The sequence below is a fragment of the Vombatus ursinus genome, unplaced genomic scaffold (genome assembly GCF_900497805.2).
Source record: "Vombatus ursinus unplaced genomic scaffold, bare-nosed wombat genome assembly UNPS02014791.1, whole genome shotgun sequence".
Taxonomy (NCBI): domain Eukaryota; kingdom Metazoa; phylum Chordata; class Mammalia; order Diprotodontia; family Vombatidae; genus Vombatus; species Vombatus ursinus.
The window spans coordinates 79,530,379-79,602,467 of NW_020954569.1; the positions used below are offsets into that span (position 1 = coordinate 79,530,379).

The window sequence follows — 72,089 nt, forward strand, 5'->3', positions numbered from 1 at the left end:
GGACACACTGACGAATGCTCATTTGGCGAAGAGATTGTGAAGGGAGATGAGGACCTCATATTTGATGAAAAGTTTTGAAAGTCTCCTTGTCCTGGGAGGTAGAGAGTTGGAATTCTGGCGGCAACTGACACCTGAAGGAATGGGAGAATGTGGACACAGGAAGGAGATTTCCAAGCCAATGTAGAAAGAAAGATCAAGAAGAGAGGGTATAGCTTACAGGTGGGCTGCATAATCAGGGATATGATGGAGGAAGGGCTTTACCATGGGCAGTGTCCTTTCTGACACCAGGAATAACTGGCATTGTTCTGGAAATGAGGTACAATGGAAAAGGGGAATCCATGAGGTAAGCCCAGCGGCAAAAAGAATCTAAAGGAGAGAGCTTAGAATGGATACCTTGGAAGCTTTGATTGTTTGAAGAATAAAGAGAAAGGAGAAAGACCAGGTAAGTAGAGGGGTCATGAATCAGAGTATGAGGGTCTAGCAGGAGTGGGGAACTGAAAGGGATTTGTTCTGTGAAGTCTGGATTCAGTCATGGGCTGCACTTGAGGACCTCGAGGGCCACATGTGGCCTTGAGGCCGCAGGTTCCCAACTCCTGACTCTACAGTAAACAGAAAGACAACATGAATAATGAAGACAGTGAGAGAAATCCTTTTTGGAAAGGGGCTAATTTTTTTTTTTTTAACTTATGAACAGAACTAATTGAAGCGGAGAAGTGAAAGGATGGAGCAACTTGACTGAGAAGGAAAAATAAAAGGGGAGGAAGAAATATATACCAGACAAAAGCAGGAGAGAAAAAGGAACTAATAAACAAAGCCCTAAAGGGAAATGGGTAATAAATGAGAAGAGAGGATCAGGGTAAGAGGAAGAAAGCCAGTGGGAACAGGGCTACCTCGAAAAAGATTAAATTAACCGAAGGAACATAAAACTATATTTGAAGCAGAAGAGAGGAAAATCATAACAAAAACATTTTAGCGGCAGATGGAGGAAAATATAAATCTAACTCATAATTTTAAATGTGAATGAATTAAACAACCCAACAAAGTGAAAAACAGTAACAGAATGAATAAGAAAATAAAACTGTATAATCTATTGCTTAACCTCTGGTAACAGTTTATTTTGAAGGGGTTATGGAAAGATAGGCACTTTAATACACTGTTTGCAGAGCTGTGAAATAGTACAGCCATTTTGAAAAACAATTTGGAATTATGCAAATAAAGTGACTAAAATGTCCATACCCACTGAACCAGAGGCTCCATTGTTAGGCTTATACCTCGAGGAAGCCATAAATAAGAAAAAAGTCCCTATACTTCAAAATATTTATAGCAGCACTTTTTGTGATAGCTAAGAATTAAAAACAAAGTAGACGCTCATTAATTAGGTAAAAGCCAAGTAAACTGTGGTACATGAATGTAATGGAATATTACTGTGCTATAAGAAATGATTGTGGGGGCAGCTAGGTGGCATAGTGAATAGAGCACCAGCTCTGGAGTCAGGAGGACCCAAGTTCAAATCTGGCCTCAGCTGTGTGACTCTGGGCAACTCACTTAACCCTAACTGCCTCACACACACACACACACACACACACACACACACACACACACAAAATGATTGTGTGTGACGAATAGAGAAGTACAGAAAGATCTATATGAACTGATGCAGAGTGAAGTACACAGATCCAAAAACAATATACACAGCAATAACTGTAAATGGAAAGAACAATGGCACACCAAAAAAATCAAAAGTAAAATATAACGAAATTATAAAGATCAAGTAGGACTCAAATGAACAGGTGAGAAGACATCCCTTTTGTGGAGGTGAGATCCACAAGTCTTACATGTTGCACGTTTTTGGACCTTTTCGATGTATCAATCAGTTGTGCTGACTTAAGGGATGGCTGTCTGGGGGGTGGGGATATATGGGATACTATGGTGATGGAAGAAATAGAAAACATCAACAAAAATTTATTTGAAACTAACAACTAGTATTCATATAGCACCTACTATATGATAGACAAGAGGATATGCAGTGAAGACACATTAATTCAGCTGAGTAAAGCTTCCCCTTCTACATTGTACTGAACAAATGTTATAAGCCCATTTCCTGGGGGGAAATTGGAACCTGCCCACTGAGATGATCTTGCTCAAATGTTGGTCAAGTATGAGAATAATGACAAAGATAAAAAGTGATGAAGGTGAAAGTAATGAAGATGAAAGAGATGACAATAAAGGTTCTCCTCTCCAGTCATGTCTTCCAACTAAATCCCTTGCGGTCTACAATGTGAAAAGATAACACCCCTCCACCACAGCTGAAGTAGGTGATTGCCACCCCCCCACCTCTAACACTATTTTAGGAAGCTTTAACCAGCTTCACTTCCCTCTCTCCTCTCCAACTACTTTCTATACAACCTCCTCTCCTAGCCAGTTCATCAAAACAGCTCTGCCATTGCTCCTCGATGAGGCTACTTTCTGGACTAAAAATTCTGCATCCCTCCCCCTCCAACCAGTCCCCTATATATCGTTTCCCACATTAGAATGTGAGCTTCTTTAAGGCAGAGACTGTCTCTGCTTTTGTATTTGTACCCCCAGATCTTAATACCGTACTTGTCAATAGCAAACATACAAGTACAGGATGGCAGAAGGGGTTTACTCAACACTTCACATGGAAAAAAAAAAAGTGAAGATTTTAGGTGATGAAAGATATGTGAATCAAGAGTGTGACATGAATGCCAACAAAACTTGTGATTTTGGGCTGAATTAATAGAGGTGAAGTACCTAGAATGAGGAAGGTGATAAGCCCACTGTCCCATTTAATGGTCACACTACATACGGAATTCTGTATTTGGTTCTGAGAGTAACATTTTAGGAGGCAGACAAACTGGAGGATACAGGAAAGGGGCAAGACTTAAAAATCACATCACATAATAATTAAAGGAAATTTAGGAATTTTCCTTAGAGAAGACTAAATCAGATCTCCCTTATTAAAGAGCTGTTGTGCGGATAAGGAATCAAACTTGTCCCCTTTAATTCCAAAGTAGGTAAGTACCAATGGATGGCAATCATAAAGAGGTAGGTCTTAGCTCAATATAAAGGAAGAACTTTCTGTAAAAGCCATCCAAAAAAGTGGAATGTGTCCTGTCACTGGAAATGTTCAAACTGAGGATGGGTAATCCCTCACTGAAGATGTTGTGAAAGGGTTTCATGTATCAGACAAGAGATTGATCTCTGGGGTCCCTTCAATCTAAGCACCAATGAATCTGAGCTTGATACTGAAGGTTCTCCACAATCTTGCCCCACCCAACACTGCTAACTATTCCCCAGAAGGAATGCTTTCTCAGCTTCCAGCAGACTGGCTACATCTTGTCCCTGAGACACATCTTACACATTCCTCCATGCTCTTCCTTTGCCTTTGTTTATTGGAATCCTAACCTCTCCTTCTTTACCTAAATCAAGTCCCACTATCGTCTTCAAACTGTCCTTGTACAGGCCAACAACTGCACAATAGGTGTTCTCTTCTCTGAATCCCTATACTACTTACTGCCTCATTTTTCCTAAATTCCTTCAGAGACCCTATTATGATGGCCTTGGAAATGGTAGTAATGGCTTATGGCCACATTAGCATGTAGAAGCACCCGTTAGTGTAAACCCATTTAGGATTTATGAATGACATTCATTGGTTTTATTGGGGATATTGTACTCCTTTCAGCTTTTAACTTCATGCCCTGTATAGTAAAAGATTTTGTTTGGGTTTTGTTTTTTTTCAGCCTTTCCTCTCTTTGTCCTTTTCATATAGATCAGATATTGAAAAGTGCAGACGATGGATAAAAATGTACCATTACACTGTTACACATGTACTGTTATCTTTATGTGTCCATACAGTTACAATAATACACACACACAAACTCTCAACAAGATTGTTAATTCTTTTGGGCAGGGACATGTACATACTGGCACTCTACACAGTGATCTGCATAGTATCTCGCACATGTCAACTTTTAAAAATGAAACACTGCTTTGATAAATATGTGGCTAAGATATTATCAGAGTTCAATAAAAAAGAAAGTAATTTTAATAAAATATTTCTTTATTTGAATAAGGTTAATGTCTTTTCTTGAATTCCAGCTAGCATCAAGTAACATTAGTCAAAAAACAAAATAACTTGAGAAATAGTATCCAATTGACAGTGGCTAGAAAATAATTTCAGCTTTACAGCGACATCAATAAAATTGGTATCTTAAATAGGCAACACACAGATCTAAAAAGTTGCAAGTATAGATTTTACGTCAAATCTCTCTTTTAAACACCAATATAACATTTTTTAAAAAACCATGTCTCTGTAATGAACATTTGGTCAGGGAGATCCAGTCACCAGATTTTAATATTCAACATTACATTTTTTCCCAAGATTGCATCTTTGTAATGCATTATGCCAGGCAATCCCTTATTCAAGTAGTTTCTCCTGTCCCTATTTTGCTTTTGTTATTAAAAAGTCATCTTTAATTTTATACAAAAGAACACAACCATGACTACCATTGAATGCAAGAAGCTTTTTGGTAGGCAGGTTTTGGATGGAATTTAACACAGTGGGCTGAATGTCAGTGAGCTTAAAAGTCATCAATAAGCTGACTTAGGAGTCAGGAAACGTTCTGGGTGGCTAATAACATACCAATTGTTCCTTATTAAAAAAGAGCATTAAGGAAGTTATGTGTACAAAAGAATCAGTGCACAAAAGCTTATGGGATCAATGATGGAAGTGTTATGTTATACCACTAGTTCTGAACCAGGGAAGATGCTATTAGACTCTTTCAACAGATAATATATGGTGTACTTGTATGGTTTTACTATTTTAAAATTTCAAATTAAATAAAACATAGCCAGAAGGTTGTAACATGAAAAAGGTACACTAAATCAGGAATTAACAACCATGATGTTATTGCATTCTTTAAAAAATGACTTTATGAGCACAAAAAACACTGATATATTTTAAATAAAATTTTGTATTTTTAATCCAAGGCACGCTGTAAAATATTTGCTGGTGTGAGAGTGAATAAATTTAATTATCCAAAATAACAAAGAAGTTAAAGAATCCTGGCAATGACTTTTTTTCCCACCAAGTTTGAACATTTTTCTTCATAAGTAATCTACTTATCTTCAATTATTTTGAGGAAGATAAACCAGACCCAATTAATGGGATACAACTGCCCCTTCCCAACTGCTGGACTTACAATGTTTCAAAGCAATTCAATATCCAACAGAGTAGGGAGTTTAAAATGCATGATTATACCCTCTCAATATAGTGCAGGTACCCACTTGTCTAGGCCATAATCAGAATGAGACCACTTGAATTCTAGCCTGACAAAAATATACTGCATAGATTTGGTATTCCTTTCAATGTTTCAGGCACAGTGTGACTGTGGAGTTTTTAATACTGGTTTTGGCAGCTTTTTCCTTAGGGATGATTAGCATGAATTTTATACTTTACAACCTAAACATTCTTTTGAAGGTATTAAAAATTTCTCATGGACTGATAAAAAAATGAATAAATTTGTGATAATGTCTTTGAAATGATCTGTGTGTCCAAATGGATTTCACAATGTTAACATTATAAAGGGGGAAAAAAATTCACTCCTACTACAGGTAAGTAAATATGGTAGAGTGAAACATCACTTACTGGAATATTCCTATTTATCACCCCAAAATAAATGTTCACAGAAGTTGTAATAATAATAAGACTGTCCGTTCACATTATAGCATTAATAGAGTACTGCAAAACCAAAGTCTTCATAGAGTCCTCGTGAAGGCTATTGGTATGAGAAGATCAACCTCTAAGTGGTATAAAACAGTCACTAGCTTGGGACTTATGGAATTATGCACCATGTATTTTTATTCCAAGACCTGTGACAAATAAAAAATGGCTGAAGTAGATGAGAAAGCAAGTTCTGTTAGCCATGAAACATTTAGATCGGGTTCAGTCATGAGGAAAAAAAACAAAACCTCAACCTCTGATAGTCTTAAATTCAATGAACAAATAATTATTTTTATCATACTTACAAATTCAATTATTAAAGCTCAGAGTAAAAACTGTGCAAGGACTTTATGAAGACCCTTTATACTTGGACATTAAAAGGCAAACCCTACTGACAAATGTATTTTAATACTTGAAGCTTTTTAAAAAAAAATTCACAAAAGTCTACTTTTTTATTTCTTAAAAATTGCTCATGAAAGCCTTGAAATTACAATGAGGGAGTCTCCTAGATTTTCAGGGGATGTACACATTCACGTATTCGGGGTTGTATAGTGAAATGGCACTGTAACTTGAACGCAGTGGTTACTTTTCAATTATTTACAATATTCAAATCCCATGCACCCTAGAGCTGAATTTACATGCTGTACTTTAAAATATGGTAAAACTGAGTTAAACTACAAATTTTTAAAAAAGCTATTTTAAAAGAAGACTTAAGTGACTTTCTTTAAGGTGAAGACATTCAGGAGCATGAAATGAATCTGTCAGCGGCAAAATACCCGTAAAAACCGTTAATCAGAAGAATGTTTTCATCTGAATGAAAATTAGGCAAAAAGTAGCTTTCTTAAGTTTTTCCCCCACACCTTCCTTTCAAGATAAGATATACTGTCCTCATTCAAAGGGAAAAAACCCCAAGAGTTCTACATAGGCATTATGAAATGTTAACATCTTGATCCTAAAAAAGCTCTACTTGAGCAAAATGATCTTTGATTTATTTCAAGAGGGAGTTACATCAACATAAAATGATTAAAGGAGTAGGTCTTTGATTAGGATATTCTGATTCATACATTTTAAGACTTTGGTTACTCTGACCTCTATAACAGGGAAATTACGTACTATGGACTTCAGGTCAATGTCTTAATTTTGGAAAAATTTTCTTTTAAATAAAATTACTTACAACATCACACTCTTAAGAGTAAACTTTCTGCCCCAGAAATCAAATGTGGTGACCACCACTGGGGAGGCATGTCCCTAGTTTTTCTTACCCTAATCACACTGGAAATAAATGTACTGCTTGTTGGCTGTTCTACCATCAACCATCAACTCAAAAAATTTTAAATAAAGTTATATACTGTGCACAGTTTTTCCTTGAAGTTCTCACTTCTGTAAGGTTTATTCTTACCACAATTTAACATTTAAACAGGTAATTTTAACAAAAAATTAATAATTTAAACTACTGAAGCAATTTAAACACATAAAAATTCCCTCATTTACAGTCAAATTCTGTGCATACATACAGGTACATGTACAAAAATGGTGATCAAAAGAATTTTTTGGCTGCGGCTTCCTGCTGAGTCCTAAATAAACACACAAAGCATATAGAGATGAGTTAAAATACTTTAAATAACCATTCTGAATCAAATGAAAACACAATAATTTATTGTAATCTATCTATTTTACTTCTACTATGTGTTAGGTGGCATAATCAAGCAGTTTCAAGATATGCCCCTCTGCCTGAAAATATTTAGCAGGAAAAAACTTTCCTCTACAGACTCTCTTTTTTGGTATATTTAGAAAGTGTTCTAATTTTCAGAAATCTCTCTATCCCATTATAGAACCTGGAAGCTAGTGCTAAGATAAATTATTTGTTTTAATTTAAACAGATAATTATCATTAATCTGTGTATAGAGAAAGGGTAGAATCTGGTCAGATTTTATAAAAGGAACTTACCTATACATGATATAACCAATGAATAACATCGTCTGTACTGCTACAAATATTAAAAAATGTGTTGTAGATAAACAAGACGGAAATGGTGGTAGTTCTGGGCATTTTGCTCTTTCATTTGATGGCTATAAGACAAAAAAGCACATGTATGAGACAATACCCAAAGAATTTCCTGGCACATTTAGCATTTCAGAAATCGGATCTTAGTGGCTTCTAGATCAATGACTCTCAAGCATATTTATTCCAAAGGCACCAACTAGCGTACTTGCAACTCCCATGTGTCACTGCAATTAATTCTTTCTACCTTCATACACGCGCTCACACGTGTGCACACACCCCCACACACACCCTACCTCTGCTGCTTATGAAAGAGACCTGAAGTTATTTGGATACAGCAAACTTACTAAACTTAAACAGAAAAAGGCTATGTATGTAAGCTCTGCAGAAAGACACCATGGTACAGAGGAAAAGGAAGTGGATCAAGAATGAGAAGGCTTATATTTTAGATCTATCTTTACCACTTTCTTAGTAAGTGACCTAAGACAAGTCACAGACTCTAGGAGCCTCAGTTCCCCTATCAGTTAAATGTGGAGAATACCTACTCTATCTACCTCGCAGGGTCATAACAAACAAATGAGAAAATGTACATGGAAAGTACCCTGGAGTCTATAAAGTCCCATATGAATGTAAGATATAATAACACAGTAATGTGAGATATAACAGAAAGAACTATCAAGAGCTATATGAATGGAAGATACAGGTTGTTCTATTGAAAATACCAGTATTACAAAAAAAAAAATCAGCTTAGGGACTAGATGAGAGACCTTGTTGAACAAAGCCTATCTCAGAGCATGTATTTAGAACATTATGCTTAAACAAACTGATGAATAATTTAAAGTCTTAGTTGACTGTTTACATACTCCTAGTTCTAACTAGCTGAAACAAGGTTACAATCAAGGTACTTAATAATAACTAACATTTACATGGTGCTTTAAGGTGTGCAATGTGCTTTACAAATTTTAACTCATTTGTAGCTCTCAAATATTATCTCATTTATATTTTCATGTTTACTTCACAACCACCCTGAGAAGTAGGTGCTATTATTTATTATCCCCATTTTTTTAGCTGAGAAGACTGAGGCAAACAGAGGTTAAGTGACTTGCCCAAGGTCAACACAGCAAGTCAGTGTCTGTGGCTGGATTTTAAACCCAAGTTTTCTAGACTCCAGACCCAGTGCTCTATTCACTCCCCTGCCTAGCTGAGTAAAGAAGTGAATGAAGAAGCAGTGCTTCTGAAATAAAGAAAAGAGGAAATCTTTCAAGGCCCATTTTAATAGTACCATAAACATCTCAGCTACCTAAGATTAAGAGCACTTAAATAAACACTTGAAAGAAAAACAGTAAAAATTCACTTAAATAAAATGTGAACTGACTTTCTTTTCTTAACTTTCTCCCACTTAGCATTGACCATACTCTTTGTCCTCTACAAAATTCTCTAATAAAACTACATGCGTTTCATATTTTTTTTCTAAGTTTCGACACTGTAAACCTAGGCATTTCTCTCCTTGGTAAAGGGATATATAATAAGCCATACAGATCATTGTGACTGGCAACCTTTATTCAGGGTGTGATGCTATTTTGCTAAAAAGCAGGCTAAAATAGTTAACATTTTTCTCCTGTTCAAAGCCCTGGATGTTAAGAACCATAGCATTACAAAAGCATACAGAAAACAGGAATAATGATAGGTAAGTAAAATCTGGGGTTGAACAACCTTACCAACTAGGCTTAAAAGCTGATGTTTGACACTTTGCTTATAAAAACAAAAACAACAACAAAAAACTGTGCTTTAAAAAAACAGAAGAGCTGAAAGTACTATTTATCAGCTGCCTACTGAAGAAATATAAAGTATTCCAATTCATTTTATGGATTTAAAAACGGATGACTGAGGAGGGAAAAAAGTGAAAACCTGAAGTTCTCAATGGAGTAATCAAAAACCTACAGTGATTCCTTTTCTTAAACGAAATTAAAACACTGATAACCAGATAAGGATAAAGTTCATAGAAAATTCAATGAAAAGAAAGTTACCACATTTCGTTGTATTAAATGTTCAATATCCCTCTTTACTACATGAAGGTGTTCTTTGATATCATTGAAATGCTGGGTCGTTTCATATACACTGCCTGCTGTGCCCGCATGCTGAGATCCACTGACCAGCCTCAGAGTTTCACCCATAGAATTCCTGAAAAAGAAAAACCTCCAACACTTAATAAAATTAAAATTTCTCTAAAATATTGTAAGCACAAGATTCTTGTATGATGAATAAGAAAATATTTGCACTCTTTGTTAAATCATATATGAATTCAGGATCTTATTACCACTACAGGAAACAAATTTCTTACATAAAAATAGTGTGTGTATATGGAATACTACTGTGATAGAAGAAATGATGAGCTCAATGATCTTAGAACAACATGGAGAGACTTGCATGAAATAATGAAGAATGAAATGAGTGGAACCCAGAGAACACTGTATACAGTAACAGCAATATTGTTTTAAGAATGACTTTGAGTGAATATGTTGCCATTTTGACTATTATAAATACCTAAATTAACTATAAAGGGCATATGAAAACAGATGCTATCTGCATCCAAAGAAAGAACTGATAAATAGAATTATATATAGAATAATTTTACTTATATATACTTATTTGTGCTCAATGGTAGCCATCTTTTTGGGAGGGGGAGGAAGGGAAAAAAAGGAAATTAGCATAACTCTGTTGTGTATTTAAAAGGAATAGCAAGTTGTACTAGTGAATTAGCGGTTTCATGTGCAATCATCTTTTTTATTGTACTATGTTATGGAAATGCTTGTTTATTCCACAAATTTTAAAAAAACCAACAAATGTCATCTGTTTTATACTGTCTATCTTTATGCATACTTACTTCATTTCATTCACTTGTCTCAGGACCTCTTGCTGAGTTTTCACCACAGTATCAAGTTCTTGCTGAGAAGCCTGAAATGAGATGTGCAAACCATTTTGATAATCTGCTCCCTTCAATAACTATGCAAGCTACAGTTTATCTTCCATGATTTTCTCTACCACTTCTCACTCAGGTGCTAAGCTGGGAACACATTTTTAAGCTCACCTGTCCAAGTTGTGCTGGGCCTCCATGGCCTCTTTTGGAGAGCTCTTCAGTCAAGGCAGAGACATACCTTCTTTGCTCATCGAGGATCATGTCTAATTGTCGGTTGAGCTGCTTGATTTCAAGATGGATGCGATTCTGCCCTTCAAAAATCTGTCTTAGCTCACGATCGCTTACACTCTCAAAAATTTCTTCAGCTACAAAAAGTCAGAGTATCAGAACCAGACATACATGTAGTTGGCAAAGTAGCATGGTTCTAACATATCTTAAAATTAGCACAAGGAATCATAATCTAACAAATGCAGCAAATATATTGCCAGTGAATAGCCAGTTAGATAATGTAAAATGTTACTTACTTATACTATCTCCAATGAGTGATTTTTCATTTTTACTGAAATCCTGTTTTTATATGATGCTAATTTCCAAACACTTGCCCTAAACAGCCATTCCTCATAACCAAGAACAAAAAAGCAAGAAAGAAAAACACTTCAGTAAAACTAACCAATGTACTGACTGATCACGATAGTTTACGCAATACTCAATAACCATAGTCCCTACTTCTGCAAAGTTGCATGAGAGGTGCATTTGCTCATCTCTACTTTGAGGCCAAACTTGATCAAAATATACAGCATTTAGTTTCACTGGGGTTAGTTTCATTGGGGGGGAGGGAGGGAGGTGTTCTTTTTCTTTACACCACTACAGCTATTGTGTATTATCCTGGTTCTGTTTACTTCACAAAAGTCTTTTTACACTTCTCTGCATTTCTCATACTCAACATTTTTTTAATACTACAACATTACATTATTTTCATATATCACAATTTGTTTTACCATACTCCAAAATGATGAGCATCTATACTTTGGACAAAAAATGATAGTATGAATATTTTGGTTTATGTGGGACCTTTATTAAGGTTTTTTACTTCCTTGGGATATATACTTGCTGCAGGCTCTCTGGACAAAAGGTATGGGCAGTTTAGTTCCTTTTTTTTTTCTGAAGCAAATTACAAATTGCTTTCTAGAATGGTTCAGTCACTTCACAGCTCCACCACATAGTATTAGCCTGCCTGTCTTTTCAGTCCCTTCCAACATTAACTATTCGATCCGTTGTCATCTCTGCCAATTTGCTGGTTGTGAAGTGAAATCTCAAGAGTTGTTCTGATTGGAATTTCCTCTTATTATCAGTGATATGGAACAATTTTTTACATGGCAATTAACAGTTTGCAATTCCTCTTTTGAGAACTGTAGTTTACATGCTTTGACCACTTACCACTGGAATGACTTTCAATTTATTTGCTTTAGTTTTTTTTTTTTAATTTACCTTGGATATCAGACCTTTATCAGAGACATTTAATGCAAAATTCTTTCCCTAATTGAACATTTCCCTCCTTATCCTAAGCTGTACTGATTTTGTTAGTGCAACAACTTTTCAATTTCATATAAACAAAATCATATATTTTGTCTTCTGTGATTGCCTTTATCTCTCATTTGGTTAAGAATTCTCCCTCTAGACTATTAAAAACACTAGAGAGTAAAGGAATAAATGGAGACTTTCTTAAAATGATAAGTAGTATTTATCTAAAACTATTAGCAAGCATCATATGTAATGGGGACAAGCTAGAAGCATTTCCAATAAGATGGGGGCGAAACAAGGATGTTCATTATCACCACTGTTATTCAATATTGTATTAGAAATGTTAGCTTTAGCAATGAGAAGAAAAAGAAAGTAGGCAAAGAAGAAACAAAACTATCACTCTGTGCAGATGATATGATGATATAATTGGAGAATCAAGTAAAAAACTACTTGAAATAATAAACAACTTCAGCAAAGTTGCAGGATATAAAATAAACCAACATAAGTCATCGGCATTTCTACATATTACCAACAAAGCCCAACAGCAAGAGACAGAAAGAGAAATAAAGTTACTGTAGACATTATAAAATATTTAGGAGTCTACCTCCCAAAACAAACCCAGGAACTATATGAACACAATTACAAAACACTTTTCACATAAATGAAGTCAGATCTAAATAACTGGAAAAACATCAGTTGCTCTTGGGGAGGCCAAGCTAATATAATAAAAATGACAATTCTACCTAAGCTGATTTACTTATTCAGTGCCATACCAATCAAACTACCAAAAAATTATTTTATAGAGTTAGAAAAAATAATAACAAGATTCATTTGGAAGAACAAAAGGTCCAGAATATCAAGGGAACTAATGAAAAGAAATGCAGGGGAAGGTGGCCCAGCCATTCCAGATCTTAAATTGTATTATAAAGCAGCAATCCTCATAACTGCTTGGTACTGGCTAAGAAACAGAGTGGTGGATCAGTGGAATAGGTTAAGTATACAAGACACAGTAGTCAATGACTATAGTAATCTATTATTTGATAAACTCAAAGACTCCAGCCTCTGGGATTAGAACTCACTCTTTGACAAAAACTGCTGGGAAAACTGGAAAATAGTATGGCAGAAACTAGGCACAAACCAACATCTTACACCCTACACCAAGATAAAATCAAAATGAGTACATGATTCACATGTAAAGATGGATACTATAAGCAAACTAGGACAGCAAGGAATAGTTTACCTATCAGATTTATGGAGAACAGAAGAATTCATGAGCAAACAGGAGATAGAGCATTACGAAATGCAAAATGGAACTTTGATTACATTAAATTGAAAAGTTTTTGTACAAACAAAGCCAATACAACCTAGGAGAGCAGAAAACTGGGAAGTAATTTTTACAACCAATGTCTCTGATAAAGGCCTTGTTTCTAAAATATAGAGAACCGAGTCAAATTTATAAGAATACAAGTCATTCCCCAAGTGATAAATGGTCAAAGGATATGAACAGGCAGTTCTCAGATGGAGAAATTAAAGCCATCTATAGTCACATGAAAAAAATGCTCTAAATCACTATTGATTAGGGAAATGCAAATCAAAACAACTCTGAGGTACCACATCACACCTATCAGATTGGCTAACATGACAAAACAGGAAAATGATAAATGTTGGAGAAGATGTGGTAAAATTCGAACACTAATGCGTTGATGGTAGAGTTGTGAACTGATCCAACCACTCTGGAGAGCAATTTGGAACTATGCCCAAAGGGCTATAAAAATGTGCATACCCTTTGATCCAGTAATACCACTTCTAGGGCTGTATCTCAAAGAGATCACAAAAATGGGAAAGGAACCCACATGTACAAAAATATGTATGGCAGCTATTTTTGTGGTGGCCAAGAATGGGAAATTGAGGGGATGCCCATCAACTGGGGAATGGTTGAACAAGTTGTGGTATATGAATGTAATGGAATACTATTGTGCTATAAGAAATGGTGAGCAGGCAGACTTCAGAAAAACCTGGAAAGACTTACATGAACTGATGCTGAGGGAAGTGAGCAGAACCAGAAGAACACTGTACACAATAATAGCCACACTGATCTATGACTAACTCTGACAGACTTAGTTCTACTCAGCAATGCAAGTATCTAAGACAACTCCAAAAGACTCATGATGGAAAATGCTATCCACATCCAGAGAAAGAACTATGGAGTCTGAACACAGATCGAAGCATACTATTTGCTCTTTTTTTGGTTCTGTTTTTTCTTTCTTGTGGTTCCTCTCATTCATTCTAATTCTTCTTTACAACATGATTAATGTGAAAATATGTTTAATAAGAATGTATAGGTAGAGCCTATACCAAATTGCATGCTGATTTGAGGAGGGAGGGGGGAAGGGAGAGGGGAAGGAAGAGGGAGAAAATTTAAAACTCAAAAGCTTATGGAAGTGAATGTTGAAAACTAAAAATAAATTAATTAATTAAGAAAAAAAGATTTTACAGAGATGTAAATAAAAAAAAAACAAAAAAAGAATTCTCTCTCTTAAAAAAATTTAATTTAAAAGAAAAAAAAACTTTTCTGCTAGCCACAGTTGTGAAAGGTATGTTAACTTGATCCTCATTTTTTTTTTGGTAGGCAATTAGGGTCAAGTGACTTGTCCCAGTTCACAGAGCTAGCAAATGTCTGAGGCTGGATTTGAACTTGGGTCCATCTGACTCCAGGGCCAGTGTTCTATCCACTGTGCCACCTAGCTGCCCCTATCTCTATTAAAAAAAAATTTTTTTTTAGTATTCAGTATTCATTTAGTATTCAGTTCATAATTTTCCCAGCAATTCTTGTTAAACAGGGAGTTTTTTTCTCAAGTAACTGATGCTCTTAGGTTTAGGTTTATTGGGTTACTGAGTTCAATTATTTGATTCTTCCTGTTCCAAGGGGCTGAATTCTTAAAAAATTAATTAAAAAAATTCAACTATACTATGGCTTGGAGTCACAAATTGAGTAATTTTATTATTATTATTAATAATATTATTGTCTTTTTTCTTCACATTCTACCTTTTCCTATACAATATAACTGCTTCAAACCCTTAACCCCACAGGTCCAAATAAAGTTTCTCACAATGCATTTTTTTTCCATAATTTCTTCCTTCCTATATCACTTTCTTCTCTCTCCCTTTACTTATTTCTCTAGTCAATAAAAAAACAGTTCAGTACCTAAGTACCTAGCATGGTGCTAGGTGGTAAAATATCAGTGACAGATCTCATGAAAAGTAGAAAACTCAATTCCACTTTATCTCTTAGTGTTTGCGTACCCATGCAAGGTGTGGAACACAGAGAAGAATGACAGAACAGGTTGTGAACAGGCAGAGAAATCAGCAGAAGCCTGCAGGGAACAACTGTCCTCCACAGGATCCAAAGGCAGGAAGGTGGAGATAATGTAGAAAGACAGAAGTTAGAGATGGGTAAGGCTGATTTTCCATTTTGAGAATAATGGATCAGAGATGGTGCAAAATCTGATTCTATACCACAAAAAAGCATGCCTTACTTAAACTTGCCCTCTCTCCCAGTGCTCAGCACACAAGGAATTATAAAACTTCTACCACTAAGAGATTCAGATATCCACACGGCATCACAGCATTAACAACAACTTTCTCTGCTTCATTTGACACTATAGTCTACCATCTTCTCCTGGACACTCTCTTCTCCGGGTTTTGGGTTCTCTTACCTCTAGGACCACTCCTCAGTCTCTTGTCTTGATTCATCAGCCACATCACACCCATTAACTGTGTGTAAACTTCAAGGCCCTGTCCTGGGCCCCTTCTCTTTCCTCCAGATACTTTCTCTTCCTTAGTCATCTCTAACTACTATGGACTCAACTCTCATCTTACTTCAGAAGACTGCCCCAAGCTCCACTCATGCATCTCCAATCGCTTATGGGACATTTCAAATCGGATGTTTCACAGGAAACTTAAATCCCACATGTCTAGAACAGAATTTATTATCCTCTCCCTCCCCCTGCCTCATACTTCTCTTCTGCACTTCCCTATTCCTATTGAGGGCACCACCAATCCTACCAATCACTCAGGACCACAACCTCAATGTAATCCCTAACTCCTTCCTCTCACCTCACACAGCCAATCAGTTGTCAACATTGTTGTTTCTACACCTACAACATCTCTCACAAGTGTGCCCTCCTCCACTCTCATAGTCCCCAACCCAGGTTCAGGCCCTCATCACCTCTCATTAATACTGCAGTAATAGTCTCCTGTTTGATTTCTCTGCCTCAGGCCGCTCCCTACTCCTATCTATCCTCCACAGAACAGTCAAAGTGACTTTCCTAGGGGCAGCTAGGTGGCACAGTGGTTAGAGCACTGGCCCTGGAGTCAGGAGGACCTCAGTTCAAATCCAGTCTCAGATCAGACACTTGACAGTTACTAGCTGTGTGACCCTGGACAAGTCACTTAACCTCATTGCCTAGCAAAAACAAAAACAAAAAAACCAAAAACAAACAAAGTGAATTTGCTAAAATGTAGGCCTGATCATGTCATCATCCTTCCCCAACTTAATAAACTCCAATGGATCCCGACTGCCATAAGGATCAAACAGAAACTCTTCTGTTTGACATTTTAAGGTTGTTCACAAGCTGGCCCCTAACAGGCCAGGCTCCTTCCTATCTTTCCAGTCACCTTCCTCTTCCTGATGTTCTGTGATACAGTCAGACTGGCCTCTCTGTTGTTCCAAACTCACAAAGTCCCATCTCTAGTCTCCAGGCCTTTGCCCGTGCTATTCCCCAGGCCTGGAATGCACTACAGCCTCATCTCTCCTTCCTGGAATTGTGATTTCTTTCAACACTCTTCTGGTTCCTGGCAGTGAGTGTATCACCTTCCCCAAGCTACTTTGTGTCCATTTTGTATATTTTATATGTATACTTTGTATATTTTATATGTACACTTTGTCTTCTCCTTTAGAATTTAAGCTCCATGAAGGCAGAGGTGCTATCATTCTTTCGTATCACTGGTGCTTAATAAATGTGTGCTGATTGACTAGTAATGAAAAGGTCTTAAAAAATCCAAAACAATCTCTGACTTAGTAACACACATTATGACTTTATTTCCCCATTTACTTCCTAATACATTGTGTTTAGCTTAATACTGAACTTAATTTGCATTTACTAAGGACACACCCACTGGTGCAAGTGAAGAAGTAGAAATAGTCCAGAATTATGTAAGATATGAGAAAGACAAGCCTGGGACAGCTGGAAGAAAATTAATTTTCATATTTATTAAATAGCTCTAAATACTTTGTAGTATAATCTGCCAAAGACACCAAATACATTACTTTCACAATAGATCTAGTAGAATTAAATTAACACCTCTCTATGATACAGGGTAACCGAGCCCCATGAAAGGTTATACAAGACTATGAGAAAGCTAAGAATGAATCAAATGCTACTGAATTTTGGTCTAATCCACAAACCCATACTATTTTTTCATTAATTTCAAATAAAGTATATTTGTTGATGTGATGTGTTTTAAAAAAAGTAATTTGGCAAATTCCTTTCAAAAACTGAAAGCTGTAAGTGAATCATTTGAAATGTTTAGGTTCAGATACTCACTCAATCAATATGCCAGGCACATCTATGTGCCTAAATGGTAGGGATACAAATGCAAAGGATGAAAGAATCTCTACTCTTAAGGACCTTACATTCTAATAGGATAGCAACTAAGTAAATTTCAATTATCAATGCAAATTGAATCTTTAGGGAAATCAGCTATGACTTCCCAAAACTTGATATTACAAGTTTCCTAGTATTACTGAAGAGAAAGCATAGTGACACAACTGAATACTTTCCAAATCCTGGCCCCTCTACTTAACATTATCACAAAGAGGGCTCAGTGAATACTCTACTGTATGCCTTTTTCTGCCTAGAAGAACCAATCAGTGATATCCCCTGCCTACCATCTCAATCCCAGGAGTATACTCAAGAAGACTATCTGCCCTGGGACAAATGTCCTTTTAGGGCCTATTAGTTTCAGGGATCCTGTAATGACTTCTGCAAAGTGCTAGGGAAGGCCCAGGACATTCTGATTTCAGTGGTATTTGCCAGCCTCCAAAGTTGAAATAGCTTCTAAACCTTTGAAAACAGCATATTCCTCTAGGGGTACCAAGAATAGGATACTCACTAAAGACTGGAGATGGTCCTCAAAGCCACTCAAACATTCAACAGCCTGACAAATATGCAAAATTGCTTTAGTCTTGGTCACTAAGAGAGAAATTACTTGTTACGAGCCTCTCTAGTTTACCACAGAGCAGAAATAGGATCTATGCAGTAGTTATCAGGCAACTAGCTGGAATGCAGCTCCATGAATGGATATGTTTTCTCCTCTGGAACTCAAGTAAGTTCATTTAAATTTACCTGGCTGCCCTTGAATATCAGGGTGGTCCTTCTGGAAGGCCTCCTTTTTTTTATCCAGTTCTTGCTGAAAATGCTCAAATTCTTCCTGGTACTTTTCTTTGTCTTTTTCAGGAATTTCTTTATCAGTTGCAGGCTTTTATAGTTCAAGAATAAATATGGAAAAAATAGTCATATTAGTAAGATACTTTACCTCAATTAGCTTTGAACTATTACTGCAAAAACCTTTGGAACATTATAGCGATAAAGCCAAATTGCAATACTATTTAAAGGAAAGTATAAAAAGCTGTTAGTTTCTAATTCAAGCTGTAGCATATTTACACCTGCTAAATGGAAAAAGCACTTTTTAATAAAAAGCACAATATATCATGTACTTACTGTTTCTTTTCCAGGCTCAGTCAGTTGGAAAGTCAGAAAAGAAAGGACATCATGATCATCTACAAATTAAGAAAAAAAACAAAACAACAAAACTGAACATGAGGCACCATCCTACACTAGTTTCTGAACTAAAGGATCACATTTAGAAAACCATTAATTTACTTAATTTCTGTTGTCTTTAAAACTTGGTTTTCTTTAACAAATAATCATAGAGGATAACTACGTGTGACCAAGGAAATCATAACACAAATATAACAAGATTAAAAAAATTACTCAGTGAGTTAGCTTGGAGACAAAGACATTCATCCAAAACCCAATTCAAACAGACATTTATTAAATGCACATCAATGTACAAGAAATTTTAGGATTTTGAGAACCAGAAGATAAAGCAGTCACTACTCTCAAGGAATTTAAATTCTGCTGGAAAGAATGCATACAGAGAAGTAAATAAAGTATTTTGGAGAAGGAGACAGGCAAACACCTGAGGAGAGGAGGATGAGGAAAGGCTTTGCAGAGGAGTCAGTAGCTGAGATGTGATTTATTGGAAGTTAGGCATTCTGGGAGGTGGAGGTGTAAGGGAGTGCATTCCAGACAGGGGGACAGGAGATACAAAGTCACGGAAGCAAAAGAAACAGGGAAATTTAAAGGACAGGTTTATACACCCTTGAAAAATTACATCAAGTTCTACATTGGGTTATACCTATATATTTAGGTAATCAGTGTTCTACAAAGCTATATAGCTATTTAAGCTTGCAATCTTGGTTAAACTCTGTCATTGCACAAAGTGGTGAATAGATAACAAGTATAGCATTTTAAAACTTTAGATCTAAAACTCAAAGAAAAATTAATTTCACATCATTGAAGTTGAAAACGGATACTGATAGAGTAAACTTTGTGCTGCTTTAGCAAACTGCTAATCCTCAGTTGGCCATATCTACAAGACAGCAAAGGGGATTTATTCTCTGTATTCTATCTTGAACTGTTTTCTTCTCCAAAGAACCAACTGTGGTATATTTATGACATGGTTACACTAAACATGAAAATGTAAATCGTTAGTGAAAGGTGGGCAGATAGGACCTACATGTACAAAATATTTATAGCAGCTCTTTTGGTGGCAACAAAGAACTGAAAATCAAGGGGATTGCTCATCAACTGCACAATGGCTGAACAAATTGTGGTATATGATTGTGATGGAATACTATTGTGCTATGAGAAATGATGAAGGGGATGATTTCAGAAAAACCTGGAAAGTCATATATGAAGTGATGCAAAATGAAGTGAGGAGAACCAGGAGAACAATATACACACATTAACAGTCATACAGTTAAGGATGACCAACTGTGAAAGACTTAGCTGCTCTCATGAATACAAGATCCACCACAACTCCAAAGGACTCATGATGAAAAATGCTGTCTACCTCCAGACAGAGAACTGATGGACTCAGAGTAGACTGAAGTATATTTTTTCCCTTTATTTTTCTTGCCTTTTCCCCCTCAGAACATTGCTAATGTGGAAATATGATTTGCATGACTTCGTATGTATAATGGGTATTATGTTTCTTGGCTTCTCAATGGGTGGGGAAGGAGTGGAGGGAGAGAGAACTGAAAATAAAAAATACAATTAAGAAAAAAAAAAAGGCAGACAGGCATGAGATGACAGCAACTATTTTCTAGTAAGACCAAATTAAAAGATTCTCTCTTGTCTCTTCTCATTAGAGCTACATTATTAATTTATATAGGAAACACCTGCTAAGATCCCAAAGTGCTTTGCACTTAAGCAAATAAACAATTTCTAGCTTACCTAAACTAATACGATGTTCCCATAAAATTTAGTCACCCAACTTTCAATATTTAAAGGCTATAAAAGTTTACCTGCAAGACCACCTGTTGCTGCAGATATTCCAAAATGCCCTTGTGCAGGGATTATCATGTTTTCCACTTTAGCACAAAATTCATAATCATCTTTATCTGGTGTAAAGCCATTATTGATCATCACCTAGAAAAATATACAGGTTTTAGATTTTTAAAAAACAGATATTAAATGCTGAATAGGGAGTCAATTTTGATTCTAATAAATTTAACTAATTCTAACTTCAAATTCAATTTTGAATTCAGTCTTCAGATAATTTCTAATAAATTACTGCAGGTAAGAGTCAGAAGAGAATTGTAAGTGATGCCCAAGATCATCCATCAGTTTTTATTGATTAACAATAACAAATAACAATTAATTTGTTAGTAACAATTAACAAAAAGCAGAGCATTCTTTCCACAAAAATCACTTTTCATTTACTACTAGGGAATGAGGTAGTAAATATTTAGTAAATTCCCAGAATAATCTAAGCTTATGCCTTCAAGTGCCCAAACTTTTTATTTTAAATGTTTATTCAATTAAATACTTAACATAATTGACCTTTGTTTCAAGTGTAGTTAATTCAATTCAAGTCAAGAAACATTTCTTAAGCATCAACCATGTGCCAGGCACTGTGGTAAGAGATGGGGGACACAAAGAAAGGTAAAAAACAGTGTCTTCTCTCAAAAAGCTCACAATTCTTAACGATTTTAGGTCTATTATTATACTATGCACTGATAAGAGATTTTTTTTCTTTTTGTCTCCTGCCTTTTATATTCAACCACTATTCTAGTTTGCTGCTTTTAATATGCTGTAAGTTGGAAAATCAGATCACCAAACTTATTTATGATAGAATTCTTAACAAGAGTCAACAAGGCTCTGAGTACAAGTACCAAGGAGTAAGATAATTACTGTGTAAGTTCTTTGTAATAATGATATTTCCAAATTCAGGGCTATAGTCTAGAACAGAGGTGTCAAACATTCAGGACATGGCTTGAAACACAGGGGACTGGGCTCCCCAAAGATGTAATGGTTTGATCTCAAGGGGGGGGTGGGGTGGCCTGATTCCAAGGGGTCTCTGATCAACCAGACAGTGGGAAGATGAATTATAGACAATTTGTAGTGCTTCCGTCCAACATAATCATACCTACCAATATTTCCTCACTCTCCACTCTTACCTCTTATGAAAGGTTCCAACCTCCCTACTTCTGAACTGGGGGTCAGCCTCTCAAGACAATTACAACCTAACCACTACTCAGGCACCCATAGCAGCAGCTTCATGGGTGACACTGGGAAAATCACACTTCTCTCTCAGCATGCTCCTCCTCTGCCCCTCAGATCACAATTTGGCTTTGGTAGGTGCCCTTCACAGAGGATAGGCTCTGTGCTGAGGGTAGTGACTAATGGGTAAGCACCCTGCTTCCTCTCCTTTTCATTTTGGGTAGGGCAGAGCACAGAGTGAGCAGGCATGAATGAGTTGTGACAGACTGCAGAATTCATTACAATTACCTTTTCCCTCAAATTCACCTGTTTTCCTAACTTCCCTATTACTTTCAAAAATTTCATTTTTTTAATTGTGAACTTACACCACACATACACGCACACACACGTATGCACTGTGATACAAAAAGGATTCTATATAAAACTGTTGAAAGTATCACCATCCATTCAGCAACTCACACAAACCGAGCTTCATCTTCCAAATCCTCGCTCTCTCCCTCACCCCATATATTCATTAAGTTTCCAATTTTTTTTTCTACCTCCACATCACTTCCATCTGTCCATTTCTTTCTCCTTACACAGCTACCACCCTAGTTCAGATCCTTATGACCTCTCACCTGGACTGCTACCATAGCCCTGTACCTGGTCTCACCACCTCAAGTCTCTCCCAAATCCAATTCATCCTCCACAAAGTTGCCAAAGTGATTTTCACTACATCCTGTCTGTCCTTAGCACACCCTGTTCAATAGGCTCCACTGACTCCTTATTACCTCCAGGATCAAATACAAAACGCTTTTTTGTCATTTCATTTGACCCTTTGTAATCTGACCCCCTCTTACTTTTTCCAGGTTTCTTATACTTTACTCCTCACTCCATACTCTTTAATCCAGTGACACTGTCTTCCTGGACTGTTCTGTGATTAAGACATTCCATCTCTCAGCTCCAAGTATTTTCTCTATGCCTGGAATGCTTTCCTTCCTCACCTCTACGTCCTGACTTGACTGGCTTCCTCTAAGGCCCAATTAAAATTCCATCTTCTGCTGGAACCCTTTCCCAACCACTCTCAATTCTAGTGCTGTCCCTCTGCTAATTATTTTCTATTTCTCCTGAATACAGCCTGTTTGTATATATTTGTTTGATGTCTCCTCCATTAAATTGTGAGCTCCCTGACAGCAAGAATATCTTTTGCTTCTTTCTGTATCCTCAGTCCTTAGCACAGTGCCTGTGATTGATTATTCCTAAACTGCAGCACAACATTCTAGATGTTGTCTAACTAGGATAGAATACAGAAATATCCTCCTCTTTATTCCTGGAAGCTATGCCTCTCTTTATGCAGCTCAAAACTACATTTTTGGATAGCCATATTACACTGCTGATTCATATTGAGCCTGCAATCTATCAAAACCCTAAGACCTTTTTCAGACTCAACGATGATAAACCATGCCTCTTCCACTCTGAACTTGGGAAGCAGATATTTTTTAACTCTAGCATAAGACATTATGTTTACACCTACTTAACTGTCATCTTATTAGACTCAGCCTAGCAAGATCTTTTTGTATCTTGTCATGCAAAGTATTCACTGCTCTCACCCTCCCAATTGTGCATAATCCATCCATCAAAAGCATTTTTAAAGTACCTACTATGTATCAGCAGCTGTGCTAGGTACTAGGGATACAAGGGAAAAAACAAAACAGTCCCTGCTATCAAAGAGTTTATATTTGATTCCCCACAACTTCTAAGTGCCTTCCCCACCCCTAAATTACCTCGTATTTGTTTTGTTTATACATATGTGTATGTTTGTGTGTGCTCATGCTCCCCTCTCACTCACCCTCACCCCATCCCAGCCGAACATAAACTCTTTATAGCAGGGACTGTTACATTTTTCCCCCTTGTATCTCCAGTACCTAGCACAATGCTCGGCATATAGTAGGTGCTTAACAGCCAAATAAAGGAGATCAGATTTGATTCTAGAGGAGAAAGTAAACCACTAGACTTTAATAAGCAGGAAAGAGGGGTATAGTCAGCCAGGAGAAAAGAGACATCTGAAGAACAATTAGGGGACTACTATAAGAATTCAGGCAAGGGATGATAAGATTGGTGGTCATGTGAGTACAATGAACCAGATTTGGCAACTGATTAGACATGAGGGATGAGGAGTCAAGGATGACTGCAGTTGTGAACCTGAAAGACTGAAAAATCTTTGACAGAAATAGAGAAATTCAGAAGGCAGATTTAGAGAAAAATGGGAGTTCTGTTTTGGACATGTTGAAATGTCCAACAGGAAGCTGGTGATATGGTACTTGAGCTCTGGAAAGAGAATGGGTAAGGCTATATAGATGCAGGATTCATCTGCATAAAGATGATAATTAAACCCATGATGAGATCACCAGAAGAGACAGCACAGGATGAGAAAAGAGGGCCCAGGGCAGAGGCTTAGGGTATGACTAGGAATGGGGGAATGATATGGATTATGAGCCTATAAAAGAGACTAAGGAGTAACCAGATAGGTAGGAGAACCAAAAGTAAGAAGTGTCATGTAAACCCAGAGTGAAGAGAGTAGTAAAAGGTGTCAAATGTTGCAAAGAGGGCCAGAATGATGAGGACTACGAAAGGGCTATCAGATTTGGCAATTAATTAATGTAATTTTAGAAGGAGCAGTTTCCATTGAATGATGAAGTTGGAAATCAGACTGCCCGGGGTTGAGAAGAAAAGTGGAAGCAACAAGTAACAGACAAGCTTTTTCTAGGAGTTTGGCTGTGAAATCAAGGGGGAGAGGATATAGGTCAACAGCTTGAGGGTCAAGTGACCATCACTTTACAATACAGTCAAATGAAGTATTTTAAAAGATGGAAGAGAGCTGGGATGTTTATAGGCAGCAAGGAAGGAGTCAGAAGACAGGGAGAGATTGAAGATGAAAGAGGATGAGTGTGTATGTATGGGGGAAGGGGGAGGTAAGTGGCTGAGGGAGGAGGAGATAGTGGTAGGGCATATGTGTGTGTGTGTGTGTGTGTGTGTGTGTGTGTGTTCAGTCTGCCATAAGAGAAAGAAAGGGATAGAATCAAGGGTACAAGCAGAGAGATTGGCCTTGGCAAGGTGAAGGATCATCTCTGTCTCTTCAACAAAAATAGCTACCAATGCAGATCTTTTCACTCTTATCAAAGAAAGTCATCTCCTAAGCATATGTTCATATGTCATCCCTGCAAAAGCAACATGGCCTTAGTGAATAAAATGCTAGACTTGGGAGTCAGGAAGAACTGGGTTCAAATCCTGTCTCCAATATTTACAGGTTAGGTGACTATAGGCAAGTCCCTTGTCTCAGTTTCCTCATTTGTACAATGGGGATAATACCTGTAGAATCTATCTCATAGGGCTGTAATGAGGTTAAAATGAAAATGTAAAGACACAGCCAAGTGGTAAATGGCTATCTAAATGTCAACTATGAATATTATCACTGTTAAATGCCATTACTTACTGTCAAAGTTTTCTGGTAATATGTAATCTTTGCCCGGACAGGATATGGCTTATTACGAAAGTCCCTCTGGCAACTTGACAAAGCTTGAGTAGCACCATCGCTGTAGTATGGAGAGAAAGAAATAGAAACAAAAAACTTAGGAAATTCCTTCTTTAAAAATGATCAACAAAAATAATTCGTGTGCAAGTAGAGAAAATACTAAAGTTATGACACTATAAATTAAACCCTTTAAGAGGTTAAAAATTAAATTTTCTAAACAGTAGTGTAAATGTTCTCCTTAACAGAGGAACTTTGTGTGATATTAGTACGTAAGAGTTAATGAATATGGACTACACATAAGACAAGTCTTGTCTTTACAATTCACCAGATGATAAGTTGGGAACCATCAAAAGCATAAAAAACAAAACCCCCAATACTCAGATACTAAACTCATACTCTATTAATAAGCTTTGTAATCCACTAGTAATTCTTAAATAAGTCAGTCTTAACCAAATACAGATCTCTAATTAAGATGGTTGCCTGAGTGGAGATTACCCAGTTCCCACACACCTACTTCAGCAAAACCCTAAAAATCACACCTAAATGAATAATGTTTAAGAAAACCAATGAGAAATCTCAATAAGTGACTTCATTCACTTCAGAACTGCACAAAAGGCAGCCAGAAACCTAAAGGCAAAAGAAATAAGGGCCTCTCCTCCCAGCTAAGCCAGCACCTGGCATAGACAAAAAGCTAGAAGCTTTTTAGTGTGACCAGAGACTGACCAGACACATATGAACTACAGAGCTCTGTATACTAAGGCAGTGAGTGGAGGGGTCCTTTGGTGGAGGATGGTCTGAAACCAAGCAAAGTAACTTAGAAGTTAATAAGGCTGGCAGCAGCTGATCCAGGTGCTGTACCACTCCGATGGAGAGAGCTCAAGTGCAAAGGCTCCAGGGTCCCCAGTATTTTGTCCTAAGATGCCATAGAAGACCCTGAAGACCCAGTGCTCTGAAACTCAAAGTTCCTGAAGGCAGAGGGCCAACTGAAAGAAGTGGAGGTTAGTAAAAGAACCCACGTGATACAGTTCAAGACCAAGCAGGGCTAACTAATCCATCAAAAAGTAGAGCAAAGGGCAGAGCTGGCTTCGGCATAAGACCTCAATTCAAGAACTAAGGTTGGAGAGATGAATAACCTAACAAGTTACAGACCACAAAAAAGAATTATAATGGATCCAGAGATACTGGAAAAAATGAGCTTTCCAAGGACTACATGAATACCTATAGGAAATGAAGCAGGAGACAAAAAGTGAAATAAAAATTCTTGAGGGAGGAAAGAACTGGAAGGAAAATAAATAGCTTAAAACAGAAAGCAGTAAACCCATCTTAAGTAAGATTCCCTAAAAATTGGAACAGACCAATCAGAAATCAATGACTCGTTAGTCAGCAAGAAATATTAGAATAAAATAAAAAGATTTTTTTTTTAAAGAAGAAAATGTAAGGTATCTGCCATCAAAAAACTGACCTGGAAAACAGGACAAAGAGAGACAATTTAAGAATCATCAGACTTCCTGTACACCATGATTTAAAAAAAAAAAAAGGCCTGGACACTATATTTTCTTAAATCATAAATGATAACTGCCTAGATCTACTAGAACCACAGGGCAAGGTAAAAATGAAAGGACTCCATCAATCACTTTCAGAAAGGAAATCCAAACTGAAAACACCCAGAAAAGTCATAAACAAAATACAGAAATTCCACATCAAAGAGAAAAATACTGCCAAGCATCCAGAAAAGAGTTCAAGTATGGAGGAAGTGCAGGTTACACAAGACCTGGAAACTTCTACTAAAAACCAGAGATCTTGGCAAAAGATGTAAACTTATCACCATGAATAATTTACCCTTCAAACCTGAGTATAATCCTGCAGAGGAAAAAAATGGATCTTTACTGAAAAAGATAAAGCATTTGTGATGAAAGTCTAGAGCAGAGTAGGTACTATGAAATACAAACACAAGATTTAAGAGGGACTAAGAAAGGTAAATTTATTTGAGTAACTGGACATATGTTGTAGTGTTAATATTCTATATAATGTTATAGTGTTAACATTCTAATAAGAGAGAAGAAATAAGCGGTCCTTTCAGAATCAATGTCTTCAAAGGTTACTAAGGAAGTTAAATTGAAAAACAAACAAACAAAACAACAAAACACAAAAAACCCCAGAGATCCTGGGGGTTGATTGGTTTTGTTCTTAGGCCATGAAGAGGCGAAAGAGAAGAAAGGATAAAAGAATACACTAGCGAGAAAGAAGGAAGAAGGCAGATCAAAGAAAAAAAGAAAAGGACCTATAGGTACAAAAATATTTATAGCAGCTCTTTTTGTGGTGGCAAAGAAATAGAAATTGAGGAGATGTACATTAACTGGAGAATAGCTGAACAAGTTGTATTACATGATTATGATTGAATGCTACTGTCAGAAAAACCAGAAGAATTATATGAACTGATGCAAAATGCAGTGAGCAGAACCAGATCACTGTACACAGCAGCTGCAATACCGTATGATAATCAACTGTGAATGACTTAGCTATTCTGATCAATACAACGATCCAAGACAATTCAAAGGACTTATGATGAAAAATGCTATCCACTTCCAGAAAAAGAACTGATGGAGTCTGAATGCAGACTGAAGCCTACTTTTTCCTACTTTCTTTATTTTTCTTGTTTTTTTTTGTCTATATTTTCCTACACAATATAGCTAATATGGAACTATGTTTTGCATGACTTCACATGTATAATCTATATCAAATTGCTTGCTTCTCAAGGAAGTGGTGGGGGGAAGAGAACTTGAAACTCAAAATTTTTTAAAAAAAGAATATAAAAAAATTTTTTTACATGTAATTGAGAAATAGTTGATGAAACAAAAAATATATGAGGGAAAATGAAAGAAGTGAGTGGGCTTTGTCATTTCTCATAACTAGAATGAGTGAAAAGGGATGAGCAAGCAAGAATGTGTGCTTGTGCACATGTATACACACACACAATCTTTGGTACAGAAACACATCAAACTTAAAAGGGAAACAGGTCACGATGGAAGGTGGTAAGGTTAAGAGAGAGGCTGATAAAAGGGAGGGAAGATACTTAAATAAGAAAAACTTCCTGATCCTGAGTGGAGATTAAAAGGGAAAAAAAAAAAGAAATGTAAATTAAAAGGGTATTCATCAAATGGAAAATAAATTGGCTCAAATTGGCATCAAATGGCTAAAGAAATTGTGTTATATGAAAGTGATGAAATATTATAGTGTGAGAAATAATGAGCGACAATTCCACGGAATCCTGGGAAGTATGAACTTTAGAGTAAAATAAGTCAGTACAAGAGAACAGTTTATACAATGACACTGTAAGAAATGAAAGAATTAAGAACTTTCATAAAAACAACAACCAACATTATCTCCAGAGGACCTATAATGGAGCATATTACCTACCTCGTGACAAAGAGGTGAGATAGACTCAAGGTAAGAAATGCAAAATACTTTTTTGGACACAGAAACTATGTGAATATGTTATGCTTGAAGATACTTACATTTTATAAGATTTTTCCCAGTTTTAATCTAGTGGGGTATGGGGGAGGTTATTGATGGTAAAGCCCCTCACCCCCAAAACAAAGAAAGGAAGAAAGAAAAATAAAAGAAAACAAGAGAAGAGCCACTGAAACATTTAAAAAAGTACAAAGATGAGTATGAAGTTCAGAAGGAAGCACAGCCAAGCAGGATAATTTTGAAAGTAATATGCTGAATTCACTCTATATTTGTTTAAAAAAGCTAGCAGCAGATATCCACTGTTTCATATACAACCTTTTTTTAGTGTTCTAATTTGTATACGAAAAATAATCTTTTTTGGAGAATTTAAGACTAGAATTAAAAAAAAAATTAAAGACCCAATATAGTATTATATTTGTTTTACTGATCAATTTGTTTTAAGGTCTAGATTTATAGCCATAACCTATTTTTGCTAACATCCTTTTGAGGATTAAAGCAACAACATATGACTGTCAGCCTAATCTCATTACTAAGAACTATTATAAGCTGCAACAAATCTCAACATAGCCTAAAGATGACATATGATTGCTAATATTTATATTAAAAAGTATGAAGATTTTATATTTACAAACTGAGGTAATTCACCAATATAACTCAAAATAGAACTGAATAACAAAAGGATTTTAAACCCAGATCACTGATTGCAATTTTCTTATGAAAAAAAAAAATTTTTTTAAGAGGAACAAAACCTCACCATTTCTTTTTCAGGAATGTCCAAATTTGTAAAACTAAAGCAATCAAGCATTTATTAGACGTCTACTATGTGGGAGGCATTGGGAAAACAAGAGACAAAAGGTAAATACTTCTTGGCTTCAAGCTTGTATCTGTAGGGGAGGAAAGGGTGCCATATGCATATTCATAAGGATATAGAAAGTCAGCACGTGGTAATTTTGGGAATGAGGCATTAGCACTTTGGATAAAACACAGAAAGGCCTCATGTAGGAAATAGCATTTGACCTGAGCTTTGAAAGAAGGTAGAAATTCTAAGAGGTGGAAATGAGGACAGGATTTTTCATAGACATGAGAGACAGCCTATTCAAAGTCACAGAGACTGGATATCATGTTTAAGTAACAGTCCAGTTTGGCTGGACATCAGAGTACGTGAAGGGAATTAATGCGAAATAAGAATAGGCCGGAGTCAGATTGTGAAGAGCTTAAATAAAATGGTAATGAAAAGTATCACTGTATTTCATCCTAGAGATAATAGGGAGCTCACAGAGTTTACCAAGTAGAGGAGTGACATGATTAGACCTGAACTCTAGAGCATCACTGGCAGTTTTGCAGAAGACAGCCTGGAGAGGGAAGATACTTGAGAGTATAGAGATCAATTATGAGGCTATTGCAAATAGTCTAAGTCAGAGGTAATGACAATTGTTCTAGAGTAGTAGCTATGTGAGTAGAGAAAACGAGATGGATGTTAGAGATATAGTGGCAGTGAATTAGACAAGAACTAGCAACTGACTGAATAGCTGGACTAAGGAAGAATATCAAGGAAACTTCAAGGTGGTGAAAGTGAGTGGCTGGAAACATGGCATTACCCTCAAAAGAAGTCAGGCAGTTCAAAAGAGGGTTAGATTTCAGGTAAAAAATAATTAACTATTCTGGAAATGCTGAGTTTGAGATGTGTATGGGACGAAAAGTCAGAAACTTGTATGTATAATGTATAAACACTTACTTCTGATGATCATACTGTATTTGTCCATTGTTGCCTATGATAACCACAGCTGGATTGTTTTTCTACAAAACAAAAGAAACATAATATAATGTGTTTTAAAGTTCTTAATGAGAAGAACCAATAGATTAGCCTAGATTAGGGTTTCTTAACCTTTTTTGTGTCTTAGACCCCTCTGTTAATCTGGTGAAGCCTATGAATTTCTCAGAATGTTTTTAAACGCATAAAATATATAGCATTCTAAAGGAAACCAATTATACTGACATAGTTATCAAAATATTTTTAAAAAACAAGTTCACAAACTCCGAAGTTAAGAACCCTTGGTCTAGAAGATGTCTGAGATCTCTTCCAATTCAAATTCTGTCTCTTTTTTAATTAGCTAATTTATTAATTCCAAAGGCATTGAACTGTACAGAGAAACTAGGGATATAAACTTTAAGAATATAATAATTTTAAAAGACCTATCTGTTCAGAAGATTTTCATTGCAACATTACATATAATTACAAAACAATCTAAATGTATAACAGTATGAAACGTTAATTTAACAAAATGCCACAATACAATTAATACTGAGAAGTATGAGAAATGCAAAGTTGTCTGTCAAAGCCTATGCAAAATAATGCAAAAAATTAATAAAATAGCTCTTGAAAAATGTAACACATAGAATTTCAATCATATGAGAAAAACTAAATGAGAATGAACAAAGAATTCTAATGGTGATTTAGAGAGAGTGACAGAAATAGTATTATGATACTTATGTGTTGAAATTAAAAGTAGATTGTTACTAAGCAAATTTTGTACAGATGTTCAATGTTGAGTTTTTTTGTTTCTGGTTTTTTTTTTTTTTAACCAAACTACATAACTTTTTAAAGGAATACTGGGATGGCAACCAAGTGAAACAGATTTAAGTCCCTCTGACTGGCTGGCTCAGAAAAGGTACATAGTTCCTTAAGCACAGGGACCAAGACATCTTCATGATTATTAAACTTCTGCCAATTGTCACATGGAAGCAAACATACATTTAAAACAGGTCTGCACAACCTGTGGCCCTAGGGCTGCTTGTGGCAAGCCAAAGGATTTCACCTACATACAAAGGATGTTTTCCTCTACATTTTTCACAACCTCTCTTGAAATCCTTTAGCCAGCCACAAGTGGCCCCCCTGGCTGCAGGGTGTGCAGGCCTGGTTTAAAATGACAAAGGAAAAAGTTACCATGTTACAGAATCATTAAGTGCTAACTTTGATCTTACATACACACAGTAAATACTACACACAGAATGCCCACAACAGGTTCAAAAATTTATTGGGGATTATGAAGATTTAAACATATTTGAAGTTACAGCTCCTTTAGCTTTGATAAAGGTGAAAAGGTCGAAGTACCAGATTTAACTCAGCAAAAATATAAAGAGTAAACTAATAAAAGGAAAGAGTTAATTTTAAATAGTCTTTGAGAAACGTCAATACTACTATTACAAGCAGCATGAAATCCAAGTATTGACGATTCAATAAATATTTTCTAAGCACCCAGAATACCGTATTTCACTGCATAATCACCACTGTATAATCACTGCACCCTGATTTTTTTTTCCAGTCCAAAAATTGGTTTCTAACCTTTCATCATGTAATCGTTGCACGGTATAATTGTTTGTTATGCTGCTTAAAAGGTAAATAGAGCAGCAATGTATTCACCAGCGGCATATGGATACAGATTTCTCTCTCACACACTGCAAGCCTAGAATTCTTAGTGCAAGCAAATTGTCAGTATATGTCCAGAAAACTGAATTGCACGGTTTGTTTAGAGTGCTGCAGTATTAACAGTATTGTCACACAACCAATTAAGAGCCATAGACGCAAGGGGAGCAGGCAGGCTGTTTAAGTTGCCGTGAGTAAGTCACACGATATGGTAAGACTTGCATCTTCCCCTGCTAGTTAAAACTATATAGTTTGTCTGCCAGCGATACATTAACAAGCAAAGCATTTCTTTCTGATTATGGGTAAATATAAAAACTATTCTGCAGGCTACCAGGTGAAAGTGATTGTGTTTGCTGAACAGCTTGGAAACACGCTGTGGAAAGACAGTTTTCAGTGAGTTAAAAGTTGGTGTGTGATTGGTGAAAACTAAAAGACAAGTAATACTGGCACAATTTAAAGCTTCCCAGAATGGTCGCACCCCACTTTTTTTGGCAAAAATTTACCATAAAACCTGCGACGATTATGCAGTGAAATACAGTATGTGAGGCACTATATTAAGCATGGAAGGCATGAAGTTGGCAGTGGGGAAAGAAGACAAATGCACAAACAATTATGCTGTAAGGATAGTGAGATATGAGCAAAGTAAAGATCCAGGCAAAATGCTAGAAGAAACCTACAAAACTGACTTTCCCCTGAGGGGGAGAAGTAAGCTCTGGCAAAGTTTCACAAAAGAGAAAGACCTGACCTGAGCCTTGAAGCAAAAAAGTGACTTCTATCAGATGGAGAAGTGGGAATAGAGAATTCTATTTCAGGCAGAGAAGAAAGACTGAGAGAATGCATAGAGACAGGAGAGGTCAGGACAAGAAGAAGGTATGTAGAACATAGATGTACATGAAGGGCAGCAGTATAAGAAACAGCATGATAAGTAAAATGGAGTCAGAATGTGGAAAGTCTCAAGTGCCAAGATGAAGAGTGTGTATGTATTTTATTCAGTCGGCAATGAGTACTTACAGAAAGTTTTAGTGTTCAAAAGTGACACAACAATACCTGTAGATTAGGAAGATTATGGGGCAGCAGCATCAAGGATAGAAATGGAGGGGACAAAGAGTGTGCGTGCAAGTTAGAAGATAAGTTCAGTGGAGAAAGGATGAGTGTTTGAATTAGGGTCATAAGGCCATACAAAGATTTAGAGCTGGAAAAGACCCCAGAGGCTATCGAGCCAAACTCCCTCTTTTTACAGATGGGACAACTGAGGCCCAAGGAGGTTACATGATTGCCCAAAGACAGAGGGGGAACTTGAACTGAAGTCCTCTTACTTGAAAGAGTAAGTGGTTGTAATGTATAAACTTCTCTACCATGAAAATGAAAAGGAGGAAAAGGACAAGAAAAATACCATGGAGGTAGTACTAAAAAGACTTGGCAAATAACTGCTCCTCCCTTTCCCTCACCCAAAAATAAAAGATTATAATCTGAGCTCAGTAAAAGAATAATAATCCATTGGTAGAAGTAGAGAAGTTAGGAGAGGGGTCAAATTTTGGGGACTTGTTAATCCTGGACAGGTTAATTTTGAGGTGCTGGTAGGTGATATAAGTAGAGATGACCAACAAGAATTTAGAAATAAAGGGCAAGACTCTGAGGAAAGGTGGGGAGGTAGAGATATAGCATGGAGATCTGTGACAACTGAAACCAGATTAAGTAGACAAGATCACCATGAGAGACCTTGTCTCCTGTCTCTGGCACTACATGTCTACCATGTCTAGAATTCGCCCTCTCACCTCTTAGAATGCCCAGTTTCTTTCATGACTCAGCTCAAACTCTACCTTCTACATGAGGTCATGCCTGACCCACCAAGATGCCCCATAGGGCCTTCCCCCTCAAGTTAACTTGCATCTATTTCAAATATACCTACATAGGTACATGTGGTCTCCCCAGCTAGGTTGTAAACTGCATAAGGGCAGGGACTATCTGATTTTTGTTTTGTCTCCCTGGCACCTTAGCACAGAGCCTGGCACATGCTAAGTGTTTTTTAAATGCTCGGTGATTCAGTGAATATAGATGGAAAAGAAAAGAGAGCCCAGGAGAGAACCTAGAGGGATATACCCATTAAGGGATGAGACGAGGATAAAGACAGGGAAGGAGATAGAGGTTTGGTCAGTGAGGTAGGAGAATTATGAATATACAGTAATGGAAACCAAGGGTGTCAAGGGTTTTGAGAATGGATCAAAAAGGGACAATGTCTAGTGAAATGCCAGCAAGGGAAAGAATATAAATACAAGAAAAAGAAAAGTCACTGGCTTATTGATAAAGAGATTATTGGTGATCTTGGAGAGAGCATTTTAGTAAAGTGGTAGGGATAGAAGCTAGACTACATGGGGATGAGGAGTGAATGGAAGAGTCAGGAGATGAGGACAATATGTAATCTACTCTTTCTAGAAATTTGCCAGTTAAAAGGAGGTTTGATAGAACAATGGATTTAGGGGTCAAGGAACAGGGTCAAAGTTTTGTTTTTGTTTCTAGAGGGCAGGGTGGGCCTTAGAAGGAACCAAAAACTAGGAAAAAACTGAAGAAAACACATAAGGCAGGGGATGGAACAGGGTTGAAGAGGAAATAGATTAAGAACACATGCATGTAAGCCAAGATGCACCCCTTTGTGCAAAACCTTATTTTGATAATATTTACATTATCAGAACTCATGATAGGCACTCAACAAATACCGTCTGAAAAGAAATTGATTCCCCAAAGAAGTTATTTCAAACTTTTTCTCTAATGTGTCCCACACCATCTCTTCTGATTCTCTCAGTTGAGGACACTGTCTCCTACTTTACTGAAAAAACTGACGCTGTTCATTGAGGTTCCTTGTCCTCTTCTCTTCATTTCAAAACCCCTTGATAATACATTCCATTTTTTCCTCCTTTCCTCCAATCTCTGATGAAGTGACCCTTTCTTGCCAAGTGACCATGGCAAATTCATGACCTCTACATGTACACTCGATCCCATTACCTGTTTTCTCCATGAGACTGACCATTCAACCATCCCCACTTTCTCTATAATATTCAAAACCTCCCCTATCTACTGGTTCATTTTTTATTGATTTCAGACATTCTCACATCTCTTACACCCTTAAAAAATCTTCACTTTATACTACCATCTATCTCCTCAAGTTATTGTCTTATCTCTCCTCCCTTTCTCAGCCAAACTCCTAGAAAAAAAAAAATCATCTGTAATTGTCTCCACTTCTCCTCTCACTCACTCCTCAATCCTTTTCATTATGGCTTCTAATCTCATCATTCAACTGAAATTGCTCTCTTCAAAGTTACCAGTGATGTCTTAATTGCTAAATCTGATAGGTTTTCCTTAGTCCTCACCCTTTTGGACTTCTCTGCTGCATTTTACATCATGAAACAATCTCTTTTCTGGTTTTTTGGGGGGAGGGAAGGGAGCAGGACACTGCTCTTTCTTGATTTTCCTCCTGTCTGACCACTTCTCAGTCTTCTTTAAAGCAGCTAGGTGCAGCAATGGATAAAGCACTGGGCCTGAAGTCATCTTTCTGCATTCAAATATGGCCTTAGACACTTACTAGCTGTGTGACCCTGGGCAACTCATTTAACCCTGCCTGCCTCAGTTTCCTCATCTGTAAAATGACCTGGAGTTTAGGAAATGGCAAAACCACTCCAGTATCTGCCAAGAAAATCCCAAATGGGGTCATGAAGACTTGGACACAACTAAAATGACTGAACAACAGTCTTCTTTGTTGGCTCATCATTTACACCATGCCCTTTAATTGTGTGTGTTCCCCAGGGCGCTGGCCTGGACCCTTTTCTCTCTGTCTCTCTATACTCACCCTCTGTGACCTTATTAGAAAATCACCACTTTAACTATAACTTCTATTCATATGATTCTCAGATCTACATACTTAGCCCCAGTCTCTCCTCTGGGATTCAGTTCCATATCATCAACTGCCTAATGAACATTTGAAAGTGGATGTCCCAGACACATCTCAAATGCACTATGTCAAAAACAAGTTATTGATCTTCTCCCTTAAACCCATGTGTCTTCCAAATTTCTCATTTTTGTCAAATGCACCATTCTTCTAGTCCCCCAGGTTTGTAACTTCAGCACTATCCTCAACTCCTTACTCTCCCTTATCTAACATATCCCCAATCTTGTCATTTCCACCTCTCCAACATTTCTTATCTCTTAAGCTCTTTTCTCTACTCACATAGCCACCACCATGGTTCAGGGCCTTATCACCTCTCAACAAAACTATTGCAATGGCCTCCTAATTGGCCCTCCTGCTTCAAATCTTTCCCCACTTCAATCTGCCCTCCAAAGTGATTTTCTTGCTGCCAAAGTGACTTTCCTTAAGCCCAGATCTGATCATGTCACTCCCTACACAATAATCTCAACTCTCTACTGCCTCGGATAAAAGTATCAAATCTTCTGTTTGGCTTTTAAAGTCCTTCACAACCTGGCCCCATCCTATCTTTCTAGCCTTATTATACACCACACCCCTTCCCATGTTCTATAATACAGCCAAACCAACCTCCTTATTCTTTACACTCCATCTCCCATCTCTGTTCCTTTGTACTGGCTATTCCTCATGCCTAGAATGTTCTTCTTCCTCATCTTGACCTCATCGAAATCCTCCCTTCAAGATAAAGCTCAAATACCCCCTTCTACAACTGGGACCAACTGTGGCTTAAGGGCCAAATATGGCCAGTGACCTAAGAATGGTTTTCACATTTTTAAACACAATAAAACAGTATTTTAAAATATGAAAACCATTCTCAGCTCACTGGTTACATCACATCTTTCTCAACTCCCCTCAACTGCTAATGCCCTCCATTTATAATTGCCTAGCATTTAATTTGTAACTAGCTATAAATGTATATGTTGTGTCTCCTGATAGAATGGAAGGTCCTTGACTGGATTATCAGAAATACTTAGCCTGAACACAGTAACTGTTGGCCAGCAAGTTGAATTAAGAAATACATTTATAAAATATGCATTAACCATTAAGTGTACATGTTGATAATAAAAACAAACTATTTTATTTAAATTAGTATTAGCATAACTATATATATATATACACATACATCTAAATATACACACACACACACCATAATACATACATACATATTTAAACTAGGCAAGGAAGAAGAGCAAGAATAGTGTGGGATGAATTGTTCTCAATTTTATAAGTATTAAACAGGTCGAGTGATGGAAGGATGTCTTTCTTCTATTGCTAACCCGGATTCTAGAAAACCACTCCACCTATAGGATAGTGAAGGCACATGAGAATGGATCATTAACCTGAGAACACAGGGAAGTGAACAGAGAAGGTTATCTGAACCAGGCTCATGAATTAAACAAAATACTGATGTGTTATCTCCTTTGTACCCATGCACTGCATGTTAAACCTGGAGTAAGACTAGAAATAGGGATATTGTGGGACATCCAACAGGGATCCACAGACTCTAAATAGTAAAGCAGTTGAAATTTTTGAAGACCCTTGCAAAAGACAGCACAGGAAAGGTAAGGCCTAACAACTGGCCACGTGGCCATTTCCATAAAGAAATGGAAGCTCAGATGCCAGGCTAACGAAAGAAAGATGTCAGGATTCTCATAACAGACAGAACTAGATGTAATTATCAGCTGCTAAGTTCACTTCAGGAAAACCAATGAGGAAAAAAAAGTATAACAGATCAAGGATAAGTTACATCTCATAGGACCCGGTGATGGAAGTGACTGCCTGGTAGTAGGTCATCCTGGAGCCTAGAATCTGAGCAATCCTTAGAGGCCAGACAAGGAAGGGCCTTTCTTACTCAGAGAATCAGAAGGGAAGGCAGGTCTTCAAATGGTCCAAAAGCCATTGAGATTCAAGGTAAAAGAAACTGCCATGCAGGGTAGTTTGAAGTCTATGGAAGAATTCACAGGCCACAATGAATTAGAAGAGAGCTCAGGGGACATTTAGCCTAACCTTTTCATTTTACAATGAGGAAACTAGGGCCCACAGGGGCTAAGTGACTTGTCCAAGATCACCCACACACTAACTAAGGGGCAGAGCTAAGATTCAAACCCAGATCATCTTACCCCAGAGCCAGTGTTTTTTCTACTACACCACCCGGCAACTCCCTTTTCTTGGCAGGTGGGTGTCGGGGGAAGGTACAAGAAGCCAAGAACGCCACATCATGACACAGTGCTGAGAAACAGGTTTTAATAGGTCTGAGAAACCTAGCAGCCTTGTCAAACTGAAACCTGAGAACTAAGACAAGACAAAATTCAAATGGTTCTGGGCTGGGAGATTCTACAGACAAGATATGCAAGGGAGTAGGCGAATATGAGAGTTAGGTTCATGAAACAGCAGAAGAGCTATAAAAGAAAGAGGTTAGTTCCCTTTACATTTGCATAAAAAGTCTGGGATAGCCTTTAAAACATCTAAAACTTTTAAACTTTTCCCTTTATGATTTTAGACTCTTTTAGGATTCATGAGGTGATCAACAATCAATAATGAAAGAGAGGCTATGGGCTGATTTAAAAAACAGTACAACATCAATAAGTTCTAAATGGATAATTAATCTACATGGAAAAGGTCATAGGATAAAACAAACTAGAAAACAAGAGGAGAACTACCATTTGGGGAGAATACATAACCAAAATGGGATAGAAGATACCAAAACACAAAACAGACAAAAACTCAAAAGCTGTTGCCCAAATAAAGGATATTAATAGTTTTCAAAAAGACATGCAAACGATCAATAATTACAATTTTTTAATGCTCTAAATTGTTTAAAAAAAAACAACCTCATATCTTTCACCTTTCTCCTGAATTGTCAAAGGTGATAGAACTGAAAATCAGTGTTGCCAAAGCTACGGGAAGGCAGGTACATTAACACACTATTGGTAGAGTTATGAATTGGATCAAGTGTTCTGGAACATAATTTTGAATTGTGAGAGAAGAACAGACTAAGTTGTTCCTAGCCTTTGACCCAAAGATCCCATTAAATGGAACAGACCCCAAGGAGGTCAAAGATTTAAAGGTCCCATAGTTACTAAAATATTTATAGCACTCTTTATGGTAGCAAAAACTGAAAACAAAGTGAGTACCTATTAACGAGAGTGGCTAAACAACTTGTGGTATATAAATACAATAGAATATTACTGTAGTATAAGAAACAACTATCTTGAGGAATTCAGAGAAACACAGAAAAGCTGGTAAGAACTAATACAGAATGAACAATGCAGAACTGTAAGATTAATACACGGAATGATTGTAATAATCATTCAAATCAATAAACAATCAAAAAGGCAACTAACCCAGATTATTTGCTATCACTAATTTTGGTCCCTAAGATGGATAATAAAACATACCACCATTCTCTCAGTATCTTGTCAGGGAACTAGGGTGTGCATTATTCTATATGCTGTCTGTCAGTTGCTGTTACTGTGTTAGTTTTGCTTACCTGAATACTTTCTCAAATGGTTCTTTGTCACAAAAAAATTCTATTGAGAGGAGGAGGATAGATGATGAAATGATTGTGTTGACAAAATGGGGGGGGGGTCAGTAGGGCAAGGGAAATAAAAATTGGCATCCAACCTTATAGGCCGAACTGGGTGGCAAAGAACTTTGGTGGGTAAAAGACTAGAAGGAGAAACAGTAAGCTAAATTCTGTGCTTACTGACAGAAGAAAGGCAAGACCATTGAGTCTATAACATTACAGTCAGCATCTAAAGAACTGTAGATAATAGAACACTTATTAACTAACATTTAGTAAGCACACAATAGATACACAGCCCTGGCTTTGTGTTCCTAGAGTTGTCTATTCTTGATAATGACTAAACCCTTGAGGATTCTGCGGAGAGAGTATGGTATGCTGGAAGATCACTGAAGTTGGAGCCAGAAGACCTGGGAGGAGAAAGAGAAGAGGGGGGGTGTTCTGCCACTTACTAGTTGTATGACCACAGGCAACTCAATCCACCTTTCTAGAACTGAGTTTCTTCTCATATAAACTGTGGAAAGTAGCACCTAGTCTGCTGACTGTACAGGGTTGTCATAAGCATCAAATAAGATACTGTTATTATCTCCATTTTGCAGATGATGAAATTGAGGCTGAGAGAGGCTAGATGACTTGAACAGGGTAACACAGCTAGTAAGTGTCTTAGAAGGGATTTCAACCCAAACCTTTCTCATTCCAAGTCTATCACTTGATCTTTTAGGCCATGCTACCTCCTATTATGACAACAAAATTGAGTTTATTAGTTTTTTCAAGAGTATCATAAATGGGACATAATAATGATAGCTAACATTTATCTTGTGTATTAAGGTTTTCAGAGTATCATTATTATTATATTAAAGTATATTATCATTCTGACAATGAAACATACCTTTCCATCATTGTCAAAAGAATCGAAGAATATTCCAACACCATTCCAATAATCGGCTGATCCAAACACAGGACCTTCCAAGCCTTGATTTTCAGTATACCAAATTACCTGTTAATATAGTACAACAAAATTTAGGATACTAGAAGTATATACTTACATACATTTTATAAGTTAAACAAAATTTCATACTAGGCCATCAGCTCCAATTCTTCCTCTTCCAGTGACTCGAAACGTCACCTCAACCTCCCAATTTTCAAATGAAGCTTTTGTCTTTGTCCAAACTGATCCTTTTTGGCTTTTCAAAGATGGAGCTATTCGAATCTGGTCTGAACTAGGTATTGCATCTGAAAAAACATATTTTAAGGAAAGCTTTAAGTGATATTTCCATAACATTCAAATAAATATTGCAATGCATAGACCCTTCTAATTTTTAAAAGTGTTTCAAGATGCACCCTAAAGCATGGGAAGAAGCTGGCAACTTAACTGAGTAACAAATAGAATAATTCAGTTAAAAAAAAACTCCATATTAAAAATAAACTTTTAATTTCAGGCACTTTAAATTTAATAGTTTTGAACAATGAAATCACATATTTGCAATTCAATTAAACTCAATCCAACAGATATTTATTAAGCATTTACTCTATGCGAAGCACTATTCTAGGTGTTGACTATAAAAAAAATTAAAAATGATCCCTGCCCTCAAACAGCTTGCATTCATTTTAATAAAGGGGAGTTTAATGAAGGTGAGATCAGAGATACAACACACAGACAGGTAAGTACATTTATGAAAATTTAAAGAGGGAATGAACTATACTAGGATCAGGAAAGACTCCATCCCTTCCCTCCAAGAGATGGAACGTGAGCTGAATCTTAAAGGAAGCTAAGAATTTTAAGAAGAGGAGCTCAGGAAAGAGAGCATTCTAGGGATATGGGATAGTTGGAAAACTTGTGGAAAGCCGCAGAGGCAGGAATTCAGGAAATAGCAAGTAAGCTAGTATGCAGAATACATAAAGTCATTCAAGTAAGTCAACAAATATAATAAGCGCCTACTCTGTGCCAGGCAAGGTTTTAAGTGCCTGATATATAAAGAAAAGCAAAATCACGTTCCTCCCCATTAAAGACCTCCCATTCTCATGGAGGGGACAGCATGTAAATAACTACATATAGGATATACATCAGGGAGATGGAAGGTAATCTCAGAAGGAAGATACTAGCAGTGAGAAGGACCTAGAAAGGCTTCCTGCCAAAGGTTAGTCTAACTGAGTCCTGAAAGAAGCCAGGGAAGCCAGGAGGCAGAGATGAGGAGAAAGAACATCCCAGACATGGGGTGGGGGGGTCAAAGAAAAGGTATAGAGTCAGGAGACAGAGCAGCATGCTCAAAGGACAACCCAAAGACCAGTGTCATTGAATCATACAATATGTGGAGCAGAATAAAATGTAAGAAGATTGGAAAGACAGGAAGGGGCCAGGGTGTGAAGGGCTTTAAATGCTAAACAGAGCATTTTATACTTGATCTAGAGGTAACTAAGAGCCATCGGAGTTTACTGAATAGGGGAATGACATGGTCAGACAAAAAAAACTTGGGCGGCTGAATGGAGAGCAGAGTGGAGTGGAGAGAGGTTTGAGGTAAGGAGCTTAACCAGAAAGCTACTGCAACAGTCCAAACATAAGGCGATGACAGCCTGCCTTAAGGTGGTAACTGTGCATGGAAAGACAAAGAGAAGTATAAAAAAGATACTATAAAGGCAGAAATGACAAAACTTGGCAACAGACCAGAAACGGGAATAATGTGAAACAAGTAAAGCAAGGCAGCCTAGGACTATACCATGAGGATATTAAATGGCCAACTATTATAATTCATCCTAGAGGTAACAGGGCTACTGAAGGTTCTTGAGCAGGGGAGTAACATGGTCAGACTTGTGCTTAAAGACCTATTAAAGAAAGTTATAGTTATATATTTAGAATTCTTAGTAAGAGACAATAAAGGATTATGACTGAAAAGGAAAACTTTGCAGTTATGTTCTTTGAACACTATTTGTATTTAATAATATCCTTTGAAAATCTCAAAAGAACTTTGTATAATACTCCCATGAGAAAGAAAGGAGCGTTATTTTTTCTTTTTCCCAAGTTCAAATAGGGAAGTACTGTGCTGTAGAGAAAAGAACACTGGGCTGGAAGTCAAGACTATTACTGATTATATGACCTTGAACAAGTCATAACCTCTCTGAATCTCAGTTTCCTTATCTCTAACATTCATATTACAGTAGATAGTCTCTAAGGTTCCTTCTGGCATTAAATTCCATGATATGATCTATATGAACACATACAATAGTCTAAGCCAAAAACTATTATTACCATGGGGTAATAAACACAGGTGGGAATACTGAAGCAAAGAGAAATTAAGACACTTGCACAAGGTTGGATACTTTTCATTGTTACCATTACCTTCACTGAACTCACTGGCACAAAGCATTACATTGGAAACTTAATCAAACAGGCTCTGCCTCCTACACTGGTAGAATATTAAGTGCACAAAGAAAAAAAATTAGAGATTTAAGAACACATACATCAGGGGTTTTTAAAAATTTGTAACAAAACATTTTCAAACTTTACTTATCTAATTTCCCAACTCTTACAGTGTACTTCAAAGTGAAAAGAAAGTTTAGATTTAAATGTATAAAGACTGCAAAAAAGGTAAACCAGATGATCTTTAAAATACCTGTCACTTTAACAGTCTATGTATGTCTATGAGTTAATAAGGTTGACATTCATAGAGGTGATTCCCATGATCAGAATAATTGGGACTGAAATCCAAAATATTCCATACTTATATTGCCTTTCCTCACAGTTTACCCATTATTAATATTCTCTGTTCTCTGTCCCCTACCAAGCTCTACCTAATGAAATCCTCCCTATCTTTCAAGACCTAGTTCAAATGTCATGAAACCTCCCCTGATCACCCACTCTCATCCCAATAAAAAATTACCTTTTTCTTCCTTGGATAGCTTAGACCTCCTAGAGCACTTCAAGTAACACACACACCCTATCACACACACACACATATGGGGGAGAGAGGAGCAGAGGCAGAAAGTAGTTTGAACCTGTAATTTTATCAGTGTAAAGACTTTCTGGTTTGGAAACTCTTTCTACCAGTGCATACCAGCCACTGATTCATAACTGACTGTCTTGGAAAACAGCCTAGAGCACTGAGAAGTGACTTGACCACAGCCACAAAGTTTTTATGAATTAGAAGTAAGACTTGAATCCAGGTGTTTCCTACTCCAAAAACGTGGTCACTACAATATGTTGCCTCTCCTTAAGACATTCTATTTTGTATCAGAGTTATTCATAAACATAGTATTATTGGTAAATGAAATCATAAGCTCCATAAGGACAGGAAATTGCTTCACTTAACTGTTGTATCTGAAGCAGACACCTATTCCAGTATTGACACACACATTGTAAAACACTTAATAAATATTTAGGGAACTGCACCACATCTCACATTTCAGTGTTTATTGAATGAATCCTAAATTAGAAAGTCACATTAACTCAATAATCTGTGACTGGTTAGTTCAGCTGATTACTGGGAAGTAAATGAAGCCTAGGTCATGAATTCTGTGTGTGGGCCAGTTACCCTAGCTCCATTCATGAAAACAAATTGCACTCCTAAACCTAGTCATTCATTCAACAAATACTGATTGCCTATGTGCTGAGCTGAAGGGATACAAAAGGCACAGGATCTACCCTTAAGGAATTTGTAATATTAGTCCCTAAAATGCAACAGAAGGGTTCTGCTTGCATGTATGCTTCCTATACATGTTCAACTCAGAAGCCAATGCCATGAAGTACAGCATTTTGATTGAAGCATACAAATCTACAAATAAAAATTTCAATGTAAGCTTACAAAAATCAGTGTTTAATTACTTATAATTAAGCAATTAAGATGACCCGAGTCCAATCTACAATAAATGCTTTAGTGAAAAATCCTTATTTCTAGAGTGGTAGGTCAGTTACCAAACAGAATTTACTCATAAAGTGCTCATAATTGACATATTAGTTAATAGTGACCCATTCCCACTAAAATCTGAAGTTTGATCACATAAGAAAATGTTTTAAAAAGGAACTTTTAGAAATAATGACTCCAAACACATTATCATGTTTTTGTAATGTGTTATCTTCAGGGTTAGAAGATCAAATGAAAAACTGAAGATATAAAGTTAGCATGATTTGGCAACTGGATATAGTGGGAAGAATACTGGCTTTGGAGTCAGAGAAACTGGGTTCAAAACCCACCTTTAAAATTGACTGGGGAGGGAATGTTTTCTCATTTGTAAAATAAGGGGGCAGCCCTAGATGGCCTGAGATCCCTAACCAGTTCTAAATTTCTGATCCTATTAAGTCTCAAGTGTACACAAAACTTCAAAAAATCTAAAAACATCCTTTTTTTCTTCACCTCTTCTAAACAAAGAGTCAGAATAAGGTTACATGCTTTACAATACAAGAAAGGAAACTGATCAGATAAAGGCTACCCCTTAAAGGAGCCTAAACTGAAGATGGACTTTTAGTTTTAAGAAATCTGTTCTCGGACATCAAAAGAACATGCTAAATGACACTAAAACCAACTCAAGTCATCTCAGGGCCTGTGGGGTACATAAATCAAAAGTAAGTTAAGACTTAAATGAAACTCTCTACTTTATAGACCATAAAGCTCTGTGACAGCAAGGATCCTTTTTTCACCTTAATTTTTTATATCACCCAACCCAACAGGGTTTCTCACCACACAATCAATCAACAAGCATTTGTTAAGTGCCTACCTACCATGTGACAAGCACTAGGGACTAAAGAGCATTTGTCAAAAGACTACTTTAATGTGTGAAGCACTACAGATAGGTGGCATAAATGAAACCATGGCTACCTTCAAGAAGCTTATGTTCTAAACGGGAAAAGAATATGAACACATAAGATGCAAAATATATATATACAGTAAATACAAAGTAATTCCTAAGTGCAGCATTAGCAGCTTGAGGGGGGAGGGTGATCAGGAAAGGCCTCTAGTAAGAGAAGGCACTTGCAAGGCAGAAGCTTGGGGGGTGGGGGGTGGGGAAAGGAGGATGGCCTGTGCATAGGCAGAGGCCGGAGTCCCGCACAGCGTTCACTCACTGGCTAGATGTTTGTTGAATAAATGCTCTCTGGTCAAGTTCTTAATCTTTGTGTGTGTGTGCCCTGCACCCTCCCCCACCTCTTTTGAGAGTCTGGTGAAGCCGAAGGACCTCTTCTCCAAATAATGCTCTTAAACGGGTAAAATAAAATAAACAATTACAAAACAAACCACTTATCCTTCAAGATGATTATTTAGTTTTTTAAAAAAACCAAGGCTCGACCCAAGTTACGTGGGGGCCGCTCCATGAAGCCGGGGAGCCGGGGAGCTCCGCGGCTGGCGGGGAAAGGGGGCGGGATCCCCAAGCGATACGTGGCGGGACCGAAGGACTGAAACCTGATGCAAGAACCAAAGGTCCGGGGGAGGCGGGGAGGGGGCGGGGAGGGGGCACCGGCGTCGGCCGGGGTGGCCTGGGGTGGAGAGCAGGGGGGAGGGGGGGGGGGCTAGGGGGAGGGGCAGGAGAGCCGAGGAAAGACGCCCCCCACCCCTCCCCCGCTCAGGGGCCCCCCTCCGTCAGCCGAGCGGCGCCCCGGGGGAGGGGAGGGGTCGAGGGAAGGGGCTCCCACCCCGGCCCGCACTCACTCCCCGCGTGAGCCCAGAAGGGCACGGTCCCGTCGCTCTGCACCAGATGCGGCCCCTTGAAGCTGTACTTGTACTCGAACCGGCGATGGGGTGGCGGGGCCGGGGTGGCGGCGGCTGCCCCGCCGCCCACTGGGGGGTCCCCGCCCGCTCCTTGGGCGCTGGAGAAACGGCTCAGAGAGAGCAGCAGCGCGCAGAGAAGCGGCCCGGCCCCGGCCCCGGCCCGGGGACCCCTGCTCCTGGACCCCGCCATCTTGGATTGTGGGACGAGGCGGCCCGCCGGCGGAGGGAACGAAACACCGAGCGAACAGCCAACAGGGCGCTCGGTGATTGGCGGAGCCGCCGGCCCCCTCCTCGCCCGGGGAAGCCACGCCCCCGGCCCCGCCCCCTTCCCCGGCAGCCGCGTGGCTGGGGCACGGGGGTTGGGGAGGGAAGCCTGCCGGGACGGGGCCACGAGGGGCGGAGCCGGGAGAGCGCGCTGCCCGGTCCCTGGTGGCCTCTGGACTTGAACTTGTGCCCTGCTTACCTGATAAGAAGAGGGAAAACTGAAAACAACAAACTCCTCACATTCATTCTTTCCTCTTCATCAGGCAATTCAAGATGGCAAAAGAACTTCCTACTTACAACTCCTAGAATTAGTGGTAGATTATAAACTCCTTGAAGGAAGGGACATGGTAGGGAATTTTTTTTAAATTAATTTTTTGGTGATTAACAAGCATTTATTTTTCTCTCCCCCCCCATGAACAAAAAGAAAAAGAAAACCCTTATAACAAATATGCATGGGGTGAGGTGGGGTTCATGCCCACATTGACAGTGTCCAAAAATTTATGTCTTATTCTGAATTTTAAGTCTATAATAACATGTTTCATCTTTCTGTCTCCAGTAACCATGGATTTTCACTACATCGATCAAGATTGTTATATTATTATTGTAAATTGTTCTGGTTCTACTCCACTCAGTTCCTAGAGGTCTTTCCAGTTTCTTCTGAAATGTGCATTTCATCATTTTTATGGCACAATCATATTCCATTATATTCATACACTAGTCAGACAATAAACACTTATTAAGTGCCTACTATGTGTCAGGCACTATGTTCTATTGCCTTTCCTCTGTTGATTATTTCCACTTTATCCTACATATAGTTTGTTTGTATGTAGTTATTTGTATGTTGTCTCCTTCTAGGCTATGAGATCCTTGAGAGTAGGGACTGTCTTTTACCATTCTTTATATTCCCCATGCTTAACACAGTGCTTAACACATGATAATTGTTTATTTTTTATTTTTTTATTTTAAATTTTTAGGCAATTGGGGTTAAGTGACTTGCCCAAGGCCACACAGCTAGTAAGTGTCAAGTGATTGGTCTGAAGCCGGATTTGAACTCAGGTCCTCCTGAATCCAGGGATGGTGCTCTATCCACTGTGCCACCTAGCTGTCCTTATGATAATTGTTTAATAAATATTTATTGACTGCTTGACTACTTAACCCTTGGGATACAAAGAAACATATAAGACACTCCCATGCTCTGAAGGAGCTCACAGCCTATCATAATTTGTTTAGCCATTTCCCAGCAGATGAACACTGCCTCAGTTTCCAGGTTTTTGCTAATGGTAGAATGTGTGCTGATTGATTGATTCCTGGGAAGAATGGCACTTTCCTTGTGAAGATGACAATTGTAAGATGTCTAGTTTTTAAGAAAGATTATTATTAAAAGGTTGCTATGTTGGAAACAAAAATATAAATCTAGTTATGTGATAAATGCACATTGAGGTTTACAATATTAACACTGTAAGAGACTATCAAAGGTTCTTCTGAGCACAGTTAGAGCATCTAAAATTGGGGCTGGGAGTAATAGAGGGGTAATCCTAGAAGCCTCATCATCTTCTCCATGGGAGTGGAATGAACAGTTCTATGAACAGGTAAGTCACACTTCACCTCCTGGGGCTTTATTTCTCCTTTCTCAGCATCTAAGATCTGCACAGATGCCAAGAAGGCACCAAACTGAAATAATAGCACCAGCCCCTGTGAAAGGAGATTCTATTTAGTTTATTTCAGTTTTTAGGTAGTTTTTTTTTTTATCGTTGTTTTTGAGGAGGAAGGAAGGAGAGTATATGAAAGGCATTATGCAGTTGGGGGAGAAAGGGATATGAGGAGAGACTGAAAATATCTTCTCTTTGACAATATGTTCTATTGAATAAATAGGACTATGGGTTTTTAAAAAAAATAGTGAAAACCTAGTTCACTTCCTCAGAAAAAACTCATTTGTCAAAATTCTCAGGGTTGACCATGTTGTATAGATTGTAAACTATTTCACAGTTTTGCTTTTCTGAAACATGTTTTATTTTGAATAAAGATCTCATTAAAGATTTTAAAATGGTTCAATGTTTTTCTGTCCACAATAGTTTGTACCATTTGCCATATTAAACTGGGCTAGGGGAATCAAAAATGGAACAGATGACCTCAGGGATAGAGCTTTAATTTTGCTTTTGCTGACCTTCCAATCTGTAGTCTTCAAGTGCTTCAAACTTATTGCATACTATGGCTAATTTCCTTAACCACTGTTTCAACATGGCATTCGACTACATATTCAAATCTCGTTGTATCACAATGCAAATCAAATAAATTGGAACAGCATTTTAGGGCAGGGCAAAGAGTTTTAAATTTAGAGCAGTGCTTCTTAAACTGTGGGTTGCAACCTCATATGGGGTTGTGAAAAATTTGGCAATAGCAAAAGGTTTCTGAACACGAAAAGACCAAAATTAATTAAAAATTAAACACATAATGAATCTGAGGTGTTTCTGGTAGCGCTTGCCAGTATTGCATCAAGCAACTTCATGGCAGCCTTGGTTCTGAACACACAGCATGTGCACTTTGCGCTGTGCTTGCCCTCACACCATACAATGGCAACCAACTGCTGAAACTGACAAGGGGTCATGAGTGGAAAAAATTTAAGAAACTCTGATCTAGAGCACTTGAGCAGGAATCTGAGGCCCCTGATAACTAGGTTTTGCTACTTATTGCCTTTGGGGGGGGCTAGGTCCAACTTTCTGGACCTCCATTTCCTCCTTTGAAAAATGGAGGGCTTGGATTAAATGGTTTCTAAGCCTCTTTTGAATTTGAATGCTGGGATTCTAAATGTAGCCATGCCACAGTATTCTGAACTGTGCCTATGACAGTATATGGGAAGTTGCTTTGCAAAATATGAATCAGTCAACCAACAAACATTTATTCTGTCTATTCTGTGTGCTTGCTTAGGCAGTGCATTTGCTAAAATTGGAATAACCCAGAAGATTAGTATGGCCCTATGTAAGAATGACATATAAATTAGTGAAACGATTCATATTTTTTATTAAAAATTTAAAGAACCTATTCTGTTTGGCATTTGTGATGTAAAACAAAAATGAAAAATAGTCCCTGACCTTAACAGCCTTCCATTCACTTGAGGATATGGCTTTACATACATACATATATATGTATATATATATATATATGTGTGTGTAAAGGATATGACTTTACATATATATATATGTAAAGGATATGACTACATATATATATATATAAAACAATAACAATAATAACAATTATATATATATAACAAAATAGACAAACAAGGCAACTTTTTTTAAAGGAAGGGAAGGGTATTAGCAGGTGGAAGGGATTGAGAAAGGTGTCATTTAGGTGTTGCTTGAGCTGAGCCTTGAAGGAAACTAGAATTTTAAGAAGTGAAAGAAGGGGTACATTTTCAGCATGAGTTATATAAGTTATCTATAAACATTTATTTGGCAGTTACTGTGTCTAAATCACTGTTTTAGGCTCAAGGAATACAAAAAAATGTAAGACATAGCTTTCAAGAGCTTACAATTGATTGAGGAGGCAAGTAAAGACAAGGAAGAGTAGCAGATGCTAAACAACAAATGAGTAGTACAGACACAAGTTAAGACATCCCCCTAACTAACCCATGGGTTTCAGACCTGTTGGTTACTCTCAACCTGGATTAGCTTGTCCGCTGAAACGGTTTTACTGGAATGTAGTCAATACCTGTGCTCCAGCTTCTTGGAGCCACAGGTAAGAGTTGGGTGACAGGTAAACACCAAAGGTGGATGCACAGCCCTGAAAAGGGGTCAGCAAGCCCTCATATCAGAGGTACTAGCCCTCCTTGAACACCTCATACACCCCCAAGTTGTGGTAAAGAAGAGGAGAGCTTAGAACTTAATATTCCAGCACTCAAAAGATAGAGGCTTACCAACGGGAATAACTTACCTAGCAAAACTAAGTATAAAGTGATAGGGTAAAAATTAATCTTTAATTAAATAGTACATTTCAAAGTGATGATGAAAGGACAAAAAAACGAGTAGACATTTTAAAATGGAAATGTAGGAGCCAAAGAAACATAGAAGGACAAATATATCTTTTTAACTAGAAGGGAAAATGTGGGGATGAGTTGTTTACATGCTAACAGAGGAATAAGAAACAAATGTTTTCTCAGAACCATGACAGAAGGTGTTTGGATGGTTTGTTCTGTTTTGATGGTCTTAAGAGAAGACCAAAAATAGGAACATCATGCAAATTTGGGGGAGAATTTAAATGAATGGCATACAGTGACACTAGGATAGTTAGAATGATTCATTGGTATTCACAACCATGCACAGTAGAGGAGGGTGTGGATAGATGTGGTCAGGGATAGAGTCTCATGTGGACTGTCTTGCCCTCACCCTCTCTTGGGGTAACATTCTATATGGCAACCTGGATAAGTGGTGGGATGTACTCTCTGATGGAAATCCCAGAGTCCATGGGCATTCATGCTTACAAAGAGTTTTCAGACAAATTCTACTGTAGTAGCCATCTTGTCACTGGTAGAGTGATAGGTTCAGGAAGCATGAAACAGTAGCAAAAGAGGAGGTTTCTAAAAATTGACCACTTAAAAATGTTTTTAAATTAGCCTACTCAGGATGAGGAAGGTAGAATTATAACTATGCCTATTAGCAAGCTTTCTGGAGAGTTTCAGGAGCCTATTCCAACCAAAACTGGATGCAGTTTAAGCCTTAAGCATACCATAATTGTGTAATGGAGACAATCCTAGGAGTAGAATCCTCTGATTATTCATGGAGATAAGAAATTATACTATAGAAGAAAAGAGGAGGAAGGGGAGAGAAGTCACTATTATATAAAAGAGGTGCCTATGATGAATAGTTTTTAAATATGGAAAAAGGGAGGGATTGATGGCCGTCTCATGAGCCTCACTTTTTATTTGAACTGGATAAAGGAAGATTGAACACAGTTTTACACTCTGCATGTGCATGTGTGCACAGACACACATACACACACACACACACACACACACACACACAGATCTCAGTTTAGAAATTTATTAAACCCAAAAAGGAAACAGAAGACGAATAAAAGGGAGGGGTAGAGTGGGGTTTGAGAGGAAGGACAGGATGGGCAAGGGAATAGTCATAAGCAAAATAAACTTGAATATCAGAGAGAGGGAAATGAAAGAGAGATTAAAAGAGAAGGAACAAAAAGTAAAAACCCAGAATTGGGGCTGAACAAGGGGGAAAAAGAGTTATAAGAGTGGAAATAGACCATTTCATTTATAGATCACATGTCAGGCAAATTTCTCTTTTACCATCTTATTTATAAAGAGGGAGGTTGTTGTTGTTGTTACTGTTGTTTGTTCTTCATTCTCAGAGAGGACCACGACATCAGGAAGGTGATGCCATGACATGCAAGTGAATTGGATTTAAGTGGAGGGAGGACCGTGCAAAGTCACCAGCTTCACTCTCTCCTCCACAGCCATCCGGGTCCAGTGGCCAGATATAGATCAGAACGACTGGAGATGGTCCCCCAGGAGGGTGGGAACAAAGAAAGGAAGAACAGGATGGAGAGAAATATACAATTAACAATCATAACCATAAAAGTGAATGAGAGAAAAAAGTGAACTCACCCATAAAATAGCATAATGGATTAGAAAACAATCCAATAGTATGTTGTTTGCAAAAAAAAAAAATTAAAACATAAAGATTCACATAGAGTTATAAGGAAGTTATTTAACAAACTCTATTATTCTTCAATTTCAGTAAAAAAATCAAAGATAAAAATATTAAAGATAATTAGGATTTTCACATAAGATTACACTAAATATAGACATAAGAAAAGAAATAAGCAGGGAAATTACATTCTAAAGATGCCATAAATATTGAATTAATATAAATATTTAATATTATGAGTTATATAGTATAGCATCTAAATATTTACAATTAAAATTAATCAGATTGGAGGAAGCAATAGGTAGCAAAACTATAATCGTGAGAGATCTCAATGTACACCTTTCAGAGTCAGGCAAATTTAACCAAAAAAGAAACAAGATTTTACATTTATGTTGATAGTATGTTTCTTTTTCTTTTCTCTATTGTGTATTTAAGTTTTAGTATTTAAGTCTAAAATAAAAAAGAAGTTAAGAAAAGAGAAACAAGAACAAAGTTAAGGATCTGAATAGAATTTTTTTTTAAAATTAGAGATGATAGCTGTTAGCAATTATTGTATGGGACTAGAAAGGAATTTATACATTAATCAGAATCTGTACATGACACTTTTGCTAAAAATGACCATGTATTAAGATCACTCAAAAATGTAGAAAATCATAAATATTAAACACACCATTTACTGATCACAATAAAAATTTTATCCAGTAAAAGAGCATTGAAGAAAGTGAAAAAATAGTTGAAGATGAATGATTTTTAAAAACAAGCAGGTTAAAGAACAAACCTTCCTTCTATTGATTATCTCTGATTTATCCTGATAAACTTATTTATACATTGTTTTCATATTGTCTTCCCCATTTCACTGTGAACTCTATGAGAGTATGAATTGCTTTTGCCTTTCTATGTAACCCCAGTGCTTATCACAGTGCCCTGTATTGAGTAAGAGCTTAATAAATGTTTGTTGAATGATTGACAATGGATAATTTCTTCAAAGAAAGTTATACTAATCAGATAATGAAACTTATGGGATGAAGCTAAAGTAGTTCTTTGGGGAAAAATTTATGTCTCTAAATGCTTTCATAAAGAGAAATGACAAATAGAGTATGAAACTAAAACACCAATAAATACCTCCAATTAAGCAACACACTAAAAATTCTGAAAAGAAGACATTAATAAAAACTGAAAGCAAAAACAAAATTATGCAACAAATTGATCAATAAAACTAGGAGCTTTAAAAAGTGAAATAGTCAGCCAGTTTGATTTTAATTGGAGCAGAGAAATCAAATTGTTCAGATCAAAAATGAAAAAGGAGAATTCAGAGTAATTGAAAAAGATATGAAACAAATTATCAGAAACTATTTTGCCCAACTACATAATAGTAAAACTGATAACTTAGAGGAAATGGATGAATACTTACAAGAATATTAAATACTCAGATACACAAAATAATGGAGTATTTAAATAATCCAATATCAGAAAAAGAAATGGACCAAGTCAAATATTAATCCATAAGAAAAAACTCCAAGACTAGATAGATTTACTAGGAAATTCTACCAAACATTAAAAGAAAAATTAACTCCAGTATAACATAAAATAATTGCAATAACAGGAAAAGAAGGCACCCTTTCAATCTTTTTCTTTGATACAAACATGGTCTTGATACCTAAATTAGTGAAAGACAAAACAGAGAAAGAGAATATTGGTAAATATCCCTAATGAACATTAATGTAAAATTTCTAAATAAAATATTAGCAAATAGGCTATAGCACTGTATTAGAAAGATTGTACACTCTGACCAGGTTGAAAAAAATACCAGGAATGTAGATTTGTTTCAAAACAAGGAAGATTATAAATATAACAAATCACATAAATAATATAAGTGATAAAAACCACATGATCATATTAATAAATCCTGAAAAAGCTCTTAACAAAATTGAACACCTATTTATTTTTTTAAACTTTTTTTGAAAGTTTGAAGAATATTTTCATTTTTTCCAATTACGCATAAAAATAATTTTTGATGTTCTTTTTCAAAATTTGAATTACAATTGATCTCCCTCTATCTATCCTTTCCCCCTCCCTCCTCTGAGATGATAAGCAATATGATTCAGATGATACATGTGCAAGTAGGCAAATATTTCCATATTAGTCATGTTGTGAATATAAACATACAGAAAAAAGTTCTAAAAAGTAAAAAATAGAATGCTTTAATCTGGATTCCAACTTTATCATTTCTCTAGAGGTGGATAGAATTTTTCATTATAAGTCCTTTGGAATTATCTCGGATCACTGTATTGTTGAGAATAGCTGAGTCATTCATAGTCACCATACAATATTGCTGTTACTATGTACAGTGGTCTCCTGGTTCTGCTCACTTCACTTTGCATCAATTCATGTAAGTCATTCCAGGTTTTCCTGAAAAGCTCCTGTTCATCATTTCTTATAGAACAAGAATATTCCATTACAACTTGTTCAGACATTTCCCAATGGATGGGCATCTCCTCAATTTCAAATTCTTTGCCACTATAAAATGAACTGCTGTAAATATTTTTGTAAATAGGTTCTTTTCCTCTCTTTTTTCCTTTTAAACTCTTTGGGATATAGAGTTAGTAGTAGTATTGCAGGGTCAAAGGGTAAGCAGTTTTATAAAGCTTTGGGCATAGTTCCAAATTGCTGTCCAGAATGATTGGATCAGTTCACAACTCCACCAAACAGTGCTTTAGTGTCCCAATTTTCCCACATCCCTACAACATTTACTATTTTTCTTCTCTGTCACTTTAGCCAATCTGATAGGTGTGAGGTGATACCTCAGAGTTGTTTTAATTTGCCTTTTCTCTGAGCATTTTTTCATGTAACTATAGATAGCTTTGATTTCTTTGTCTAAAAACTGCTTGTTCATCTCTTTTGTCCATCTATCAATTGGGAATGATTTGTATTCTCATAAATTTGATTCAATTCTCTATATATTTGAGAAGTGAGGCCTTTATCAGAGAAACTTGCTATTTCTTCCCCCATCCTCAGTTTTCTGCTTTCTTTTTAATCTTGGCTGCATTGGTTTTGTTTGTGCAAACCCTTTTTAATTTAATGTAATCAAAATTATTCATTTTATATCCTGTAATGCTCTCTATCTCTTGTTTGGTCATAAATTCTTCCCTTATGCATAGATCTGACCAGTAAATTATTCCATGCCCCCTTAATTTGCTTATGATATCCCCCTTTATGGCTAATTTACCTATTTTGACCTTATCTTGGTATAGAGTGTGAGATGTTGGTCTGTTCTTAGTTTCTGCCCAACTGGTTTCTAGTTTTCCCAGCAGTTTTTGTCAAATAGTGAGTTCTTGTCCCAAAAGCTTGGATTTTTTATTTTATCAAACACTAGATTACTATGGTCATTGCCTGCTGTGTATTGTGTATCTAATCTATTCCACTGATCCACCACTCTATTTCTTAGTCAGTACCAGATTATTTTAGTGATTACCACTTTATAATATAGTTTGAGATCTGGTATGTCTAGGCCACCTTCCTTCACATTTTTTTCATTAATTCATTACCTTGATATTTTTGACCTTTTGTTTTTCCAAATAAATTTTACTATTATTTTTTCTAGCTCTATAAAATTTTTTTGGTAGTTTGATTGGTATGGCACTGAATAAATAAATTAATTTAGGTAGGATTGTCATTTTTATTATATTTGCTAAGCCCATCCACAAGCAATTGATATTTTTTCAATTATTCAGATCTGATTTTTTTGTGTATGAAAAGTGTTTTGTAATTGTGTTCGTGTAGTTCTTGAGTTTGTCTTGCCAGATAGACTCCCAAGCATTTTATATTGTCTAGCCTTATTTTAAATGGAACTTCTCTGTTTCTTGCTGCTGCACTTTGTTGGTAATACATATGTGTATATATATATATATATATATATATATATATATATACACATATATAAATGCTGATTATTTATGGGGTTTTATTTTTATTCCCAGCAACTTTGCTAAAGTTGTTAATTATTTTCATTTTTTAGTTAATTTTCTAGGATTCTTTAAGTATATCATCATGTCATCTGCAAAGAGGGATAGTTTTGTTTCCTCATTACCTAGTCTAATTCCTTCAATTTCTTTTTCTCCTCTTATTACAATAGCTAGCAATTCTAGTACAATATTAAATAATAGTGGTGATAATAGGGAGTCTTGCCTCACTCCCAATCTTATTGGGAAGGTTTCTAGCTTATCCTTCTTATAGATAATACTTGCTGATGGTTTTAGATAGACACTACCTATCATTTTAAGGAAAGCTCCATTTATTCCTGTTTTCTAAGTGTTTTTAATAGGAATGAGTGTTGTATTTTGTCAAAAGCTCTTTTTGCATCTATTGAGATAATCATATGATTTTTCTTGATTTTGTTATTGATATGGTCAATGATACTGATAGTTTTTCTAATATTGAACCAGCCCTGCATTTCTGGTATAAATCCCACCTGGTCTTAGTGTGTGATCTTTATGATATATTGCTGTGATCTCCTTGCTCATATTTTATTTAAAATTTTTGCATCAATATTCATTAAGGAAATTGTTCTATTGTTTTCTTTCACTGTTTTTTGTTTTTCCTTGTGTAGGTATCAATACGATATTTGTGTTGTAAAAAAAAAAAATTGATGGGATGCCTTCCTTGCCTATCCAGATTCATGCATGGGCAATTCAACAGAGTCTTGCAGCACCCAGTGTCAGCAAAGTGTCCCCTGTAATTTCCTTCTGACCATTTTTTCTGGCCACTTTACAGTCTATGAACTGAGAGCTCTGGAAGCCTCTGTTGCAGATTCAGTCACACCTCACCCCTAAAGGTCTGTGCTGAATTGCCAGGGTGCTGCCGGCTCTGGACTGTGCTCCACTCTCACCCCAGAGAGACAGACCTTTCCTGCCAACCTTCTAAATTGCTGTGGGCTGGAAAATTATTTCACCCCATAATTTTGTTAGTTTTGCAACTCCAGAATTAATTTTGAAGCATTATTTTAAAGTTGTTTGGAAGGGAATTTGGGAAAGCTCAGGCCAGTTGCTGCCTTTATTCCACCATCTTGGCTTCCAGATAATAATAAATTAATGTTAATGATTTCTATGGATTTTACTCTATAACTTTACTAAAATTATTGTATCAATTAATTTTTGGTAGACTCTTTAGGGTTTTCAAAGTAAAGCATTATATAATTTTGTAAAAAAAAAAGTAATAACTTTACCTTAATGCCTTCTTTGTCTATGCCTCACCACTTAATTTTCTGGACTTATTGCTTTAGCTATCGTTTTTAGGACTACTTAAATAGTTGTAGTGACGATAACCAACATTATTTACCTCTGATCTCATCAGAACAACCTCTAACTTTTCTCCATTACATATAACATTTGCTTTTGGTTTTAGGTAGATATTATTTATGATGTTAAGGAAAGGTCATTTATTCCCATGCTTTCTAGTATTTCTCTTTTAAAATAAAAGATGGGGGTAGAGCCATGAGGATGGAGTAAAAGCAGGGAATTGCTGTGCTCTCCCAAATTCCCCTCCAAATAATATTAAAATAACACCTCAAAAAAGAATTGGGAGTGGCAGAACAAACAAAAAGACAAGATGATGCAAATTTCCAACCCAAGACAACTTATAAGGTGGGCAGGAAAGGTCCAACTCACTGGGATGAGAGTGGAGCACAATCCAGCACATGCTGCCCCCAGTTAGTCAGCAGCAAAGCCCTGAGACCCAGTGCAAGCTGGCAGTGAGACCCAAGGCTCTTACACTAGGCAGCCAGCAGCAGACTACACCTGGCACAAGCTAGCTACAGGCCTTTGGGATGACTGAATCAGTAGCAACAACTTCTAGAGTTCTTAGCCCACAGATGGTAAGATGATCAGACAACTGGTCAAAAGGAAATTACAGGACATCCTTTGCTGACACTAAATGCAGGACTCTTGCATTGCCTATACATGGTTCCAGGTTGCAGTCCCAGGGTGAGGAGGACTAGCAGAAGCAGGGACTCTGGTCATAGTTCCAGGGTGGAAAAGAGTATGTGTGGTCATTCACAGACCAGAGCATAGGCCAGGAGAACACCAATCACACCTCTTCTTAGATTACAGTACCTTAGAAGAACTGAAATTTACAGACCCACAGAACCAGCTCTTGACACAGGCAGCACGAAAAACCTGGAGCTTGGGATAATGCCCCCCTCTGCCCTAGGAGCAAAGCCCAACTTTGCCATAAAGTTGGAAGTCAAGAAAAAGACTATAAAAATGAGCAAACATAAAAAAGAACCTGACCGTAGAAAATTACTATGGTGACAGGGAAGATCAAAACACAAACTGAGAAGACAATGATATCAAAACAGCTACATGCAAAGCTTCAAAGAAAAATGTGAATTGATCTCAAGCTTTGGAAGAGCTCAAAAGATATTTAAAAAATCACATAAGAGAGGCAGAAGAAAAATGAGGATAAGAAATGAAAATGATGCAGAAAAAATCAATAGCTTGGTAAAGGAGGCACAAACAAATACTGAAAAAATAACACCTTAAAAAACAGAATATGCTGAAAGGTTAAAAAAAATGCACAAAAATCCACTGGAGAGAAGAATTCTTTAAAAAGCAGAATTGGCCAAGTGCAAAAGGAGGCACAAAAGCTCCCTGAAGAAAATAGTCCCTTTAAAGGTAGAATTGGGCAAGTGGAACCCAATGACTCCATGAAACATCAAGAAACAATAAAGCAAAATAAAAAGAATGAAAAAAACAAAAGAAAATGTGAAATATCTCATCAGAAAAACAACTGACCTGGAAAATAGATCAAGGAGACATAATTTAAGAATTATTGGAGGGGCAGCTAGGTGGTGCAGTGGATAGAGCAGGGGCCCTGGTGTCAGGAGAACCTGAGTTTGAATCTGGCCTCAGACATATAATATTCACCAGCTGTGTGACTCTGGGCAAGTCACTTAACCCCAATTGCCTCACCAGTAAGGGGCAGCTAGGTGGTACAGTGGATAGAGCACTGGCCCTGAAGTCAGGAGGACCTGAGTTCAAATCTGGCCTCAGACCATACACTTGACACTTAGTAGCTGTGTGAGCCTGGGCAAGTCACTTAACCCCAATTGCCTAAAAAAAAAAAATTAAATTACTGGACTACTTGAAAGCCATGATCAAAAAAAGAGCCTAGACAACATATTTCAAGAAATTATCAAAGAAAACTGCTCTGATATCTTAGAACTAGAAGGTAAAATAGAAATAGAAAGAATCTACCAATCATCTCCTGAAAGAGATCCCCAAATGAAAATTCCCAGGAATATTATAGCTAAGTTTCAGAGTTCCCAGGACAAGGAGAAAATATTGCAAGCTACCAGAAAGCAACAATTCAAATATCATGGAGCCACAGCCAAAATAACACAAGATTTAGCAGTTGCAACATTAAAGGATCAGAGAGATTGGAATATGATATTCTGGAAGGCAAAGGAGCTAGGATCAGAACCAAGAATCACCTACCCAGCAAAACTGAGTATAATCCTTCGGGGGGAAATGAGTATTTAATGAAATAGAGGAATTTCAAACATTCCTGATTTAAAAAAAAAAGACCAGAGCAGAATAGAAAATTTGACTTTCAAACACAGGACTCAAGAGAAGCATAAAAAAGTAAAAAGAAAAGATAAATCATAAGGGATTTAATGAGGTTAAACTGTTTATGTCCTACATGGGAGGAAAATACTTGTAACTCCTAAGAAATTTTTCTTAATTAAGGCAGTTAGAAGGAGTGTACATAGACAGAGGTCACAGGTGTGAGTCGATTAAGATGAGATGATATAAAAAAAGATAAAATCAAGGGGTAAGAAAATGAGATGCACTGTGAGAAGGGAGAAAGCAGAGGTACAGTGGGGTGATTTGTCTTACACAAAAGAGGCACAAAAGAGCTTTTACAGTAGAGAGGAAGATGGGGTGATTGTGGCAAGAAGAGCTCTCATTGGAATTGACTCAAGAGACTGAATAACATACACGCTCAGTTGGGTATAGAAATCTATCTTACTCTACAGGGGAGGGGGACAAAAGAAGAAGGGAGGCTAACAGAAGTTTAGGCAGATTGGGTGAGCTGTTGGTCAGAAGTAAAATAATTTTGAAGAGGGACAGGGTGAAAGGAGAGAGAGAAGGATAAACAGGGAGAAAGCAGGAGTGAGGGAAATAAACAGTAATCATAACTGTGAATATGAATGGAATGACCTCATCCTTAAAATGGAAGTGAATTAAATTAATTAAAAACCAGAATCCTACAATATGTTGTTTACAAGAAACATATTTGAAGCAGAGAGACACACAGATTAAAGGTAAAGGGCTGAAGTAGAACATATTATGCTTCGGCTGAAGTAAAGAAAAAAATCAGGGCTAGCATTCATGATCACAGACAGATCAAAAGCAAAAATAGATCTAATTAAAAGAAATGAACAAGGAAACTACATCTTGCTAAAAGGTACCACAGATAATGAAGTAATATCAATACTAAACATATATGCATCAAACAGTATAGCATCCAAATTCTTAAAGGAAAAGTTAAATGAGTTAGAGGAGGAAATAGACAATAAAACTATGCTAGTGGGGGACTTCGATTTCCTCTTTCAGAACTAGATAAATCTAACAAAACAATTAAACAAGAAAGAAGTTAAGGAGATGAATAGAACTTAAACGCTAACATTAATAAAGTAAAAAAAAGTGGCTCAATGAATTGGGTGTGCAATTAAAAAAATAGAAAAAGAACAAATTAAAACTCCCCTGTTAAATATCAAATTAAAAATCCTTAAAATCAAAGATAAGACTAATAAAAGGGAAAGCAGGAAAACCATTGAACTAATAAATAAAAGTAGGAGCTGGTTTTATGGTGAAAAAAAAAATAGTCTAGGCAGAAGTGACGCAAGGAGGAGTGCTTCGGGTCAGAGGAGTTCGATGGCTCCTCAGAAACCCCGCGTGGAGTTTCACCCCAAGCGACCCTGGAGCCCTGGGAAGGCCGAGAAAGTGGCAGCAGTGGTCGAGGACGATGAAAAAGATGATGGGGAAGACGGAGATGAGGACGGCTTCACAATGGAAAACGTGCTGCAGCTCGGAGGCACCAAGCAAGATTATCTTATGCTGGCAACTTTGGATGAGAATGAGGAACTCATGGATGGAGGCAAAAAAGAAATGATTGATGACCTTCAGCAGGGTGAACTAGAGGCATTTATCAAAAATCTATGTGTATCCAACTATTTAAAGAATTTCCAGTTGGAAGAGGATAAGGATCTAGCAGGAAATAAAGCCAATGATAAAGAAATTAAAATATCTAAAATAGAAAAGAAAAAGAGACTCCAGCAGAAAACAAAAAGGCACCAGTTAATAAGGACAAAAAGAGTGTGAAGAAGCAAGCACAAGTCATTGATGAAGACAGCAATACTAAATCAGCTGTAAAGAAAGATAAACAACAAGACATCTTTGAATTTTATGCTAGACCAACAATGCTGATCAAACCTGGGGGGAAGTGGTATGATCTGGAGTATACCAATGAATATACCTTAGAATCTCAGTCCCAAGTTGTTGTATCCCAGTACAAAGCTTTGGCTCAGAAACTGTATCAACATGAAATCGACTTATTCAGGATCAAGAGAAGTAATCAGAAGAGAGTGGCTCCTCTTCTACATGGATGAAAGCTACAGTGTCATCTGGGACCCTCGGTGACAGACTGGCTGCCATGATCCTCCTTATTCAGGATGATGCCATCCATACACTCAAGTTTGTGGAGATCCTGGTGAACCTTATCCAAAAAAAAGGGTAGCAAAGGGCAAAGTCTAATGGCTTTAGACACTTTAAAGAACTGCTTATTACAGACCTTTTGCCAGACAATCGTAAACTACAAAATTGTAACCAATATCCTTTCAACAAACTAGAAAAATTGTCAAGTGGCAATAGGGACACAAGAGATATGAGACTGATACTATGGAATTTTGAACATCAGCTCAAACACTTAGTGGCTGAGTTTGTACAAGTTTTGGAAACTTTAGGTCACAATTCACTAGTTGCAACTAAAACTCAAGCACTTGGAGTGGCTCCTGAGATTCTCTCTATTAAGCCTGAGGAAGGAAAAGCCTTTCTTATACAGCTGGTAAATAAACTTGGAGATCCCCAGAACAGAATAGCCACCAAAGCCTCCCATCTGCTAGAGACTTTGAAAGGAGTCGTGTGTAGTGAAATTGAGAGACTAATCTATCGATCAAATATTAGCTCCAAAGTCCAGTATTATGCCATTTGTTTCTTAAATCAAATAGTACTTTCACATGACAAAAGTGTATTGGCTAACAAACTAATAATTCTTTATTTTTGCTTTTTTCGGACTTGTATCAAGAAAAATGATATTGAGTCTAAAATGCTTAGTGCCCTTTTAACTGGAGTAAATAGAGCTTACCCATATGCTGAAATCAGTGATGAAAAGATGAAAGAACAGCTGGATACATTATTCAGAGTGTTACATCTTGTGAATTTTAATACCAATGTTCAAGTCTTGATGTTGCTTTTCCAAGTAATGGATTCTCATCAGACAATATCAAACAGATATTATGCAGCCTTATACAAAAAGTTGTTAGATCCAGGTTTGCTGTTATGTTCCAAGCAGTCTATGTTTCTTAATCTTGTCTACAAGTCTCTGAAAAGTGATACAGTTTTACATCGGGTGAAGGCATTTGTGAAGAGGCAGCTCCAAATCACTTGTGGACAGATGCCACCATTCATATGTGGAACACTATACCTTGTGTCTGAGATCTTTAAAGCAAAACCAGCATTACGAACTCAACTGCACGAGCATCTGGAATCTGATGAAGAAGAACATTTTCTAGACTTAGATGAAGATGATGGTACTGAAAAATTTACAGATGCTGGTAAAGAAATGGAAACAAATGCAGATGAAGAAATAGACAAAGATGAGAGCACAGCTTTTTCTTCAAGGCAGAAAAATCATGTTCTACCTCATGGGTTCATCTTAAGAATTTAGAGGGTGGAAAAAAATTAAATATCTATGATCCATTGAATCAAAACCTTTGTTCTGTGGAGTGGATAATACAAGTCTTTGGGAACTCAGGAAGCTTTCTGAACATTTTCATCCATCTGTGGCCCTTTTTGCAAAAACTATTTTACAGGGGGATTATATTCAATATTCAAGAGATCCATTACAGGATTTTACACTAATGAGATTTTTGAATCAATTTGTATATAGGAATCCAAAGTAACATAAGGGGAAAGAGAACACAGATAGTGTTGTGATGCAGCCAAAGAGGAAGCATTTCATGAATGATTTGAGGAATGTTGCTGTGAACAATAAGGAATTCCTTGCAAAAGAAGAAAGCCAGATACCAGTGGATGAAATTTTTTTCTATAGATACTTCAAGAAGGTTGGCAAAGAAAAACATAAATATCAAATATCTTCAGATGATGAAAGTGTAGAGGATGTAGATGATGAAGAATTTGAGAAGATACTTGACACAGTTGAAGATGATAATTACTTCAGTGCTGCTGGAAAGGATGACCTCAATTTTGCTGGTAATGTAAAAAAGAAAACTAAAGGGACTAAAAATACCCAAGGGGATGAGGAATCAGACTTGGAAGGTAGTGATGACTATGACTTCAATGATTTGGATGATCTCCTTGGGCAGTATACATGAAGAATTTGAGGAAATTGATGAAGATGAAGGTACATTCATGGATGTGCTAGATGAAGAAAGTGAAAGCATTCTAGAACTACAAGATAAAGTCAGCACCAAGGCCAGCATTAAAAAAAGGCAAATAGATAAAAAGTAGATGATGCTGACTTTGCTGCATCACTTCAAGGCCCAAGGCAGAAAAAGAAGCGATCCTTCAATGACTCCAGTTTATTTGTATCTGCTGAAGAGTTTGGCCAACTGCTGGATGAAAATGTTGGCTCCAAGTTTGATAACATTGGTATGAATGCCATGACCAACAGAGATAATGCAAGTATCAAGCAACTTCAGTGGGAGGCTGAACCAGATGACTAGCTTCATGACAGAGATGTGAAAAGTCTCATCAGGAAGAAGAAAAATTTCAAACAGAAAGGTCCAAAAAACATGCACAAAAAGAAAAGGCCAAGGAAATGAATATTTTTTTTTCTTTAAAGAGCCAGTTATTTATAACTTTGAAATTCAACTTGTTCACTCATTCTGTAGCTTTCAGGCTATCAATTGAATTAGTAATAAACTATACATAAGAAAAAAAGGAAAAAAAACCAATGAAATGGAGAAACCATTGGATAATTTGATTAAAGAAAAAGAAAGAAAACCAAATTACCAGTAACAAAAATGAAAACGGTGAATTCACCACTGATGAAGATAAAATTAAAGTAATTATTAGAAGATATTTTGCCCATTATATGCCAATAAATCCAACAACCTAATTGAAATGGATGAATATTTACAAAAATATAAAATGTCTAGAAAGATTAACAGAAGATGAAATAAAATACTTAAATAACCCTATGTTAGAATAAAAAAATGAACAAGCCATTAATGAGCTCCCTAAGAAAAAAATCCCTAGGACCAAATGAATGTACAAGTGAATTCTAACAAACATTTAAAGAAGAATTAATTCTCATACTGTATGAACTATTTAGAAGAATAGACAAAGAAGGAGTCCTCCCAAATTCCTTTTACAACATAAACTTGTGTTGATACATAACCAAGGAAGGGCAAAAACAGAGAAAGAAAATAATAGGCCAATTTCCTTAATGAATGTTGATGTAAAAATTTTAAATAAAATACTAGCAAGGAGATTACAGCAATATGTCATAAAGATCACATAGTAGGACCAGGTGGGATTTATACCAGAAATGCAGGGCTGGTTCAATATTAGAAATACTATCAGTATCATTGACCATTTCAATAACAAAATGAAGAAAAACATATGATTATCTCAATATATGCAGAAAAAAACTTTTGACAAAATACAACACTCATTCCTATTAAAAACACTAGAATGCATAGTAATAATGGAGCTTTCCTTAAAATGATAGGTAGTATCTATCTAAAACTATCAGCAAGCATTATCTGTAATGAGAAGTTAGAAGCCTTTCCAATAAGATCAGGGAGTGAAGCATGGATGTCCATTATCACCATTATTATTCAATATTGTACTAGAAATTGTACTGTTGAACTAGAAAACTATAACAATAAAAGGAGAAAAAGAAATTGATGGAATTAGATTGGGTAATGAGGAAACAAAATTATCCATCTTTGCAGATGGCATGATGATATACTTATAGAATCCTTCAGAATCAACTAAAAAACTAGGGAAAATAATTAACAAATTTAGCAAAGTTTCAGGGTATAAAATAAAACCATGAACCATAAGCATTTACATATATGTGTGTGTAATATATATGTATATGTATGTACATGTGTGTGTATGCCAACAAAGTGCGGCTCCAAGAGATAGAGAAATTCCACTTAAAATAGGCTAAATGATATAAAATACTTGGGAGTCTACCTGGCAAGACAATTCCAGAAAATACATGAACACAATTACAAAACACTTTTCACACACATACACAAAATCAGATCTGAACAATTGGAAGAAATATTAATTGCTGATGGGTAGGCTGAACAAATATAATAAAAACAACAATTCTACCTAAATTAATTTACTTATTCAGTGCCATACCAATCAAACTACCAAAAAAATTTTATAGAGCTAGAAAAAATAATAGTAAAATTTATTTGGAAAAACAAAAGGTCAAAAATATCAAGGTAATGAATTAATTAAAAAAAATGTGAAGGAAGGTGGCCTAGCCATATCAGATCTCAAACTATATTATAAGGTGGTAATCACCAAAATAATCTGGTACTGACTAAGAAATAGAGTGGTGGATCAGTGGAAAATATTAGACACACAGTACTCAGCAGGTAATGATCATAGTAATCTAGTGTTTGATAAAATAAAAAATCCAAGCTTTTGGGACAAGAACTCACTATCTGACAAAAACCGCTGGGAAAACTAGAAACCAGTTGGGCAGAAACTAACAGACCAACATCTCACACTCTATACCAAGATAAGGTCAAAATAGGTAAATTAGCCATAAAGGGGGATATCATAAGCAAATTAAGGGGGCATGGAATAATTTACTGGTCAGATCTATGCATAAGGGAAGAATTTATGACCAAACAAGAGATAGAGAGCATTACAGGATATAAAATGAATAATTTTGATTACATTAAATTAAAAAGGGTTTGCACAAACAAAACCAATGCAGCCAAGATTAAAAAGAAAGCAGAAAACTGAGGATGGGGGAAGAAATAGCAAGTTTCTCTGATAAAGGCCTCACTTCTCAAATATATAGAGAATTGAATCAAATTTATGAGAATACAAATCATTCCCAATTGATAGATGGACAAAAGAGATGAACAAGCAGTTTTTAGACAAAGAAATCAAAGCTATCTATAGTTACATGAAAAAATGCTCAGAGAAAAGGCAAATTAAAACAACTCTGAGGTATCACCTCACACCTATCAGATTGGCTAAAGTGACAGAAAAGGAAAATGATAAATGTTGTAGGGGATGTGGGAAAATTGAGACACTAAAGCACTGTTGGTGGAGTTGTGAATTGATCCAATCATTCTGGAAAGCAATTTGGAACTATATCCAAAAGCTCTATAAAACTGCTTACCCTTTGACCCAGCAAATACCACTACTAGCTCTGTATCCCAAAGAGTTAAAAAGAAAAAAGAAAGGAAAAGAACCTATTTATAAAAATATCTACAGCAGTTCATTTTGTGGTGGCAAAGAATTAGAAATTATGGAGATGCCCATCAATTGGGAAATGACTGAACAAGAACAGGTTTTCAGAAAAACCTGGAATAATTTACATGAATTGATGCAAAGTGAAGTGAGCAGAACTAGGAGATCATTGTATATAGTAACAGCAACATTGTATGATGAACAACTGTGAATGACAGCTATTCTCAGCAATACAAAGATCTAAGACAATTCTGAAGGACTTATGATAAAAAAAAAATTCTATCTACCTCCAGAGAAAGAACTGATGGAATCTGAATGCAGAGCCAAGCATATAATTTTTTACTTCATTTTTATGTTGTTTTTTCTGTGTTTTTTTCTACAGCATGATTAATATGGAGACATGTTTAAACATGACTGCACATGTATAACCTATATCAAATTGCTTCCCATGTTGTTAAGTAGTAGTAGATGGAGAGAGGATGAGAATTTGGAATTCATATTTTAAAAAATAATGTTAAAATTATTTTTGCATGTAATTGAAAAAAAGAAAATATTTTAAAATGCATTATTACCTATAACAATTAGCAGGAAGAGCTAGAAAGGGAAATTCCATTCAAAATAACTTTGGAAGGTATAAGATATTTGGGGTATATTTATTGTCAAAATATTTTGGAGATGCCCCGTTTTTCAGAGATAAGGCCTAGCAAGGATGCTGTGTCCTACGTCTGGCATAACAGTAATCCTTTGTGCTCATGATGATATCAACCCCTGGCAAACTGTACTGCTTGGACCAGCACCAGGTGTTCACTAAGGAATTTAGCTCTCCCTATTTCCCAGCGCCATCCATCACATGCTCCCAATCCCTGCTTCTTCTCAGTAACAGGTATTGTACTCTTTCCTGTCACAGAGTTCTGGTTCTGTACCTGGTAGGGTGGCCACAACCCCTAAAATTTGAGACAATGGCTGTTCCCACGGGGCTCAAAAATGCCTGTATTGTTCCAAGAAATGCCAACTATGAGAATATCTTAAGATCTAAGAATGATTGTGTTATGGGCCAACCCCTTTCATGTATTTAAGTGGCCCCAGCCTTTAGCCCTCCTTCTTGGGGTGGGGGAGAGCTTCTGTATGCATACGTCATTTTTCTCACTCTAAAATTAATTAAAATTCTCTTTGTGTTTTGACTCTCCTGTCTCTAGCCTTCTGTTTGTCTGGCTCTGGCCACCCACAGGTTAGAGGCTGGTTCCAGTCCAGTTGACATTAATTAGTGTCAGAAGTGGGATGTAACATGGAAAAGGGCCAAGCGGACCTTCCAGTACCAGTGGGGAAGGACTAGGCACCACTGGAGATTTATTTCTATGAAGTCTGAACCCCCTCGTCTGGTGAGTCCACCACCCTTTCCTGCTCAAATCCTCTGGCTCACCCTTAATTGAGCTTGGCTTATTGTGAAGAATGTTCCAGGGCCCCTTTTCTTGACTCTTTGCTCTTTTCTTTCTGTGTTCAAACTGGTGCCTAGTAGCAACATCTGTAGGTCAGAAGGGATGCATAGTTTTGTGACTTTTCTAGAATAATATCAAATCACTCATCCACTTTCCACCAACCACTATATGCCTTTCTTCCCACAGCCTCTCCATTTAATACTTCATATTTAATGCTTTTTTCTTTTATTATCTTTGCTAATTTGATGGATGTGAAGTGGAGTTATTAAAACAACTCAGACTTGTTTTATTCACATTTCTCTTAGTGATTTGGTGCATTTTTATCACATAATGCCCTTGGCCACTTATCTGTGGGAGAATGTTTCTTCCTCATGTATTTGTGCCAATTTCCTGTACGCATACATTCACATAGACTTAAATATTATCAGTGGTGGGCCATTTTACCGTTAAGAACTCCAATGTGTAGATGGGATAATGAGTCTCATTGTCAGAGAGTCCTCTACTGGGAATGTAATAGGCTTCTAGTAGGCATTGCTTTCCTTGTATAAAACTGCACCAATGCCCTTTAGGTTGGTGTTAGTATGCAACACAAATGACACACTTGGGTCTGCATAAGCCAACACCACTGCAAGTGAGGACAAGTTCACCAGGTCCCTGAAGACCTGCTCACATTTCTCATCCCAGTGATCTCCAAAAGTTGCCAGAGAATTCAGACTACCATGTCCTCTTTTGCCCTTCTGTTTCCACTTTTTCTTGACATATATTCATGGGTAACGTCATCAGGAGGCTTAGAAATAATGGCCAAGTTCTTCACAAATTTCCCATAGTAGCCACCAAATCCTAGAAAAATCTTTAGTTCTCAAAAGTTCTTTGGTTGTGGCTAAGAGGAAAATATTTCTATTTTCTTGGGATCGGTACTTACTACCTGCTGAGAGACTCTCACCTCCGACTCCAAGAAACTGTAGCATGTGTGGCCACCCAACTCTGGTAAAACTGTCTCAGTAGATGGGTCAAATCAAGTTAAAGGTGACTGATAGGGCTCAAACATGTTGGTGAGTTGTGGGGATGTCTACTCCAAGCATGTGAAGACTTTCCCCAGTGGAATGGGCAGATGAGAACAATTTGCTCCAACTGTCATGTAGGTGGCTGAAGAGGTGCTGTGGAGTACTTAGAACTTGTTCAAACATTGAAGACAACAAGGTCATCCACTGCATCCCAGGCCATTGCTAGTTGTCTTGAATTTTGTCCTGCCACTGGACTTTGATGACTCTGGAAGACAGTGAGGCTGCCTCACTTAAATCCAATTCATGTGCAAGTCAGGATATCATACCATGATGTCGTTGGTCCTCTTCAAAAACAAAGGATAAAAAACAACATGTGACTTTCATACTTGACAGAGGCTCTGTCAAACTTTCTTGATTATTTGCATTTCTTCTTTTGAAATCAATTTGTTAATAACATTTGATTCCTTATCTATTGAAGGATGGCTCCTGCTCTTGTATATTTGTGTTAATTCCCTTTATATCCAGATATTAGATTTTTACCAAAAGTATTTAATGCAAAGATTTTTCCCAATTGACAATTTCATTTTGCATGCATGCTACATTGGTTTTGTTCACGGAAAAGTTTTCGGATTTTATGTATTTGAAATTGTCTATTTTGTATTTTATAATCACCTTGCCCCTTCCCTAGTTAAGCGTTTTTCCCAATCATAGATTTGAAAGGTACTGTTTTCCATTCTCCTCTAATTAAAAACAAATAAGCTTTTATATTTAGAATATATCAATTTTGAGTTTATTTTGGCATATGGTATTAGTTGCTATTACAAAACTAATAACTGTTAAAGGGCTTTCCTATTTTCCCTGGTCTTATCATAGAAGGAATCCTTACCCCGATCATTTCTGATCTTTGGTTTGTCACTATTGTTTCTTTCTTCATTATCTATATGTATGACTGATTTACTTTTCCATTTTTTGACTAATGTCAAATCATTTTGATGATTGGTAGTTTACATTATAGTCTGAGAGCTGGAACTTCAAGTCTTCCATTTTTACTTTTTAAAAAAATTGTCCTTTTTGGTACTCCAGTTCTTTTGTTCCTCCTAATCAACTGTGTTATTGTCTATATAAGGTCTATAAGGTAGACTGAGCAGCTAGGTGGTACAGTGGCACCAGAATCAGGAATATATGAGTTCAAATCTGGCCTCAGACACTTATACTAGCTGTGTGACCCTGGGCAAGTCACTTAACCCCATTTTGCCTCAGTTTCTTATCCATAAAATGAACTGAAGAAAGAAATGGCAAACCACGCCAGTATCTTTGCCAAACACCTCACCCCTTCAAATGGAATCACAAAGAATTGGACATGACTGAAACTACTCAGCAACAACAAATAAGGTAAACCAGGAGTGGGGAACCTACAGCATTGAGGCCACATGTGGCCCTCTAGGTCCTCAAGTGCAGCCCTTTGACTGTTTTCCAAACTTTACAGAAAAAATTCCCTTAATAAAGGATTTGTTCTGTAAAACTTGGACTTGATCATAAGGCTGTACTGAAGGACCTAGAATGCCATATGGGGCCTCAAGGTCACAGGTTCCCCACCCCTGAGGTAGACTATTAGTAACTTGATGGAAGAATACTAAATTTAAAAATTAATTTAGTTAATATAATAATTTTATTATATTTGTTGGCCCAACCATGAATGATGAATGTGTCTCCAATGATTTGTCTTCCTTTATTTCTATAAAGATGTTTTTAAAGCTGCATTTATATATCTTTTGTGTGTTAACATCCAAATGTTTTATATTTTGCGTAGTTATTTTTAATGTAATTTCTCTTTCTAATGTTTCCTCCTGGGCTTTGTTAATAAAATACAGAAAGACTGATAATTTTTATGGATTCACTTCAGTAAAGTTATTAAATGGTGTTTTTTTTTCATTGCCTCGAGGATTTTCTAAATAAACCAGGATTTCATCTGCAAAAACAGATAATTTTGCTTCCTTTTGCCTATACTTACTTCAACTCTTTTTTCCTCCTTAAAGCTAGCATTTCTAGTACTGCATAAAGTAATAAGGAACACTTTTGTTTTACCACAGATCTTGCTGGGAAAAGTTTCTAGTTTTTTTCTATTGAAGATAAACTCTTGCTTTAATTATTCTGATCACATTAAATACTTCTTAGTGTTTTTTTTAAACATAAATGATTGATGTATTTTGACAAAGGCTTATTCTGCATGTCACATAATCATGTGATTTTTTTATTAATATGATTTGTTATTTGACAGCTTTCCTAATGTTAAATCAACCATTCCTCTACATGTAATATAAATCTAACCTAGTAGGACAGAGTAG

At 36.8% G+C, this 72,089-nt stretch overlaps 1 protein-coding gene, 1 non-coding gene and 1 pseudogene across 3 annotated transcripts; 2 read left to right on the top strand and 1 right to left on the bottom strand.

The window, feature by feature from the left end:
* Positions 1-3,900: 3,900 nt before the first annotated feature.
* LMAN1 (lectin, mannose binding 1) lies at positions 3,901-46,832 on the bottom strand. Of its 2 annotated transcripts, none has more exons than XM_027868933.1 (13): positions 46,568-46,832; positions 41,014-41,168; positions 40,825-40,932; positions 30,751-30,812; positions 25,506-25,605; positions 20,836-20,959; positions 18,965-19,023; positions 18,590-18,722; positions 10,833-11,020; positions 10,629-10,699; positions 9,772-9,925; positions 7,691-7,812; positions 3,901-7,317 (listed from the first exon to the last, which is right to left on the bottom strand). In XM_027868933.1, the coding sequence occupies exons 1-13, from the start codon at positions 46,815-46,817 to the stop codon at positions 7,281-7,283; spliced, it is 1,563 nt and encodes a 520-aa protein (XP_027724734.1). In that variant the 5' UTR covers positions 46,818-46,832; the 3' UTR covers positions 3,901-7,280. The 2 variants fall into 2 exon arrangements, with proteins under 2 accessions (XP_027724734.1, XP_027724733.1); XM_027868932.1 differs by having other exon boundaries at positions 10,833-11,026.
* Positions 46,833-49,806: 2,974 nt separating this feature from the next.
* LOC114048232 lies at positions 49,807-49,908 on the top strand. The gene has a single exon (XR_003569713.1). It is a non-coding gene; the product is annotated as a U6 spliceosomal RNA (small nuclear RNA).
* Positions 49,909-61,484: 11,576 nt separating this feature from the next.
* Positions 61,485-64,672, top strand: LOC114048212 (annotated as a pseudogene).
* Positions 64,673-72,089: the final 7,417 nt, after the last annotated feature.

What these genes read in the sequence shown, in the direction of transcription:
- LMAN1 (XM_027868932.1), bottom strand. Translation starts at nt 46,817, where the DNA reads ATGGCGGGGTCCAGGAGCAGGGGTCCCCGGGCCGGGGCCGGGGCCGGG. An exon ending in CTTTTGACAATGATGGAAAG is followed by an intron (nt 30,813 to 40,824) that starts GTATGTTTCATT and finishes TTTGTTTTGTAG; the next exon opens with AAAAACAATCCAGCTGTGGT. An exon ending in ATTTAATACAACGAAATGTG is followed by an intron (nt 7,813 to 9,771) that starts GTAACTTTCTTT and finishes TTTGTCTTATAG; the next exon opens with CCATCAAATGAAAGAGCAAA.